Genomic DNA, 60,948 nt, shown 5'->3' with positions numbered 1-60,948 from the left:
ATGATAGATATAAGGGTTTCAATTTCTTAAGGAAGTGATTGAAAAATAACTTAGAATTTTTTTTTTCTAAAAAATAGTCCTTTCGCTAAGCGCAAGCCTCGTGCTAAGCGCATCTTTGGTCATGTGCTAGGCCGAGGGTCTATAGTGCTTAGCGCTCAACCCTTGCATCTCAGGCTGATTTGATCCGCTGAGCTGGCCAAGGCTATGCTAAGCCGATTTCAACTCGATCTGATTTCGGCTAAGTGCCACTCATGGCAGCTAAGCGCATGATCCTCTATACTCAAGATGCATCATTTTAGCTAAGCCGACCCAGAGCTGAGCTTAGCGAGAGTTGCAGGTTTTTTGATCTGCAGAACTCGCTAAGCGACCCTATTCGCGCGCTAAGCCAAGCTTTTTGTGTGTTAAAAAAAATGAAAATGCTTTTGAATTTCAAACGTTGGCTAAGCGCGCAGATTCGCAAAGCGAGCCTCTTTGAGAAACCAAACTTCTCTCTGGCTCGCTTAGTGAGGCAATCCACTAAGCGAGAGGGTCGGAAACTACTTAAGTGAGTGTAACGTCAGTTACACTCACATTTGCCCAAATTTGTTGAACCTTACCTGCATTTTGTCTCACACCCAATTCCGTGCATTCATGTTTTCTTCTGCATCTTCACACACCTTCTGCTACTAACAACAATCCAAGTAAGTTCTTCATATAAAGAAAAAGTGGACCAAAAAGTAATTGCAGGGGAAATCCGTCAACTGCACAGCATGATTCATCTAGATTTGGATTCCCTGCTTTGATCACAGCTCTCTACAAGGCTAAAGGATTCCAATCAGATTCTAGATCCCTAGAGAGCTTGAGCCCTGCCATTAACTTGGCATACATTAAGAAGAACTGTTGGAATCTAGATGATCCAATAGTGACATTTAGAGGGCCAAGGAAGGTCAGGGGTAGGAGATGTGAGGCCCCCACTACTCTAGCAGTGCCAGACACTTCAACTCCTTCTTCTTCCACAGCTCCAACACCTCCTAGTTCGACACCAGCACCTTCTCCTTTTACTCCATCTACTCAGATACCACTTCCAGCTCCTTTATCTTTTGCACCCTCAAATTTTTTGTTTACACCACAGATGCTTTATTCTATGCTCCAGAGCTTACACAGGAGGCAGACCATTATCATGCAGAGCCATCAGGGCTTGGGCCTGCCATCCATCATGAGCATGGATGAATTTGACACATAGGTGGCCTGGCCAGGAGCCCAGTCTTCTCCTTCTGGAGGGGGTAGGGTCTCTGTAGCCTAGGAGCCTGAACTAGAGGAGCCCGCAACAGCAGCAGAGGATCCAGCAGAGGGGGAGGATGAGCTCACTCCTCCTGAGCCCTATTATTTTGATACAGATGTACACATGGCTTAGGAGGAGACTTCTACAGATCAGATATCAGAGCCATCTCCTACACCTGTTCCTGAGGAGACCTTGCTATCTTCACCAGTCATGGAGCCAGAGTAGCCTATTCAGGATTCATTAGTAGCTTCAACACTGGATCTTAATGAAGATTAGCCATAGGATGAGTAGGATTTTTAAATTTTGTTCAGTTGTTTAAATTGTGTTTAGTTTAATTTCTGCAAAGCATGAACATTTTAGTTTACCGGTTATTTAGTTGCTTTTTAGTTAGCTTCATATTCCAGTTGTTTTAATTCTAGTCTTTAAACATTTCAGTACTTTGAGTTGATTGCTTGTACAAAAAGCTTGTTTGAATAGTGAACTGATTGAAAATGATATGCAATGGATTTTTTTTGTATGAAATGAGTGTTTGCGAATGATTTGAATGAGCAACTGTATGATTTGAGTGGACTAGAATGATTAGATAATTGTTTTGATCAAGCTTGCAGCCATTAGAAGAGAATGAGCATGTGATTAGAACTTTGATTGAAAATGTTAGTTAGTTTGTCATATTGATTGTGAAGGAATGTATTGACCGTATCCCGATGAGAGTGTGATCCTTAAATTTTGAGAGAAACGACTATCATTTAGTACTGATTTTTGCATGAATCTCTAAAGTATGGACTGAATGCATGAAATTGAGGATGATGAAGGCCATGTTTGATTGTGATAGCCACTTAGCAAAAATGCTAACCATGTTCTTGAATGATTTATCCCTTGCACCCAGTTTGAGCTAATTGAATTATTGATTGATTGAACCTTGAGCCTATATAGTGTTTTCTCCTGCTATCTTGTAGGAAAGCATCATCATCAGGAAGCTTGGTTCAAACCAAACTTGTCCCAAATTTGGGGGAGTAATTATCAAGGTAAATTTGTGGGAGATACTAGGTAAGAATTGAAATGGTCAAAGTAAATAGCATACACACACTACTTCCATATATATGATCGAGGTCGTACCTGAATCAAATAAACATTAAAAATGCAGTATCTAGGAAGTGATCCTAGGTCATCTCCCAACGAGCAATGGTCAACAAACGTTCATAATAGATAGTGATAAAACAGTAACGAATTGGTGGTGTGTTGTTTGTTTTTGTAATTTAAACAGCAAGCAAATTTTAATTAGAAAATAACAGAATTAAAACATGTTGTTTCCCCTTGATTCACAAGCAAGTCTCTTATCCTAGGTTACGAGGATTTATCCCTAACTAGTTCAACCACTTAATCCAACCCTAAATTAAATTACTAAGCGAAAATTAACATAAGGCTGTCATTATGTGACTAAGCAATACATACACCAATTAATCATGAATGAAACTGATCATTAAGCATGAATGTAAATTAAGCGCAGAGACAATTAATCAAGCACTAAGCATGCATGGATTAATAACAACAAATGCAGAGTAATTCGTGAAGAGGAAAAACTGATCAGTATTCAATATTAATAACAAAACCTCAAAGAGAGCTGTGCTTGATCCTCAAGAGAAAACAACGCTGGAGACTTAACCTTCCATTAATTAGCAGAAAACGAAATTGCTGAAAACGAATTTTATTTCTACGTGAACGGTGTGCATGAACAGTAATAAAAACTGGAATTGCTAAAACCCTAAAATTATTCTCCTCTTCAAAAAAATCTATTTTAAGTCCAAGCCCATAAACGAAATAAAATAAAATCTGGACAAGATAAGATAAGATTGGATGAAATAAAATGTGGACGAAATAAAATCTGGATAAGATAAGATTTGATAAAATAAAATTGTCTGCTCTCTTCAAGTCCAAGCCCAATTCCGGATTCAAGCCCAATTGCTTATAATTCTCCTAAAATTAAATTAAAAACACAAAATTAGTCAAGTAGGCCCAAATGATAAAACTGCATAATTAATTTGACAATTAAGGCTAATCAGTAATTAAAATGGTGACAAAAAAATGACACATCAAATCCCCCCACACATAGCATTTTGCACTCCTGGGTAAAATCAAAAAGCAAAGCAAGGAACAAATCCAGAGACATTAAAGAGAAACAAACAAACACAAAAACAATTACATATTTCTCAATGAATCTCAAGGAATGAAAGGAATGGGCAAGATCCAACACGTAGAGAGTTAAAGAATCAAGACAGTCATGAAAATCATCCAAGCATCTCAAACATGGCAAGATAGTCAATCAGCTCAAGAATTGAATGAAAAGTGATAAAGCCTCACAAGATATGCACTCTATCTCTCAAGTGTCTAGGCTACTATTTACTCTCAGAGCACCCATGAAAACAAACACCACATAGACTTGGCAAGACTCTAAAATTGACAACCACACCACAAACACATGCACATGAGGATCAAAAGGTCTTTTAAGGTTGTAATGGGGCCAAGGATAAGGTAGAGGAAAGTATGGGGAATAAGTGGGAAGTAAGAAAAAGTAGTAAACCCCAAAACCAAAATTAAAAATTAAGCATAAAAAGTAAACCCAAAACAAAATCAACCAAGTACTCAAACCAATCCAAGTCTTCAAACCAAGACCTCATTTATTGAACTTCATTTTTTTTTTCTGTTTTTGTTTTTTTTTGTTTTTTGTTTTTTTTTTAACGTGAACAGTAGCATTTGAAAGCATTTGAAAATAAAGCAACAATTAGGCAATATATGTATATACATCAAGCATGGCCAAAATACATCATCAAGCATGGTCAACAAAAACGTATCATCCAATGAAACATACCCCCCCACACTTATTCCCAAAACAATTCCAAAGCTCCAAAATTCCTTAAGGGTATGGTGAAATCATGGTTTTTCACTTAAGGCTTGTAATGAGCTTCAAAACAAAGAAAGGGGAAGATAGGCTCAAAGGGAATATCAAGGGAATTAATTCAAGGTAGGCTCATTTGGCTAGAGGCTTATAAGAACAAAATGCCTAAATCATGTCCCAACATGCATGTGAAGCAAGAAGTATCAACAAGAGTCAAGCCAAGGCTATTGTGCAAGCAATCAATGGGGCAAAACACACCGAATAAAATAAATGATGATAGCTCAAATTCTCACTAAATCTATCACTTCCAATTCGAACTTTCAAAACTAACTTGACATGCAGAGAAAAACAAGGATTTCAATTCACAAAATGCCAAGAAACTCCTATTTCAAAAACAATTACCCATTACCTGTACATAACCTATAATTCAAAGAGAAACATGCAATGTTGTACATAAAACATAAAACCAAAATAACAAAATTAACCTAGAAAACCTCAAAAAATTAAACTAGAAAACCCAACAAAATTAATCTATAATACCCAACAAAATCAACAAAATTAAAGAACAATCTCCCTCCCCCCCACACTTAAACAACAGATTGTCCTCAATGTAGCACAATCACAAGATCAAGAGCAATCAAAACAATCAATAAAATTGGACAAGTGCAATAAGAGTAAAGAAGGAGACAGAAAAGAAAAAAAAAACTCCCTAAGTCATGGCGGAAGAGAAGTAGGGTGAAGTAAAGAGGTCTCCTCCACCAGTACATCCCCTAAGGAGGGATTTGTGAGGAATGGTTTCAGCCGATGTCCATTTACCTTGAAGTTCTTATCTGTGGATTCACTTTTGATCTCAGCTATACCATAAGGAAAAACATTAGTCACCACAAAAGGACCAATCCACTTTGACCTCAACTTACCACTCATGAGTCCAAGCCTAGAGTTATACAATAAAACTTTCTGTCAAACCATGAAGTCCTTCTTAGCTATCAAACTATCATGGAACTTCTTGGTCTTCTCCTTGTAGAATTTGGAATTCTCATAGGCTTCTAAACGGATCTCATCTAGCTTACTTAGCTGCAACTTCCTTTCCTCTCCAGCCTGATCAATAGAGAAGTTGCTGGTCTTTATAGCCCAGTAGGCTTTGTGCTCTATCTCTACAGGAAGATGGCATGCCTTGCCAAAGACAACCCAATAAGGCGACATTCCTATGGGTGCTTTGTAGGCATTCCTATGCACCCAAAGAGCATCATCCAGCCTAGTGCTCTAATCCTTTCTGTTCGACTGCATAATCTTCTCTAAGATCGTTTTTATCTCCCTGTTTGAAATCTCAGCCTGGTCATTAGTTTGGGGGTAGTAAGGTGTGGAAATTTTGTGCACGACCCCATACTTTTTGAGCAAGGCATACATGGATATGTTACAAAAATGGGTGCCTTGATCACTAACGGTGGCTCTAGGGACTCCAAACCTGCAAAACAAATTAGATCTAACAAAATCCACAACAACCTTAGCATCGTTAACTTTGGAGGGTTTGGCTTCCACCCATTTTGAAACATAATCAATAGCAAAGAGAATATAAACAAAACCAAAAGAGACAGTGAAAGGCCCCATAAAATCTATACCCCAGATATCAAACAGTTCACAAAATAACATGGTTTGTTGAGGCATTTGTTGTCTCCATGAAAGTGAGCCGCCTACTCTCTGACAAGGCTCACAAGTGCTACAGATTCTCCATGCATCCTTGAAGATGGTGGGCCAATAGAAATCGCAGTCAAGCACCTTGCGAGATTTCCTCTTGATGTGCCATTATTTTCTCCTATTTCCTAACCCCTTTTTGCACCATTTTAATTATTGATAAGTCTTAATTGTCAAATTAATTAGGCAGTTTTATTACTTGGGCTCATTAAGCTAATTTGATGTTTTCAATCTAATTTCAGGAATTAATGAAGCATTGGGCTTAATCCAGATTTTGGCCGTGGACTTAAAGAGGGCAAATAAAGCAACGTTTACCTTAGTTAATTTTTAATTAGGAGATTGCAATTTTATTTTATGCTTTTCAGTGTTTATTTCGTTTTGGGCCAAAATAATGCAATAGAGCCCCTTGTTATTTTGTTTAGTGTGTGTTTTGTTTTAGTTTTTCTGTTCAGCGCTTCCCCTGTTTTAGTTTTTGTGTTTTGTTGTAAATAGCGCTTTACGACGGATTTAGCGACCACTTTTATTGAACTGGAAAACAGGGTAGTAATGGAAATCCCTTAGCGACGGATTTTAGAGACCACCCTTGCTGAATTAATTGGGATTTTTTGTTTTGGTAGCTATAGTTGTTATTTTTGGCTGAATTTTTTTTGTGGTCATTTCTTTTGATCCATATTTTGTGGGAAAAATATCTGGAGCCCTTAGTTTGGTTAGATTTGAAAGTTCCCAAAAAGTAGCAAATTAGATTTTTGTGAAAACTTCAAACGGTCATAACTTTTGCTCCGCTTATCAGAATCGCTATTATTATATATGTATTTGGGGTAGAAAAACATTTCCCATGCCATGGCAGCCTGCTGTAGGCCGGTTGAAGTCTCCTTCTTCCAAAAATTGCGATTCTGTCAAAAGTTTTTTATTTTCCAAGTATTATTCTCTTATTTTTCTTAACTTATCATTTTCAGCTTCTATAGTTAGACTTTGAATTTTCGTTTGAAATTTTTGGTGCTATCTTCTCATCATTTTATAAGGTTGCTCACAAAATTTCAAGTCATTTGGATATCATTTAATGGTAGCTGTAGTTCAAACCTACATTGTTACTTGCATAAGAAGGCAACTAGTTGTGCATGCTGAATGTAGTGTATGACTAGAGGTAATCCATCTGACTTACAACCCTTTGATCCTGAGATAGATAAGACATTTCATAGATTAGTTAGGCATCATTTTATACCTTTTGAGCATCCTGAGCATTCTGTTACTGGTGAGTTAGTGCATTCTGTTATTGGTAATTTTGAACATCCTGATTTTGAGCATTATAATTTTGAACATTCTGATTGTGAACATTATGAGAACATGGCACAACCTCCACACCGTGAGAGGACTCTAAGGGAAATGGCTGCACTTGATTTCACCTACGAAAGCCTGTGCATCCATTCTGTTAATGTTATGCCTTTGTCTATTTTTAATTCTCTATCTCTAGGTCCTTTGCAGTTAACTGATGTGGTAATTCATTTAGCTAATAAAAGTGTTGCCTATCCTCCTGGTTTCATAGAGGATGTCTTAGTTAGAGTTGGTGAACTGATTTTCCCTGTTGAATTTTATATTTTGAATATGGAGGAGGGATTTTCTCAAGGATCAATTCCCATCATTCTAGGAAAATCTTTTATGAAAACTGCTACAACTAAGATAGATGTATATGAAGGCACACTATCTATGGAGTTTGGTGATATAACTGTTCATTTTAATATTCTTGATGCTATGAAACACCCATCTGAAGACCTTTTTGTATTTCGTGCTGAAATAATTGACCATGTTGTTAATGAATACATGACTGGTCTTTATTCTAATCTGCATACCTGTCACTCTTCATGCATTGAGTCTGAAATTGTACTTGATCATATGTCTGAATTTGATGCTGAGAGTGAATCTGAAATTGATATTGATTACATATCTGGTGATGTTTTACCTCTTGAGATTGATTTTATAGAGTCAGATAAAACTAACCATGTTTAAGGAAGTACACATACCTCTGACTTTCTTTATGAGGTATAGGCTGAGAAACCATCTCTTTCGACCACTATCTAGTCGGCCACACCAGAATTGAAGCCTCTGCCATCAAATTTAAAATATGCTTACTTGGATGATAGCAAAAGTTTTCCAGTAATTATATCTGCCTCCCTTGCTGATGAGCAAGAGGAGAAGCTGTTATCTATTCTCAAGAAGCATAAGAAGGCTATAGGCTGGACCCTGGTGGACATTCCTGGTATTAGCCCATCCACATGTATGCATCGAATAAATTTAGAGGATGGGGCTAAACCAGTAAGACAGCCACAAAGAAGACTCAACCCGGTGATTCTTGATGTAGTGAAGAAGGAGGTAACCAAGCTTTTGCAAGCTGAAATCATTTATCCTATCTCTGACAGCCAATGGGTGAGTCCTATCCAGGTAGTCCCGAAGAAAACCGGCCTCACCGTGATAAAAAATGAAAAGGAGGAGCTGATTCCTAGTCGGGTGCAGAACAGTTGGAGAGTTTGCATCGACTATAGGAGGCTGAACCAGGTTACCAAAAAGGACCATTTTCCCCTGCCATTCATTGACCAGATGCTTGAACGCCTAGTAGGTAAATCTCACTACCGTTTCCTTGATGGTTTTTCTGGTTATATGCAAATCACTATTGCTTCGGAGGATCAGGAAAAAACCACATTCCCCTGCCCCATCAGCACTTTTGCCTATAGGAGCATGCCTTTCGGCCTATGCAATGTCCCTGGTACCTTCCAGCGGTGCATGATCAGTATTTTCAGTGATTTTTTAGAAAATTGCATAGAGGTGTTTATGGATGATTTCACTATATATGGATCCTCTTTTGATGTTTGTTTGGATACTCTGGAAAAGGTTTTGAATAGATGCATTGAAACTAACCTTGTTCTAAATTTTGAAAAATGTCATTTTATGGTTGAGCAAGGTATAGTTTTAGGCCACATTATTTCCAATAAGGGCATTGAAGTAGATCCTGCATAAATTTCTATTATTTCACAATTGCCTTACCCCTCTTGTGTGCGAGGGGTGCGATCTTTTCTTGGTCATGCAAGATTCTACAGGCGCTTTATAAGAGATTTTAGCAAAGTAGCTCTTCCACTGTCCAACTTGTTGCAAAAGGAGGTGGAGTTTGACTTTAATGATAAATGCAAAGAGACTTTTGATTGCCTCAAAAGAGCACTGACCACCACCCCCATCATCCAGGCACCCGACTGGACAACCCCTTTTGAGCTTATGTGTGATGCATCAAATTATGCGTTAGGGGCTGTCCTTGCTCATAAAATTGATAAATTGTCTAGGGTGATATATTATGCTTCTAGGACTTTAGATGCTTCCCAATCAAATTATACTACTGCTAAGAAAGAGATACTAGCCATAGTTTTTGCTCTTCAAAAATTTCGTTCTTATTTGCTTGGTACTTGCATTATTGTTTATAATGACCATGCAACTCTAAAGTACTTGTTGAAGAAGGCTGATTCTAAGCCTTGGTTGATCCGATGGATGCTCTGGCTCCAAGTGTTTGACTTGCTGATTCGTGATAGGAGCGGAGCACAAAATTTAGTTGCTGATCATTTGAGTCGGATCGAACGTGTGTCTGATGAGGATTCAGCTATTCGGGATGATTTCCCGGATGATCAGTTATATATACTATATAGTATTTCTGATTCTTTTTCTACTCCCTAGTTTGCTAACATTGTCAATTATTTAGTTGCTTCTATTTTTCCTCCATTAGCATCTAAGGCCCAAAAAGATAAAATTAAAAGTGATGCTAAGCATTTTATTTGGGATGACAATTACTTGTGGAAATTGTGCAGTGATCAGGTCATTAGACGATGCATTCCAGATCATGAGACTAACTCAGTCCTGCAGTTCTGTCATTCTTCCGCATCGGGAGGTCATCTGGGTGTTCAAAGGACAGCTCGCAAAGTGCTTGACTGTGGCTTTTATTGGCCCACAATCTTTAAAGATGCATGGAAGATTTGTAGCACTTGTGAGTAGTGTCAGAGAGCAGGAAGTGCACTTACATGACGACAACAAATGCCTCAGCAACCCATGCTATTTTGTGAGGTGTTTGATGTCTGGGGCATAGATTTCATGGGCCCTTTTCCTGTCTCTTTTGGTTATGATTACATTCTCCTTGCAGTTGATTATGTTTCAAAATGGGTGGAAGCCAAGCCCACTAGAACTAACGATGCTAAGGTTGTTGCAGATTTTGTCAGATCTAATCTATTTTGCAGGTTTGGAGTACCTAAAGCAATCGTTAGTGATCAAGGAACCCATTTTTGCAACAAATCAATGCATGCCTTGCTTAAAAAGTATGGGGTTGTACACAAAGTATCCACACCATACCACCCCCAAACCAATGGATAGGCATAAATTTTTAACAAGGAGATCAAGAGAATTTTAGAGAAGATTATGTAGCCAAGCAGGAAAGATTGGAGTACCAGGCTTGATGATGCTCTTTGGGCACATCGGGCTGCCTACAAAGCACCCATAGGAATGTCTCCTTATCAGGTTGTCTTTGGAAAGGCATGTCATCTTCCAGTGGAGATTGAGCACAAAGCATACTGGGCAGTGAAGACCTGCAACTTCTCTATGGATCAAGCTGGTGAGGAAAGAAAGTTGCAACTGAGTGAGTTAGATGAGATTCGCCTAGAAGCCTACAAGAATGCCAAGTTCTACAAAGAAAAGACCAAGAAGTTCCATGATAGCATGATAATTAAGAAGGACTTCATGGTTGGGCAAAAAATGTTATTGTATAATTCTAGGCTTGGGCTCATGAGTGGTAAGTTGAGGTCTAAGTGGATTGGTCCTTTTGTTGTTACTAATGTTTTTCCTTATGGTACAATTGAGATCAAAAGCGACTCCACAAACAAGAGCTTCAAGGTCAACGAACACCAACTTAAGCCATTCCTCACAAACCTTTCTTTAGTGGATGTAGTGATGGAAGAGACTTCCTTACTCCACCCTACTCTTCCTTCACCTCCACCATGACTTAGGGAGTTCTTCTTTTCCTATCTCCTTCTTTGCTTTTATTACACTTGTCCGATTCTATTTGATGGTTTAATTGGTTTTAATCTTTTAATTGTGCTACATTAAGGACAATGTGTTATTTAAGTATGGGGGGAGTGCTCTTTGGTTTTGTTAGTTTTGTTGGGTTTCCAGTTTTATATTTTAGGTCAATTCTGTTTGCATGTTTTTCTTTGAATTATAGGATATGTTTAAGAAATGGGTAATTGTTTTGAAAATAAAAGTCTCTTAACATTTTGTGATTTGAAATCCTTGTTTTTCCTCTACATGTCATGATAGTTTTGAAAGCTCAATTTGAAAGTGATAAGTTTACCTTTGTGAGAATTTGAGCCATCCATCATCATAATCATTTGGTGTGTTTTGCCCCATTGATTGCTTGCACAATAGCCTTGGCTTGATTCTTGTTGATGCTTCCTTATTCACATGCATATTTGGAAATGATTTAGGCAATTTTGTTCTTATAAACCTCTAGCCAAATGGACTTACCTTGAATTAATTCCTTTGATTGCCCTTTTGAGCCTTGTTTCCCTTTCCTTGTTTTGAAGCTCACTACAAGCCTTAAGTGAAAAACTATGATATCACCTTACCCTTAAGGAATTTTGGAGCTTTGGAATCGTTTTGGGAATAAGTGTGGGGGGTTTTGTTTCATTGGATAACATGTTTTGTTGGCTATGCTTCATGATGTATTTTGGGCCATACTTGATGTACATTGTATATTGGTTAAATGTTGGACATGCTGAATGAGATTCTGTTTCTCAAATGCAACAGAGCAAAAAAAAAAATTTCAGTTGAATCAATTCGAAAAAGAAAAGCAATAAAGTTGAGTGAATAAGATCTTAAATGGAAAAAGAATGATGAGACTCTTGGTTCTACTATTTGTGTTTAAATTTTATCTTTAGGTTTTCTTATATTTTCTTAATGTGCACTTATTCCCCATTGCTCCTCTATTCCTTTGGGATTAAGCTACTTATTCCATATTTTTCCCTACCTTGTCCTTGGCCTCATTACAACCTTAAAAGACCTTTCGATCCTCATGTGCTTGTGTTTATGGGTTGATTGTCAATTTTAGAATCTTGCCAAGTTTATGTGGTGTTGGTTTTCATGGGTGCTTTAATGGTAAATAGTAGCCTAGACACTTGAGAGATAGAGTGTATATCTTGTGAGGCTTTATCACTTTTCATTCTTGAGCTGATTAACTATTTTGCCATGATTGGGTTGCTTGGATGATTTTCACGAATGTCTTGACTCTTTGGATCTCTTCATGTTAGATGTTACCCATTCCTTTCATTCCTTGATGTTCATTGAGAAATATGTAAATGTTTTTGTTTGTCTTTCTTTGATATCCTTGGATTTTGTTCTTTGTTTCATTTTGCCCAGGAGTGCAAAAGGCTAAGTTTGGGGGGTTTTGATGTGCCATTATTTTCTCCTATTTCTTAGCCCCTTTTTGCACCATTTTAATTACTGATTAATCTTAATTGTCAAATTAATTAGGCAGTTTTATTACTTGGGCTCATTCGGCTAATTCGATGTTTTCAATCTAATTTCAGGAATTATTGAAGCATTGGGCTTAATCCAGATTTTGGTCGTGGACTTAAAGAGGGCAAATAAAGCAACGTTTACCTAAGTTAATTTTTAATTAGGAGATTGCAATTTTATTTTATGCTTTTCAGTGTTTATTTCGTTTTGGGCCAGAATAATGTAATAGGGCCCAGTGACTCTGAGTGACCGTTATAAATAGCAGCCTTGGGATTCGTGCAAAGGAGGCTATTCTGTTAGGCTATTATTCAGAGCATAGGGTTTAGGGTTTTACATTTTCTGAGCTTATGGTTACCGTTCACGTAATGCATTTTTCCATTCTCTGCTTCTAATTGCAATTTCGTTCTTATTTCTTCTTCTTCTTTTAGTTTCATTTACGTTTCTGCTTTAGTTTCATTCTTGTTTTTATTTCCAGTTTCATTTACGATTCTGCCTTTAGCTTCAATTGTGTTTTCTATTTTTGGTTGAAATTATGGAAGGCTAAATTTCTGGTGTTGTTTCCTTCTGAGGATGAAGCTTAACTCTCTTCGAGGTTCTGTTTATAATATGATTTCCTGGCATTTTTCCCTTCACCAATTAACCCACATGCGTTCTGTTAATCTGTGCACGCTTCATGTTCGATTAATTGCCTCTATGCTTAAATTGCGTTCATGCTTAATGAACAAGGGGTTAATTGGTGTATGTGTTGCTTAATCACATATTGACAACCCTAAATTGATTTTCGCTTAGTAAATTAAAATAGGGCTGGATTAAGTGGTTAACTATTAGGGACGAATTCTTCATAACCTAGGACAAGAGATTGGCTTCTAAATCAAAGGAAACAACACGTTTTTACTATTATTAATTTCGTATTCCAGTTCGCTTATTCTTTAATTCACACAACAAACAACCCCCCCATTGTTACTATTACTGCTAGTATATTATGAACATTTGGTTTATCATTGCTCATTGGGAAACGACCTAGGATCACTTCCTAGTTACTGCATTTTAATGTTTATTTGATTCGGGTACGGCCTCGATTACCTCTGTATGCCAAGATGGCCACCTGGTGCGGAAGAATGACAAAATTGCAGGACTGAGTCAATCTCATGGTCTGGAATGCATTTCCTAATAACCTGGTCACTGCACAACTTCCACAAATAGGGGTCATCCCAAATATAATGCTTAGCATCGCTCTTAATTTTATCATTTTGAGCTTTAGATGCTAAGGGAGGAAAAACAGAAGCAACCAAATAATTCACAATATTAGCAAACCAGGGAGTAGGGAAGGAATCGGAAATACTATACAGAATGTACAAATGGTCATCCGGAAAATCATCCCAAATGGGTGAGTCCTCAGACATGCGCTCAATCCTACTTAGATGGTCAGCCACGAGGTTCTATGCACCGCTCCAATCACGGATCTGCAAATCAAACTCTTGCAGCCAAAGCATCCACCTGATCAATCTGGGCTTTGATTCAGCCTTCTTCAACAGGTACTTCAGAGCTGCATGGTTAGTATAAAAAATAACACGAGTACCAAGTAAATATGAACGAAATTTCTCAAAAGCAAAAACTATCGCTAATAGCTCCTTCTCTGTGGTAATGTAATTTTCTTGAGCAGCATCCAAAGTTCTAGAAGCGTAGTAGATCACCCGAGACAACTTATCAATCTTTTGAGTAAGGACAACCCCCAATGCGTTATTGGATGCATCGCACATTAGATCAAATGGGGCTGTCCAATCAGGTGCCTGAATGATAAGGGTGGTAGTCACCGCACGCTTAAGGCAATCAAAAGCCTCTTTACATCTGTCATCAAAATCAAACTCCACCTCCGTTTGCAGCAGATTGGATAGTGGAAGGGCCACTTTGCTGAAATCCTTGATAAAGTGCCTATAAAACCCTGCATGACCAAGAAAAGAATGAACCTCTCGCACGCAAGAGGGGTAAGGCAATTATGAAATAATAGCTATTTTTGCAGGGTCTACCTCTATGCCCCTACTGGAAATGATATGCCCTAAAACTATACCTTGTTCTACCATGAAGTGACTATTAAGAACTCTATCCAAACTATCCAAACATGCATCAAAAGAGGATCCATAACAGTAAAATCATCCATAAACACTTCTATGCAACTCTCTAAAAAGTCACTGAAAATGCTAAGCATACATCACTGGAAGGTACCAGGGGCGTTGCATAGGCCAAAGGTCATCCTCCTATAGGCAAAAGTGCCAAAGGGACAGGTGAACATGATCTTTTCTTAATCCTCAGGAGCAATATTAATTTGTAAATAACCAGAAAAACCATCAAGAAAATAGTAATGAGACTTACATGCCAAGCGCTCAAGCATTTGATCAATGAATGGCAAGGGAAAATGATCTTTTCTGGTTACCTGGTTCAGCCTCCTATAATCAATGTAGAATCGCCAGTTGTTCTGCACTCTTGTGGGGATAAGCTCATCCCTTTCATTCTTAATTATTGTGAGGCCTGTCTTCTTAGGAACCACTTGAACTGGACTCACCCACTGGCTGTCAGAAATGGGGTAGATGATTCCAGCTTGTAAGAGCTTGGTCACCTCCTTTTTCACCACATCTAGAATGACGGGGTTGAGTCACCATTGTGGCTGCCTCACTGGCTTAGCTCTATCCTCTAAAAGTATCCTATGCATGCAGGTAGGTGGGATAATACCAGGAATGTCTGCTAAAGTCCATCCAATGGCTTTCTTGTGCTTCTTGAGAACTAGTAACAACTTCTCCTCTTGCTCAGCAGCAAGAGAGGCAGAGATGATCATTGGAAATTTTTTCTTGTCCTCCAAGTAAGCATATGTGAGGGTTTCTGGTAAGGGCTTCAACTCTGGTGTGGGTGGTGGCTGAATAGTGGGAGGAACCAGGGTAGGAGAAGAAGAAGGTTCCTCAGCCTGTACCTCATAAAGCAAGTTAGAAGTATATGTACTTCCTGCAACATGGTTAGTGCATTCTGACTCTTAAAAATCAACATCAAGAGGTACAACACCCAGAAAATCAGAACCAGACTGAAATTCAGATTATTCTCAGCATAAAAATCAGATATAGGATCAAATTCAAACTCAGATTCAGATTTAATGCATAAAGAGTGACAAGTATGTAGATCAGATAAAAATGGATGTTTCCTACCATGAAGAACAGAATCAAAATCAAACATATAATCATCAACAATTTGATCAATTATCTCAGCACGAAGAACAGAATGATCCTCAGATGGATGTTTCATGGCATCAAGAATGTTAAAATGAACAACAATATGACCAAATTCCATAGACAATGTGCCAGCTTAAACATCTATCTTGGTTCGGGCTGTTTTCATAAATGGCCTGCCTAAAATAATTGGAACTGAACCATGGGAAAATCCCTCTTCCATATTAAGAACATAAAAATCAACAGGAAAAATAAGTTCACCAACCCGAACCAGCACATCCTCTATGAAACCTGTGGGGTAAGCAACACTTCTATTTGCCAAATGAATCACCACATCTGTAGATTGCAAAGGTCCAAGAGATAAAGAATTGTAAATAGACAGAGCCATTACACTAACTGATGCTCCTAGATCTAGCATGGCATTCTCAAATTTACTGTTCCTAATAATGCAAGGTATACAGAAAGTACCTGGGTCCTTACATTTCTCAGGAATGTGAGGAACAGATTTACCTATCAATGCTGATACATTTCTACCCATGCTAATCCTTTCATTGCCTTCGAGCTTTCTTTTATGGGTGCACAACTCCTTTAGAAACTTGGCATATCTTGGAATCTGCTTAATGGCCTCTAGCAGAGGTATGTTCACCTCTACTTTCCTAAAGGTCTCCAAGATCTCCTTTTCTGCTTCTTCCATTTTTTTGTTTGGAATTGCTCTAGGTGGGAATGGAAGAGGGATAAGAGGCTACAGTAAGTCAGAATTACTAGAGGAAGGTCCACCTGCATGAAAATTTTTGTTAGGAAGCTTTCTCTTTTGTGGAACCAACTCGTCCTCTTTTTCAGGTGTTGAATGAAGCTTGACAGGTTCAGGTGCAAGTGCTGCTACTGGTGCAGGCACTTGAATTTGGTAGCGAAACCTCAAGGTGATGGCACTCTCATTTTTTGGATTTTGCACAGTTTGTGAAGGCAATTTGTCAGAATTTTGGGAATGAGCTTGGTTCAACTGAGTAGCCATCTGCCCCATCTGATTTGTCAGACTTTGAATGGAGGCTCTTGTCTCTTACTGAAATTGCATATTCTGGATGGTCATTTGCCTCACTAACTCTTCTAAGGAAGGTTGAGGAGGAGCCTCAGTTGCTTGTTGTCTTTGTTGTGACGGCTACTATTGCTGCTGCAGTATTGGAGGAGGAACATATGGCTTGCTTGGACCAGCAACATTCTGGAAAGGAGGGACAGGCTGTTGTTGTTGTGGAGGACTTGCCCATCTCAGATTTGGATGATTTCTCCAACTTGGATTGTATCTATTGCTTAAAAGATCATAATTATTCTACTGTTGTTGGTTTTGCTGCTGATGGGGTCTATTATAAATGTTTGCAGCATAAGCTTCAGGTTGCTCATTGACTCCAGATTGCTGCAAAGAAGGACAAAGATCTGTATGGTGATTTGCAGAAGAACATAGACCATAGACTCTTGCAACAGGTGCAGATTTCTGATTCATGGCAAGCTGAGTTACTAGGTTGATCAAGGCATCAAGTTTTCCCTCAAGCTTTTTATTTTCAGTAGATGAAGATGAATCTGTTGCCACCTCATGGACTCCTCTAAGGACAATAGCATCATTTCTTGCATTGAATTGTTGGGAGTTGGAAGCCATCTTCTCAATCAAATTCCTAGCCTCAGCAGGGGTCATATCACCAAGAGCTCCACCACTGGCAGCATCAATCATATTCCTCTCTATGTTGCTAAGTTCCTCATAGAAATATTGAAGAAGGAGTTGCTCAGAAATCTGGTGGTGAGGACAGCTTGCACACAATTTCTTGAATCTTTCCCAGTACTCATACAAGCTCTCTCCACTAAGTTGCCTGATGCCTGAAATGTCTTTTCTGATGGCTGTGGTCCTAGATGTAGGGAAGAATTTCTCCAAGAACACCCTCTTAAGGTCATCCCAGCTGAAAATGGACCTGGGAGCAAGGTAGTATAGCCAATCTTTTGCCACTCCCTCCAAAGAATGAGGAAAAGCCTTTAGAAAGATATGATCTTCTTGGACATCAGGGGGCATCATGGTGGAACAAACAATATGGAACTCCTTAAGATGCTTATGAGGATCTTCACCTGCAAGACCATGAAACTTGGGAAGCAAATGTATTAGTCCAGTCTTGAGAACATATGGAACACCCTCATCAGGATATTGAATGCACAAGCTTTCATAAGTGAAATCAGGTGCAGCCATCTCCCTAAGAGTCCTCTCACGAGGTGGAGGTTGAGCCATGTTCTCAGTATGAAAATTAGTAGTTGAATGCTCAAAATTAGAATATTCAGAATCACCAACAACAAAATACTCGAAATGCTCAAAATGCACAAAATGATCAGGATGCACACTATGCCTAGCTAATCTATGAAAGGTTCTATCTATTTCAAGATCAAAGGGTTGTAAATCACCTGGATTACCCCTAGTCATGCACTATATGCAGCAAATAATGTGTTTTCAAACAAGCACCAGGGGAGGGTTAAAACTACAACTATAGTCAAATGATATCCAAATGCGCTGAAATTTTGTGAGCAACACCCTAAAATCATGAAAAGATAGCACAAAAAATTTCAAACAAAAATTCAAAGTCTAACTATGAAAACTACTTAAACAAAGTTTAGAAAAATAGGACAATAATACTTGAAAAATAAAAAAAAACTTAGTAAACAACTGATTTTTCGAGTTTTTTTTCTACCCCAAATGCATATATAATAATAGTCATTCTGATACCCGGAACAAAAGTTATGGCTGTTTTAAGTTTTGCTAAAAACAAGTTCCCAAAATTTTTGTCTCTCTCAAATTCAACCACACCAAGTGCTCCTGGTATTGCTCACACAAAATATGGATCAAAAGAAACTACCACACAAAAAATCAGCCAAAAATAACAACTCTAACTATCAAAACAAAAATTGCTAATTAAATTGTAAAATCAGTCGCTAATCACTGTTCACAGTAAACACAAAATTGAATCAGTCGCTAGTCAGTCACTAATCACTGTTCACAACAAAACACAAAACTGAAACAATCGCTAAACAAGGGACGTGACTGAAATGCAAAACAGAACGCTACACAAAACAAAACAACACACACTCACAACCTAAACGACAGAGCGACACAAAAAAAAACTAAACACTATTATGAACCTTTGGCTCACTGCTCCCTGGCAACGGCGCCAAATTTGATCGAGGTCGTACCCGAATCATATAAACATTAAAAATGCAGTATCTAGGAAGTGATCCTAGGTCATCTCCCAACGAACAATAGTCAACCAACATTCATAATAGATAGTGATAAAACAGTAACGAATTGGGAGGGGGGGTTGTTTGTTTTTGAAATTTAAACAACAAGAAAATTTTAATTACAAAATAACAGAATTAAAACATGTTGTTTCCCTTTGATTCACAAGCAAGTCTCTTATCTTAGGTTACGAGGATTTATCCCTAGCTAGTTCAACCACTTAATCACACCCTAAATTAAATTACTAAGCGAAAATTAACATAAGACTGTCATTATGTGATTAAGCAACACATACACCAATTAATCATGAATGAAACTGATCATTAAGCATGACCGTAAATTAAGCGCAGATACAATTAATCAAGCACTAAGCATGCATGGATTAATAGCAACAAATACAGAGTAATTGGTGAAGAGGAAAAACTGATCAGTATTCTATAGTAATAACAAAACCTCAAAGAGAGTTGTGCTTGATCCTCAAGAGAAAACAACGCTGGAGACTTAGCCTTCCATTAATCAGTAGAAAACGAAATTGTAGAAAATGAATTTTATTCTACGTTAACAGTGTGCATGAAAAGTAATAAAAACTGGAATTGCCAAATCCCTAAAATTATTCTCCTCTTCGAAAAAACTCCTTAAACTAAAACCCTGGTGCTGTTATATAGGTCCTCAGCCCCAAAGCTTACAAATCTATTTTAAGTCCAAGCCCATAAACGAAATAAAATAAAATCTAGACAAGATAAGATAAGATTGGATGAAATAAAATCTGGACGAAATAAAATCTAGATGAAATAAAATCGGGATAAGATAAGATTTGATAAAATAAATTGTCTGCTTTCTTCAAGTCCAAGCCCAATTGCTTATAATTCTCCTGAAATTAAATTAAAATCACAAAATTAGTCAAGTAGGCCCAAATGTTAAAACTGCATAATTAATTTGACAATTAAGGCTAATTAGTAATTAAAATGGTGACAAAAAGGGTTAAGAATTAAGAGAAAATAATGACACATCAATATACACATATTGTTTCTATATATATGTTCAACAAAAAAAACTGTAAATATGGATCAATCTAATAAGTGTGTATGCTGTAATTCCATGAATAAAAGCTAAGTGCCTATATAAATGGCAAGTATGGGGTGGGAATGAATGAAAAAGTGAAGGTTTATCTAAGGATGAATGCTCTCCCAGAACCTAAGCTTTTGAATCCTAGAAAAGCCATGAATTGTTGGCAGCCTAACCTCATTACAAGCCTAGAAAGTGCTTCGGATTCATTTTGCGTGTTCATTGTTGTATGATATGAGATCAAAGGCAAAGGTTGGGACTTGTGTTAGTTGTTTATGATGGAATGAGCCTAAACACTTGAGCTTGAGTAAAACAATGACTGTGAGGTTTTGGTTGATGATCCTTCCTTGATTTCTGTTATTCTTACCAGCTTATTTCAGTTGTGACTCTAATACGTGTGTTCGTATCTTTGAAAAGCTGCATATTTGTGAAAAGCTATTGGGTGAAACATTCCATGAATTTCTCTATGAAGAAAACACCATTTTTGAGTGAGCACTGTAGTTTGTCACTTGAGGACAAGTAAATTATTCTTTCTTTGCTTGAGGACAAGCAAAAGTGTAAATATGGGGGAGTTTGTTAGTCGTCTTATACAATTAGCTTTTGTATAGAAAACACTTTCCAAAACTTGTATAGTTCCCCAATTTATGGTTATTTTCATAGAAGTTTGTAAATAAATCTTGTTTTATGGTTAAAGCTATCTCTAGAAAATGTCCATTGGATTTTATGATGAAATATGTACAATTTCAGGTGAAAAAGAGGCTAAGTCATGAAGTGCTAAAAGTGACAGTTGAGCTTAGCTCATCAGTGGGCTAACCACGCATCCACCGCTAAGCGCGGCTTCAGCGCGCTTAGCGCAATAGAAGAATCTGGCAAAGCATCAAAGAGGTGTGAAAGATAAGGTAAAAACTAATTGGTAAAAGGCAAGCTATCTAGGCGGTTTGACAATGGAGGGTAAAGCAAATAAGCTATGAAAGTAAGAAAGAAATTAAAGTGCAAGAAATGTAAACTAGGCGGATCCTTAGAGTGTTTGGATGACCTCATTTAAGGTTCCCAACAAAATACTCACTATCCTAAGGGAAAATTGCCTAAAATTATTACACACAAATGGAAGTAGGGTGACCTCGCAGAGGCTCCCAACTTACTTCCAATGAAAGACCTTTTTGTTACAAAATTTGAAAGCAAAGCAAATTGCCAATTACAAAATTACAAAGAAAAAAGTCCTCAATTGTGATGGCTACTCTCTCCTTAGTCTTTCACTCAATTTGGAGTGCTTCTTAGTCCAATAGCTCTTAAGGTGGTTGGCCCCTTGCTTCTTGACTCAAATTCTTCAAGATACGGCACCAATCCTCCTTTCCAATTCCCTATATGGCAACTCACAAGCAAGGAAACAAAGAGACAAGCAATAACCAAAGACCAAAAAAATAAATGAAATGAAAGCTAAACCAATAGAGTTTTAACAAGACAAATTTCCAAGGATTATTCAACAATTAAAGCAATGAAAAGCACAAAAGAGCAAGCCAGGACTCAAAGAGAAACCTAGAATGGCTCTAGAGTAGAGTAGAAAAACTAAAAAAAAAGACTCAAGAAACCTCTAGTTTTGGAACTTGTTTTCAAAATAATTTTCAATTGAAATTTCAGAACTAGGATTGGTATAAAATAGGCACCAGTTATAGAACAAATTTTGAGCCAAAACAACAAGCACACTTCCCTTTCACTTTTTGTTTTCCTGGACACTGATTTTTCTGCCAACTTGTGTGATTTTTCGTATTTTTTCCTTTAACCCAAATCACTTGGTTCTTTTTTTTCAATTTTGTTCCAGATGTCTAGAAAATTCATTAAAAATTTCTGCACAAAAAACGTAGTGACCAATTCCCAGAAATTTATACAAATTCGTATGTTCAAGCTGCCAGCACCAGCGATTTCAACCTAGAAATCAAGAGTAGTGTTTATGTTGCTTAAGGCTTGGATAGTTACAATTTGTGTTTGCTTATGCTCAATTATCTTGAATAACACAATTCAAGAGAGCTTAAGACTTATTTGATTCACAAATCCAGCCACAACTCAGCACCACAACTCAGCTTCATCATAGGCATCATATAGGAAACTTAGAAAACAAACAAAAAAAAGAGTTCAACAACAAGACAACTTCTAGGAATTGATTTAGAACATGTTATGAACTAAATAACATGCATGGATTAGACTCAAAATTCAAAATATAGGCTAAGAATGACAAGAATACATGAACAAATGTATCTAGAATTCAATCAACAAAATAAAAATTCAACATAAACTTAGAACATAATGTGACAATTACTATGACTAAACATGACTCTAAGACAACATGGATTAAGTGATTTACACTTAGATTTTTGTGTTTTTTTTTTCTAATCAATATTTTGGAAGAAAATTTAGATCTAAGGTTCAGCACAAGAATATTATGAATGAAAAATGATAGAACCTAAAATCAACACAAAAACATGATTCCAGAGTAGATCTACAAAATTTGAACCATAGAAATGCAAGAACAAGTGTAGATCTAAGATTTAATCGGTTTTTTTTTAATCTACTCTAAACAGCACCAAACCACAAGACAATGGAGGATATACATGGAGAATAAGATGAAGAACAAGGAATTAAAGAGAATTCACCGAACAAAAACATAGAGGAAGCAAAAGAACATCACCTAGATGAAGATGCTCTTGATACCATATGATGTAAGCTCCATTTGAGCTTGTAGGCCTAGTATCTTCTTCATCAATGGATTCCTTTGCTTCTTGGAAGATGAATGGCAGCAGAATGGATAAGGAAGAGAGAGAGGAGACGCCACTTCAAGGAGAAGATGAGTCTAGAAGAAGCTCACCACCATAGGAGGTGTCATACCCTAATTTCGTCCGGGGATTATTACTTGATGACATGCAATAAATGAAGTCCCGAGATGTCTCAGAAATCCAAGAGGAAGCAGGCTTGCGTGATCCGTGAAATTCTGTAATGTGGCGGAAGTCAGAAAGAGGTGTTTTTGCGCAATCCGTAAGTTTCCGTAACTTCTTCGAAAGCTAAAAAAGAGTAAACACATAATCCGTAAGGATTCGTAACCTTGCGGAAGAAAAATAAGTATCATTACGAAATTCGTAAAGTTTCCTAACATTACGGAAAAGGAATCACCAAAAAAATAGAAGGGGGTGTATTTAGTAAAAATGAGGGTGCAAATAGCAATCAGGCCCACTTGGGCCCTCCAGAAGATTCCTCCAGAAGGCTGTTGCTTCTGGAGGAAGCAACCTTGCTCGCCTGGGCGAGCTGGGCGGCAAGCTTCTCCCCTATTTTGCTATAAATAGGGGAAGAAGTGAAGAAGAAAAGGGTTCAGCCCCTTAGGCACTTCTCCCTCTTTCGAATTAGCTGAGGAAAATTAGTTCCGTGAAGAAAATCCAAGCTGAGGCGCTTCCGTAACGTTTCCGTAACGTTTCCGTGAGTAATTACGCGAAGATTCTCGACCGTTCTTCAAGATTCATCGTTCGTTCTTCATTTTCTTCAGTCTTCAACGGGTAAGTACCTCAAACCAAGCTTTTCAATTCATTATATGTACCCATGGTGGAACACATTTTGTTTCATGTATTTTTATTCTCGTTTTCATTTACTTTTTATACCCGCTTTTGACGTGCTTATGCCATTTATTTAAGTCATTTCTCGCTTAATCTAAAAATAAAATAAATTTCCACCGATCGTTTGAATTGTATCATTCGTTAATTTTGGTTAAAATGAATTCCGACCGTTCGGTCGTGCCGTAACCATGTTGGAAATAAAAAAAAGAGGTAAAATAATAATATAATAATAAAAAATACCTTTTAGTAAAATAAAAGCGGAAAATCAATCGGACGTTTTCTCTTTGGGATTTCTCATTCTTAATTGAATTGACTAATAACTAAAGTGAAACTTAGGCTAAAATCAACTCGCCTAGTCAAGCTCGTCCATCAAAAATAGGTTTTTTTGAAAGTTTATCATTTCAGTTTCTTACTAAGTAAAAAAAGATCATTTTTAAGGTCCAACGCCTTAAAATGATCACCCTTCAAGTAAAAAAGAACCACTTGATTCACGCATAAGGAAGAACTACGTAGGTCTGATTTCCTCTCCAAAGGAGGGTACGTAGGAGCAAAAGCCTCGCTTTTGTCGACCTCAAAAAATAAAAAGAAATAAAAGTTAAGATAACACAATTCCACAATTCTAAAAATAAGGCTGTTGTCTTTCGAGACAAACGTAAGAGGTGCTAATACCTTCCTCAAGCGTAAATACAACTCCCTAACTTAGTGGAGGATTTTGCACAAGTGTATGCCGAAAAAGAAGCAAGAGGGAGGGTGATTGATGCGCTGCATCAAGAAGCGACTATGTGGATGGATAGATTCGCCTTGACCTTCAATGGGAGTCAAGACCTCCCGCGTCTATTAGGCAAAGCAAAGGCCATGGCCGAAGTGTGTACTGCCCCCGAGGAGATTCATGGGCTAACCAATTACTGTCAACACATGATAGATTTGATGGCCCATATAATTAGGAATCGTTAGGTTCTTTTGTAACACCTTTGTATAATCTTGGCTAGATGAAAGTTTTGTTCTTTTTCTAAAATGAGAAGTTCTGGACTCATTACGTTATCTAAAAAATCTTGGGGTGGATCTAAGTGCTCTGATCATCCATTTGCATACTCATGTTTTGGTGGCATACGCACCGTTGTTTATTTCTTTAGGGATTTCATCATAACTAAGAAAACACCAAGGCACCCCTATAACACTCGATCCAGAAAAATGGATAATGAAGAGGGCCAGTAGGAACAGATGAAGGCCGATCTATCGGCCTTAAAAGATCAAATGGCTTCCATCTCGGAGGTCATGTTAAAACTTCAGAAAACCATAGAGGATAAAGCCACCGCAACCGCCTCCAGTACAGTTAGGGAAGCGGAGCCGGTGCTGCAGCCTGCCTTGAATCCGGGCCTAGACAGAAACACGGCCGTGTTCGGTCGAAGGTATAGTCCGCAAGCTTATCCTTATGGCCTGCCCCCGGACTTCACCCCCCGTGCCACCCCGGAAGATTTAAGCCAAGCCCCTACTTTTGAAGGGCAACTCCCACCTTATGAAGACTATCCTGGACAAGACGATGGGGAAGGAGATACCCATCCCCGCATGAACTACCCCAGCCGAACATAGTCCACCATATCCCGGCCTCACCCACACCCGTAAAAGAATCTGTTCCCTTCGCGGAAGATAAGGGAAAGATTGAGGCGCTTGAAGAGAGGTTAAGAGCAGTCAAGGGCCTTGGTAATTACCCATTCTCAGATTTAGCGGATTTATGTCTCGTGCCCAACATCGTCATCCCTCCCAAGTTCAAAGTACCAGACTTTGATAAGTACAAAGGTACGACATGTCCGAAGGGGCATCTCCGGATGTATTGCCGGAAGATGGGGGCGTATTCTGCAGACGAAAAGTTGTTGGTCCATTTCTTTCAAGACAGCTTGGCCGGGGCAGCTGTAGCATGGTATACCAATCTGGAAGCTTCCCAGATCCGATCATGGAAGGACTTGGCAACTGCCTTCATTAGGCAGTACCAGTAAAATACGGACATGGCTCCCGATCGGAACCAGCTCCAGGGTATGACTAAACGAGAGCATGAGTCCATTAAGGAATACGCCCAGAGATGGAGAGATCTCGCTGCCCAAGTCGTACCGCCCATGACGGAAAGGGAGATGATCACAATTATGGTAGATACGTTACCCACATTCTACTATGAAAAACTGATAGGCTACATGCCAGCTAACTTTGCGGATCTCGTCTTCGCCGGAGAAAGGATTGAATCCGGGCTACGAAAAGGCAAGTTTGAATATGCCGCCAATATGGACCCCAACAACAACAGAAGAGCCCCAGCAGTGGGCGCGAGGAAAAAGGAAGGAGACGCCCACGCGGTCACCATCGCCCCAACATGGATGAAAGCACCCCAAAATATCCAAAGCTCGTACCAGCCCAATCCCCCAAATTTTTTAATCCGAGCCGGGAATTCCCTCCCGACTCAAGTAAAAGGACCACCCGCAGCAGAAAGAGCGCCGGCCCAACGCACAGCTCCAGCCGCACCCCGGCCAATTAATAATACAGCCCCGGGCGCGACCTATAAATATGACAACTTCCCTCCTATTCCCATGGCATATTCCGAGTTATGGCCTTCATTATTGGAGAATCACTTGGTGGTGGCCATACCCGGGAAGGTTCTCCAGCCACCCTACCCCAAGTGGTATGATCCGGGTGCCAAGTGTGTGTACCATAGTGGAGTTCCCGGACACAATATTGACTCCTGCATCCTGTTCAAGTATAAAGTGAAGCATCTGATTAGTGCCGGCTGGCTAGAATTTCAGGAAGAAGGCCCAAATGTTAAAACCAACCCGCTAGCTAGTCATGGAGGTGCTAGCGTGAACGCTGTCGAAGAGGACGGGCCATCACGGACAAAGAGGTTAGGAGACGTGGCTACTTCTAGACGCTTCATCTATCAATCACTGCAAGTGGCGTGCATGGTCTCCCGAGGTGGAGATGAAAGGGATGAATGTTTGTTTCACCTCAGGGAGTCGCATGACATGGAAACCTGTCCCGTGGTGGAAGATTTGCTTCAGCGGCTCATGGATTGCGGGCAGCTTGAAGTGTTCATAGGAGGGAAGGAAGAACCACAAATTTGCATGCAGTCGGAAGAGAAGAAGGTTCCTCTAACCCCCAAGGCCCTAGAGATATGTTTTACTAGGAAAGGGACCGGCTCCACACCCATATACCCGCGGGCGGCGCCCAAGCCAACGCCATTTGCATATCAAAGTGATAAGGCCGTTCCGTGGAAGTATACCCCTCCCGCGTCCAGCGAAAGAATTGCAACCGAAGTTGACTCCCTATCAGCTAAGGTAACCAACATCACCGGTGTCAGTGGCGTAACCCGCAGTGGTCGGGTGTTCGCTTCCCCTCACCCGGCGGAATTGCCCTCTAAAGGGAAGGCGCCCATGGTCCAAGAGCCCACAGATATAGCCACCCCCTCGAAAGAAGTAGATCCTCCCATGGCAAGAGGAGTCGAAAAGAAAGAGGGACTTCAAGGAAAAACCGTGACTTTGGAAGAGGCCCATGAGTTCCTCCGCCTCATCCAACAAAGCGAGTTTAAGGTAGTTGAGCAACTGAATAAAACTCCAGCAAGGATCTCTTTGCTTGAACTACTCATAAACTCCGAGCCTCATCGTGCGCTGCTGATAAAGGTCCTTAACGATGCGCATGTAGCACATGATATCTCAGTGGAGGGTTTCAAAGGCATCGTTAGTCATATAACTACCAACAACTACATCGTGTTTACGGAAGAAGAGATTCCCGTTGAGGGGAAAGGACACAACAAGGCTCTACATGTGTCGGTGAGATGTATGGACCACGTTGTCGCAAAGGTACTTATCGACAACGGATCGAGTTTAAATGTAATGTCGAAGACCACTTTGGAAAAGCTTCCTTTTAGTGCGTCACGTTTAAAACCGAGCTCGATGGTGGTGCGAGCCTTTGATGGTACTCGGCGGGAAGTAATGGGGGAAATCGACATTCCCATTCAGATAGGCCCCCACACTTGCAATGTGGTGTTTCAAGTAATGGATATAAATCCTGCCTATAGCTGCCTCTTGGGAAGACCGTGGATTCATGCCCTGGGAGTGGTCCCTTCAACGCTTCACCAGAAATTGAAGTTCGCAGTGGGTGGACTTTTAGTGATAGTGTCGGGTGAAGAGGATATGTTAGTGAGCTGCCCCTCCTCTGCACCGTATGTAGAAGCGGCGGAAGAATCATTGGAAACGGCTTTCCAATCCTTTGAAGTGGTGAGCTGCGCCTCTGTGGAACCAAGTTCGTCGCTACCCTCTCTCTCCAAAGCGGCCATAATGGTGGCACGCGTTATGCTCAGGAACGGATTTGAGCCCGGAATGGGTTTAGGCAAGGACTGCCTCGGGAATGCCGACGTGGTCGATATCAAGGGAAATCCATACAAGTATGGATTAGGGTATGAACCCGGGATGCTGGGGAGGAAGAACGTGCCGTCAAGATTTCGGGTGGATAGGGCATGGCCTGGCCGTATTAGCCAGTGTTTCACCAGCGCTAGAATGGCGTCCGAGGAGGAGGTGGCTGCAATAGAAGAGTAGTTCCCTCAAGACCCACCAAGTTTTGTGCAACCATGCCACCCCGATTCCCAAGTGGGGAACTGGCGCGTGATAAGCCAGTCAGAAATCTATGCCACTGATTCAATGTAATTAGAGCCTATAGATTTCCTTTCTCTTTTGTTTTGTGAAACCTACCTTATTAAATAAACAAAGAGATCTTGTTTCATCTGTTCTTGCAGTTCGACCTTTTCTCATATCATTTTGCATGTTTTTGTTTCTTTTGTCTTGTTTGGTATAGATATGAGGGTCGATTCTTTGAGGATCCTAACAACGAGGGTTTGACAATCGATTTCGATCGAGATATAAGCCAAACGATAAACGAGGAAGAAGAAGAGGACGTCCTTTCACCAGAGTTAGAGAGGTTGGTCACTCAGGAAGAACGTGAAATGAAGCCTCACCAAGAAGAAACCGAATTGGTAAACTTGGGGACCACGGAGGAAAAGAAAGAAGTAAAGGTAGGAACAGGTATGACCGCGCCCATCCGCCAAGGCTTGATAACCCTTCTTGAAGAGTATCAAGATGTCTTTGCATGGTCGTATCAAGACATGCCCGGTCTGGATTCCGACATTGTGTAGCATAAGTTGCCTTTGAATCCTGGGTCTTCTCCGGTTAAGCAAAAGTTACGAAGAATGAGACTCGAGATGTCCTTAAAAATTAAAGAAGTAAGGAAGCAGTTTGATGCAGGTTTCTTAGCTGTGGCACGGTACCCGGAGTGGGTAGCCAATATTGTCCCAGTCCCGAAAAAGGACGGCAAGGTTCGAATGTGTGTAGACTACCGAGACTTGAACCAGGCTAGTCCAAAAGACAATTTTCCTCTGCCACACATTGACATATTGGTAGATAATACAGCCAAATTCGCCCTTTTCTCATTTATGGATGGTTTCTCGGGGTATAATCAAATAAAGATGGAACCCGAAGATGTAGAAAAGACCACTTTCGTCACCCTATGGGGGACATTCTGCTATAAAGTGATGGCCTTCGGGTTGAAAAACACTGGGGCAACCTATCAACGTGCCATGGTGGCATTGTTCCATGACATGATGCATAAGGAAATAGAGGTCTACGTAGATGACATGATTGCCAAGTCTCGGACTGAGGACGAACACCTTGTCAATCTGCGTAAGCTATTTGGAAGGTTGCGGAAATACCAATTAAAACTGAACCCAACCAAGTGCACCTTTGGGGTGAAGTCGGGGAAGCTGCTAGGATTTATCGTAAGTCAGAAAGGGATAGAGATAGATCCCGAGAAAGTGAAGGCTATCCTTGATATGCCGGAACCACGCACGGAGAAGCAGGTTCGGGGATTTTTGGGCAGGTTGAATTATATCGCGAGATTTATCTCGCAACTCACCCCTACCTGTGAACCCATTTTTAAGCTATTACGTAAGAACCAGGCGGTCTTGTGGAATAATGACTGCCAAGAGGCCTTCGAGAAAATCAAGCAGAGTCTCACAAATCCCCCGGTACTCATGCCACATGTAATGGGAAGACCCCTTTTCCTGTACATGACCGTGTTGGATGAATCTATGGGGTGCGTATTGGGTCAGCATGATGATTCTGGAAAAAAGGAGCAAGCCATCTACTATCTAAGCAAGAAGTTTACCGCATGTGAGATGAATTACTCAATGTTGGAAAGGACGTGTTGTGCTCTGGTATGGGCATCACATAGGCTTAGGCAGTACATGCTCAGCCATACCACGTGGCAGGTACTATTATCTGAATTCGATATCGTTTACGTCACCCAAAAGACGGTAAAGGGAAGTGCCTTAGCGGATTATTTGGCCCAGCAACCCCTCCAGGATTATCGGCCGATGCACCCCGAGTTCCCAGATGAAGATATCATGGCCCTATTTGAAGAGAAGCGGGCGCATGAGGACCTAGACAAATGGATTGTTTGCTTCGATGGGGCATCAAATGCTTTGGGCCACGGAGTAGGGGCAGTCCTTGTATCCCCGGGTGATCAGTGTATTCCTTTCACGGCTAGGCTAGGTTTTGATTGTACCAACAATATGGCCGATTACGAAGCATGCGCCCTCGGGGTTCAGGCGGCCATTCATTTTGATGTAAAACTACTCAAGGTGTATGGAGACTCAGCTTTGGTGATACGCCAGTTAAAAGGAGAATGGGAAACTAGGGATTCGAAGTTGATACCCTATCAAACTCATATCTTGAGGTTAGCCAAGTACTTTGACGACATTTCCTTCCACCACATACCTCGGGAAGAGAATCAGATGGCTGATGCGCTAGCCACCCTGGCATCCATGTTTCAACTTGCCCCACACGGGGATCTGCCGTACATCGAATTCAAATCTCAAGGCAGGCCGACATATTGTTATGCAATAGAGGAAGAGCGGGATGGGAAACCGTGGTATTTCGACATCAAGCAGTATGTCGAGAACAAGGAATACCCACCAGGGATTTCTGACAATGACAAAAGGACGTTGAGGAGATTGGCTACTGGTTTCTTTGTAAGTGGTACCATCCTGTACAAACGAAACCACGACATGACCCTCCTACGATGCGTAGATGCCAAGGAGGCGAACTTCAAGATTGAGGAGATCCACGAGGGTTCCTTTGGGACACATGCCCCTACTGGCCAATGGGCATGCTATGGCCAGAAAAATCCTCAGGGCCGGCTATTATTGGCTCACCATGGAAAGCGATTGCTGCGCTCATGTCAGGAAATGTCATAAATGTCAGGCATACGCGGACAACGTCAATGTTCCGCCACATCCTCTGAATGTTATGTCCGCCCCTTGGCATTTTTCTATGTGGGGAATAGATGTCATTGGGGCCATAGAACCCAAAGCGTCGAATGGTCACCGCTTCATTCTTGTGGCGATAGATTACTTCACCAAATGGGTCGAAGCAGCTTCTTATAGTAACGTCACAAGGAATGTGGTAGTTAGATTCATAAAGAAGGAGTTGATTTGTCGATACGGACTCCCCAGGAAGATCATTACTGACAATGGCACCAATCTGAACAATAAGATGATGCAGGAGATGTGCGAAGACTTCAAGATCCAGCATCATAACTCTACCCCTTATCGGCCAAAGATGAATGGGGCTGTAGAGGCTGCGAATAAGAATATCAAGAAGATTGTTCAAAAGATGACGGTGTCATACAAGGATTGGCATGAGATGTTGCCTTTCGCCCTACACGGATACAGAACCTCGGTACGAACTTCTACTGGGGCAACACCGTATTCTTTGGTTTATGGGATGGAGGTAGTACTCCCAATTGAGGTAGAAGTTCCTTCTCAGAGGATAATCGCGGAGTCGGGCCTAGAAGAGTCAGAATGGGCTCAAGCGCACTACGACCAACTTAACCTTATTGAAGGTAAGCGTTTGGCCGCCATGAGCCATGGGCGTTTGTATCAACGAAGGATAAAGAACGCATTCGACAAGAAGGTACGCCTGCGCAAGTTCAACGAGGGAGACCTCGTGCTGAAGAAGATGTCCCACGCTATTAAAGATAATCGAGGCAAGTGGGCCCCGAATTATGAAGGACCTTTCGTTGTGAAAAGAGATTTTTCTGGGGGTGCTCTGATACTCACCCACATGGATGGCGAGGAATTGCCTTCGCCCATGAACTCCGATGTAGTTAAACGATATTACGCTTAAAGTCTGGGGCAATCGAGAGGACCGTCGCACGTTTTTATTTCTGAGTTTTTCTCGTTCCTTTTGGTTTCCTCTAGGGATTCCCATTCACTGTATTTGTCTCGTTTCTTTGAAAAGAAAAGATGGGCGGGGTTTTAGTCCCCCCTTTGGTGTTTCAAACTTTGTGTTTTAGATTTTTTATAAGCATGAGCCCTCTTCGCTCGGTGTATGGGGGTGCCCCAAATGCTTATTTAAAATTAAATCTAACCAGCCTTCACTAAAATAAAATCATCGCATTAGAAACATTCATACATGCACATGCACATGCATATCTTGTGATAGCAAGGAGCAGAATCGTCTCAGGCCACGGTCAGGAGTCAAGACAAGTCAATGGCAGAAATCAACCAAGGTAAGACGATGACCGCTCACGATTGGTCGCATATCATTTTGGCTCTTACTCGCACGTACATAGGGACGGATGCAAGTAGGGCTAGGGTCACGACCGACTGATCGTTGCCCCTTCCCGGCGCTAAACAAGCAGAGAACGTCGCTGCAAAGCAGCCCAGTATCCTTTGTGGTTGCAGTTTCTTTTACTATTGTTTGTTTTAAAATAAGTAATCGACGCCTAATTCTAACTTAAGTAAGTTCAAGTTAGGCGAGACGCTAACCCATGAAAAAGGAGGGGACATGGTTAATGTTCCCCTAAAAAAAAAAAAAAGTGGCAGGTTAGCTCGCCTGGGCGAGCTGAGCTCGCCTGGGTGAGCAACCCCTGCACTCAAAATATAAAAAACGAAGGAGGGGAACGTTTTTTGTATCCAAAAACTTCCCCCCCCCCCCTTCATTCAAAAAAGAAAGAACACGAAGGGTTGCGGTTTCTGGCTCCCCTAAGCCTTTTGATCGCGTTTTGCTTTCATTTTTGATATTTCAATTCACTCCAACAAGTAAGTGTTCCATCCTTGATGTTTTTGCTTTCCATTGATGTGCTTTCTTCATCTTTTGGTGCCTTAAATTGTGAGAACATGCTTATATTTGTGAGGCAGTTTTGGTTTGCTTTGGTGCTTGTTTTCTTGAATTGAGGATTTGGATGAAAAGGCCTTAGGCCTAGGTTGTATTATGAAGCAATGGGGCATGCCACATTGTCCCCATCCTCTTGCAATTTATGTTCAAACATGCGCTCACCAAGTGCTCGGTGAAATGCCCCAATGATGAATGAATATGATTTTGCAAAATTGGGATGGTGGGGCTGTTTTCTATATGTAGAGACAGCATAGGAAAGTCAAAATAGATGCCCAAATGCAATCCCAAACTTAGGAGCCTAAACTTGTAGCTTCCATGCAAGGAAACATGTTTATAGCTAGGAATCCAAAATTTGGTTTTAGGATTAGAAAAGCATGAAAATAGGGACTTGTTTGTAAGAATTTGGGCTGCCCCACGATTGGCACTTTGCACCTAAGTAACATGGGTGTCGCAACCTACCCTTCGGCGGGAGGGCGACGCGTGACTCACGGGATGCGTGTTCCACGAAAGGAATATGCGCGGAGTCGCCACCAACGTTTATTTGAGGAAAACGTCGGAAAAACCGGAAAAGACGCGATCTACGAACTTTTAAGTGAAAGGTTCAGGAGTTGTATTTACGCACGGGGAAGGTGTTAGCATCCCACACGTCCGTCACAAGGGACGGCAGCCTTTAATCGAATGTGCAAACATGACTTTGATTTTTACGTTCCCTTTACGTTCTTATATCTTTTATGCCCTTTTTATATTTTTCTCTTTTTGTGGTCGACAAGGGTGTTTTCCCTTTGCTCCTACGTATTCCTCAATTTGTGATGAGGAAATCAGACCTACGTAGTTCTTTCTTATCAAGTGATTCTTTTTTACTTAAGAGGTGATCATTTTTAAGGCGTTGGACCTTGAAAATGATCCATTTTACTTAGTAAGAAATTGAAATGACAAACTTCAAAAACCTATTTTTATGGACGAGCTTGACTAGGCGAGTTGATTTTAGCCTTAGTTTCACTTTAGTTATTAGTCGATTCGGTTAAGAATGAGAAATCCCAAAGAGAAAACGTCCGATTGATTTTCCGCTTTATTTTACTAAAAAGATGTTTTTTGATTATTATATTATTATTTAACCTCTTTTTGATTTCCAACGTGGTTACAACACGACCAAACGGTCGGAATTCATTTTAACCGAAGTTAACGGATAATACAATTCAAACGATCGGTGGAAATTTATTTTATTTTTAGGTTTAAGCGAGAAATGACTTAAATAAAATGGCTTAAGCACGTCAAACGGGGGTATAAAAAGTAAATAAAATGAGAATAAAAATACACGAAACACAATGTGGACCACCATGGGTACATAGAATGAATCGAAAAGCTTGGTTCGAGGTACTTACCCGTTGAAGATCGAAGAAAGATGAAGAACGAATGAAGAACGTCGAAGAACGGTCGAAACCTTCGCAAAATTCCTTACGGAAACATTTCGGAAGCGCCTCGGCTTAGATTTTCTTCACGGAAACAATTTTTCCAAGCAAATTCGAAAGAGAGAGAAGTGCCTAAGGTGTTGAACCCTTTTCCACTTCACTTCTCCCCCTATTTATAGAAAATTGGGGGAGAAGCTTGCCACCCAGCTTGCCCAGGCGAGCAGGGTTGCTTCCTCCAGAGGCAACAGCCTTCTGGAGGGGCCAAGTTGGCCTGGTTGCTATTTGCACCCCCATTTTTACTAAGTACACCCCCTGCCTTTTTTGGTGATTCTTTTTCGTAAAGTTACGGAAACTTACGAATTTCGCAACGATACTTGTTTTCTTTCCGTAATGTTACGGAACCTTGCGGATTACATAATCATCCCCTTTTTGACTTACGGAATGTTACGGAACCTCACTAATTGTGCAACGATGCTTTCATTTGATTTCCGGTGTGTCACGGAACCTTACGGATTGTGCATCAATATTTTCTTTTGTTTTCCGGCATGTCCCGGAATTTCACAAATTGCCTAATGATGGGTGCCAAGCACCTCACAAGGACCAAACAAAAGTTGCATGTCATCAAGCAAAGGTCCCCGGACGAAATTAGGGTATGACAATGGGAGATGTTTTTCAAGGGTGTGTAGATATATGTGTAAATATATGTGGCATAAAAATGTGTTGCAAAGTGTGTGAATATATGGCATAAAAATACCTTGCAAAGTGAATGAATAGTAAATAATGCATTTCAAAATATGTATATTTGTGGATAAGTAGCATAAGGAGTCTTTCAAAAAATGTACCCGTGCCAAAGATGGCACGAGAATGCTTCCCAAATGAATATATGATGTGGAATTGCCCCTCCAGTGTAGATGAATGGCATGAAAGTTCCTTTTCAAATGCAAGTGTGTGCGTGACGTGAGATCGACTCTCCAATGTGCATATATGAATAAATAAATAGGAATGGAACAACAAAAATTTGTATGTTAATAAAATACTTCAAATGTGTGTGGGTAGTTTATGGTAGAAAAATAGTTAGGATATGAACATATGTAATTTTGACACAATACCTTGAGCATGCATGTAAGTATTCTTTTCAAAAAATGTATATGTATGGTAACTAGAATGTTTTGAATATCCTTGTATGTTGATATAAATAATAGGATATTTTCTACACGTACATGTGTGCATAAATGGAGGACATGAGTCCGTTCTCCATCGGAAGGATTAGCACGACCTTTTTGCGTTAAGATAAGCATTATCTTGTAGAACTAACTTCTGAATGTTTGTTCTCGCAGGAAATGGCCCCGAGCAAATTTGCCTCAAAGAGATCTAGGAAGGATAAGGCGGCTGAAGGAACTAGTTCCGCTCCTGAGTATGACAGTCACCGCTTTAGGAGCACTGTACACCAGCAGCGCTTCGAGGCCATCAAGGGATGGTCATTTCTCCGGGAGCGACGCGTCCAGCTCAGGGACGACGAGTATACTGATTTCCAGGAGGAGATAGGTCACCGACGGTGGGCATCACTGGTTACCCCCATGGCCAAGTTCGATCCAAAAATAGTCCTCGAATTTTATACCAATGCTTGGCCAACAGAGGAGGGCGTGCGTGATATGAGGTCCTGGGTGAGGGGTCAGTGGATCCCGTTCGATGCAGATGCTATCGGCCAGCTCTTGGGATATCCTTTAATGTTGGAAGAGGGCCAGGAGTGCGAGTATGGCCAGAGGAGGAACCGGTCCGATGGGTTCGATGAGGAGGCCATCGCCCAGTTGCTGTGTATACCGGGGCAAGATTTTCCCCGGACTGCTGCCGCGAGACGTGTGCGGATCATGCGCACCAACATGACCACCCTGACTCAGATATGGATGACTTTGCTGCTCAGCAACATCCTGCCCACCGATCATAATTCCGACCTCCCCCTGCCGAAGTGTCAGCTGGTGTACGCCATCCTGACGCGGATGAGCATCCATGTGGCTCAGTTAATCGCTGATGCCATCTATATTTTTGCAGGTATGGCGCCTAACAGGCACCCTCTGGACCCAGATAAGTCCAACAGGGCCCAGGGATTTCCCGCCTTGATCACGGGACTCTGCCAGTCGTTTGGCGTCCCCGTCACACCCAGCAAGGTGATTCGGCCACCCATCACCCGAGCTTTTATTGAGAAGTACTGCACGCAGAGACAGGTCCAGGGTGATGCACCATAGGCCGCGGACGTGCCGCCACCTCATCAGGCTGGCCCAGCCGGATTGTTTGATATAGAGCAGTATTTGCGGCATTTGGTTCGCCAGCAGGCGGCCAACCACCAGGCACATGTACAGACTCATGATTGTCTTTATCAGATGAGTCTCAGCCTGCAGAGCTAGGGCTTTACTTCTTTTCCATGCCCTACTCCGGACCAGTTCAGGGCAGAGGTCGCATGGCCTGGAGATTGGCCTGAGGCCCAGGCAGGAGAGGCACCAACAGGGGCACCAGCAGAGGCTCCCGACGAGGCAGATGAGGCCCACGAGGACGAAGAGATGACCGATTTACTTGATTTCTTAGGAGGGAGCGGGGCCACATGATTGGGAGATCTCTTGATCCATATTTCTTTTTGTTTCCATTTGTTTTTCTGTTATATATCATCTTACTTTGTGTTTGACTAAGGGACTGACGTTTGTTTCATGTTTTGACTTTTGTTTTGTACATACATATCACTTGAGTTGTTACGTCGATACTTGTTTCGTTGTTGTCAATAGTGTTTGTTGAAATTCCGGAACCGTGTAGAGTTTTTCATTTAGGAACGTCGTCCTCAAAAAGATAAAATAAAATGAACCAAAAATCCTAAAAAAGAAAAAAAGCGCTGTGAATAAAAGTCATGTTCATAAAGAAAAGAAAAAGGTTTTTATTTATACATGCATGTAAAAGAAAAATGTGTATAGAAGGATTCTTGTGTGTAAATGATGCGTGGAAAGGAATTCTGATGTGTGAGCAACGAGTGTACATGAAGAAATCTTTGTGTGAACCATAAGTGTGTTGGGAAAAATGAAAAAATCTTTGAGAGTAAATAAGGTTTGTATATAGACCGTGTGACGTAAAGAGAAGAGTTCTAATGCGTGTACAAAAAAGGTTTGTCATAGATGTACAAAGGAAGGTTTTCCTCATAGAGGACCACAGGTGTATAGTTTTAGTGAATGTATGTAAAAATAAAACAAAAAAGTAAAGAGAAAGAAAGACCGCGAAGGTCGACATGTTATAGTTAAGAAGTATAAATCATTCGTAAAGAGCAAACGCATCTTCTGGAAACAAGGGACTGATGCTAAGAGTTTATTTTCCGGAATGAACCGAGATAAGGGTGGATGAATGCATTGAACTGATGAAAGAACATAATTTGGAAACGTTGGGTTTGTCTGTGTAAATTCCCAACCGGTAGTGTCACGATGCCATAAAAGGGATGCTTGAGTGCCCACCTGGCTGTAGCCATGACTAATTTTGCACGTTATTTTCAAATCATCATTGTCACGCGTGCCTTATGGAATAATGCGGAAGTTCGGGCCACGAGCGACCCCTTGACACCCAAATTTGTCTCGCCCCAGATATCAAGATTGGGGTTCCCACGATAAAAGACCCCATTGAAACACAACCTTGGACTTTTTGAACCTTGGCCTATCAAAAGAATCCTCCTCTTTTCCCCTGAAGCAAAGGACAGTGAAATCTCCTCAAGGGAGAGCGAATGGGATGTTAAAACCCGATTTCCCAAAGAAAGGGATGGGGAAGGAAAATTGAAGGAAGAAATAGAAAGAAAGAAAAAGAGAAAAATAAAAATAGAGAAAGGAACAAAAGAAAGGAAAGAAGGATTCTCGATCAAAGATCGAAAGGAAGTGAAAAGGGAAAAGAAGCAATTCTCGATTAATGAAAGAAAGAGGATAGAAAGTCTCCAAAGCCAGATTTCCACTCAGAATCATTATTGACTGGCAATATCCCACCCCACATGAACAAAGAGGAAAAGACCAAAACACCCAGCTTCCTCTCCAAAAACGCTGACCTCGAGAAAATCCTATTGGTTTGTGATCGTATGTTTGATCTATGATTCAATAGGAAGTCGCGTGCAAAATAGAGTCATGGTGCAGTTATTGGTTTGGGAATAGGATAAGACACTTGCCTTGTGAGTTTTATACACCATGAGTGATTTATTTTCAGCTTAGCCCCATGCTTCCCCTGCTTGTTCATTTGAAGGCTAGAAGTTGACGTCCTACCCTTCATTCTCGGTTACAAGAAAGATTACCCTTGGCACAAGTATATTGTTTCTCCAAGATGTGGTGCTCTCGCGAATGATTTATTTTTCTTTGCAAAAAGCATGTTATCCTTTTAGGTGGAAAAACCCGGTGGACCGTTCGGTCCCGCCAACATACTGTTCCGCAGCCACGTGAATGAATTGCGTTGTCATTCATGTGTCCTCCATTTTCGAGTTTGGAGCTGTGTTCCATGATTGCCTAAGAGAGGACCCTCAAGGAAATCCTCCATTCACATCCTTTTCCGGAGCCACATGAATGTTATTGCTTAGGGCTGTTCATGTGTCCTCCACTTTTCGAGTTTGGAGCTATGTTCCATGATTGCCTAAGAGAGGACCCTCAAGGCAATCCTCCATTCTCATCCTTTTCCAGAGCCACATGAATGAATTGCGTTGTCATTCATGTGTCCTCCATTTTCGAGTTTGGAGCTGTGTTCCATGATTGCCTAAGAGAGGACCCTCAAGGCAATCCTCCATTCTCATCCTTTTCCGGAGCCACATGAATGAATTGCATTGTCATTCATGTGTCCTCCATTTTCGAGTTTGGGGCTGTGTTCCATGATTGCCTAAGAGAGGACCCTCAAGGCAATCCTCCATTCTCATCCTTTTCCGGAGCCACCTGAATGAATTGCGTTGTCATTCATGTGTCCTCCATTTTCGAGTTTGGGGCTGTGTTCCATGATTGCCTAAGAGAGGACCCTCAAGGCAATCCTCCATTCTCATCCTTTTCCGGAGCCACATGAATGTTCTTGCTTAGGGCTGTTCATGTGTCCTCCACTTTCGAGTTTGGAGCTGAGTTTCATGATTGCCTAAGTGCGGACCCTCAAGGCAATCCTCCATACTCCACCTTTGTTCGGAGCACCATGAATGTCATTGCCTAGCGCTGTTCATGTGTCTCCATTGTCAAGTGCGAAGCTTCTGGTGACTGGGAAGCACGTTGTTCTGTTGTTTTCGAGATCGGTTCCTTCGCCAAGTATGTGTATATGTGTATATGTGTATTATGTTCGTTGGTCATTGTTATTATTTGTATTTTGTTTTGTGCAGAAGAAAAAAGAAGGAGCGTAGACGAGAGTCGTCATCACAGAAAGGGCAGGACGGACGAAATCAGTGTCCTATCTTTGCTTTCCTCTTATCTCCGATGAGAGGTAAGTAAAGAGGGGCAACTGTCATACCCTAATTTCGTCCGGGGATTATTACTTGATGACATGCAATAAATGAAGTCCCGAGATGTCTCAGAAATCCAAAAGGAAGCAGGCTTGTGTGATCCGTGAAATTCCGTAATGTGGCAGAAGTCAGAAAGAGGTGTTTTTGCGCAATTCGTAAGTTTCCGTAACTTCTTCGAAAGCTAAAAAAGAGTAAACACATAATCCATAAGGATTCATAACCTTGCGGAAGAAAAATAAGTGTCGTTACGAAATTCGTAAAGTTTCATAACATTACGGAAAAGGAATCACCAAACAAATAGAAGGGGGTGTATTTAGTAAAAATGGGGGTGCAAATAGCAACGAGGCCCACTTGGGCCCTCCAGAAGATTCCTCCAGAAGGTTGTTGCTTCTGGAGGAAGCAACCTTGCTCGCCTGGGCGAGCTGGGCGGCAAGCTTCTCCCCTATTTTGCTATAAATAGGGGAAGAAGTGAAGAAGAAAAGGGTTCAGCCCCTTAGGCACTTCTCTCTCTTTCGAATTAGCTGAGGAAAATTAGTTCCGTGAAGAAAATCCAAGCCGAGGCACTTCCGTAACGTTTCTGTGAGTAATTACGCGAAGATTCTCGACCGTTCTTCAAGATTCATCGTTCGTTCTTCGTTTTCTTCAGTCTTCAACGAGTAAGTACCTCAAACCAAGCTTTTCAATTCATTATATGTACCCGTGGTGGTCCACATTTTGTTTCATGTATTTTTATTCTCGTTTTCATTTACTTTTTATACCCCCTTTTGACGTGCTTAAGCCATTTATTTAAGTCATTTCTCGCTTAATCTAAAAATAAAATAAATTTCCACCGATCGTTTGAATTGTATCATTCGTTAATTTTGGTTAAAATGAATTCCGACCGTTCGGTCGTGCTGTAACCATGTTGGAAATAAAAAAAGAGGTAAAATAATAATATAATAATAAAAAATACCTTTTAGTAAAATAAAAGCGGAAAATCAATCGGACGTTTTCTCTTTGGGATTTCTCATTCTTAATTGAATTGACTAATAACTAAAGTGAAACTAAGGCTAAAATCAACTCGCCTAGTCAAGCTCGTCCATCAAAAATAGGTTTTTTTGAAAGTATATCATTTCAGTTTCTTACTAAGTAAAAAAGGATAATTTTTAAGGTCCAACGCCTTAAAATGATCACCCTTCAAGTAAAACAGAACCACTTGATTCACGCATAAGGAAGAACTACGTAGGTCTGATTTCCTCTCTAAAGGAGGGTACGTAGGAGCAAAAGCCTCGCTTTTGTCGACCTCAAAAAATAAAAAGAAATAAAAGTTAAGATAACACAATTCCACAATTCTAAAAATAAGGCTGTTGTCTTTCGAGACAAACGGAAGAGGTGCTAATACCTTCCTCAAGCGTAAATACAACTCCCGAACTTAGAACTTTCATTTTGACCAGTTTCCTTTGGTTTTTCCGACGTTTTCCACAAATAAACGTTGGTGGCGACTCCGCGCATCTTTCCTCCTTTGGAAAGCGCACCTGTGAGCCTCGCCCTCGTTCGCCCGCGAAGGGCACATTGCGACAGGAGGCCATGGATAAGAGCTTGGAGGAAGAAGAAGATGAATGAAGGGAGAGGAAGAGAAGAGCACGAAATTGTGTGCTCTAAAAGAGTCCTGAAATCTGAAGTTTAATATTCAAATGATCAAAGTTCCAAAAAAATGCACACACATGACCTCTATTTATATCCTAAGTGTCACACAAAATTGGAGGGAAATTTGAATTTCAATTCAAATTTCACTTGAATTTGAAATGGAATTTGTGGAGCCAAAATTTCACTAATTATGATTAGTGAATTTTAGTTATGGTTCACACAAAATTAGGGAATTTCAATTATGATTAGTGACTTTTAGTTATGGTTCTACCAATTCAATTAAAAAAATCATATATTTCTAGGGTACCCAACCTACATTATGGAGCCCTAAATACAAGGACCAAAATTAATGAAACCTTAATCTAATATGTACAAAGATAAGTGGGCTCATACTTAGCCCATGGGCCCGAAATCTACCCTAAGGCTCATGAGAACCCTAGGGCCTTCTCTTGCATCTTTGGCCTAATCTTCTTGGAGTCTTCTATCCAATACCCTTGGGGGCAAGGATTGCATCACACTGCTTGTATTTCTTCAATCCTTCATCGTTCTCTTCTCTTTGTTGTAAAGGAAGCTTCCCAGTTATGGAAGGCTAAATCCTCTTTTGTTTCTTCCTTGTAGGTACTTGATGTAAATACATGTATATCTATTTAATGATATTTTGTGTGTTCACTGTGCTATCAGAACTTCATTCTAGCATATCTTTGCCTTGATCATGTAGATGCATGTGTTGTTAGGATTATTCAAAAGTGGAAACTGGTCTGATTCTTAGAACTTGATAGGACAGGGCTAGTTTATCATATTATCACAAGGGATCGGGGTACGGTAACCTAGTTGTTTGTATGTTTGTCTTAATGCGGTTCTGGTTGAGTTTAGTCCAATAAGAGGAATCCGAGGACGATGCTTGATAAGGATTAGGCTAGACTATCATGAGGAATCAGAGTTTAGCATTTTAGGAGACATCATAGAACACATGAGCATTGTTAAGTAGAGAATATCCTTTTAACATCAGGAACCTAATAGGAAGACCAACATGTTGTCTACTTGTCTTTACACATCATTACTCACGTTATTTTCCTTTGAATAGTTAGTTTACATACCTGTTCATAGTCAACACATATCTTTTCATACCAGACACCTATTCACTAAAGTAGCTTTACCAAGTAACACAAGTTCCCCGAGAGTTTGATACTCGGTTCTTACCGTTTTATACTACTTGTGCAATTCGATGCACTTGCCGCGAGTGAATAAGTTTTTGGCACCGTTGCCGAGGAACTTCTTTCTATTTGGAGAGATAGTTTAGTCCTAGGTGTCTATTCTTTGTTCTTTGATAAACTGTGAATATTTACTTTTGATTCATATTTGTTTTCCTCTTGAACTGGATAACCGTTGTTGCTGTTAGTGTTTTATATGCATAGATCTCCCACAGGCAATTCAGTTCCTCTGGACTTGGAGATTGAAGCTACGTTGAGAAGGAACAGAGCCGAGAGAAGAAGAAAATTACTGCAAGACAAGACAGTAGCGGTTATTCTTGAGGAAGAAACTCACTTTTCTGATTGTTCATCATCTGATTCACCATTATCAAGAAAATCTGCGACTTATTTACCAGAAGCCGTTTCCATGGCTGATGAGCACCAGCAAAGGGTTACCCTTGAGGATTATTCAAGCAGTTTAGTGCTGCAATTCTTTACCAACATTGCACGTCCTGAAGTGCAAGCTCACAACATAAACTACCCTCATTCTTTGATTCATTTAATACAGGGGAACTTATTCCAAGGATTACCAAATGAGGACCCCTATGCACATTTGGTAACATTCATTGAAATTTGTAACACTATAAAGATTGTAGGTGTGTGAGATGAAGCCATTAGACTCCATCTATTTTCATTTTCCTTGGCAGGAGAAGCCAAAAGGTGGCTCCACTCATTTAAGGGTAACAGTCTGAAAACCTGGGAAGAAGTTGTTGAAAAGTTTCTGAAGAAATATTTCCCACAGTCAAAGACTACGGAAGGGAAAGCTGGAATCTCTTCATTTCATCAGTTCCCTGACGAGTCCTTAAGTGAAGCGTTGGAGAGGTTTAGAGGTTTATTGAGAAAGATTCCCACCCATGGGTTCTCTGAGCCAATTCAATTGAATATGTTTATAAATGGGCTGAGACCACAAACCAAACAATTGTTAGATGCTTCAGTAGGGGGAAAAATAAAATTGAAGACCCCTGAAGAGGCAACTGAGCCAATTGAGAATATGTCAGCCAGCGATCATGCCATTCTGCGCGACAGAGTTCATCAACCCACAAAGAAAAGCTTGTTAGAACTATCATCACATGACACTTTATTGGCACAGAATAAGTTTCTTTCTAAGCAACTTGAGATTTTAACAGAAACATTCAGTAAGTTGCCAACTAAGCTGTCTATTGGTCAACCTACACATTCTTTTGTTTTGCAGGTTACAGGTTGTACCATCTGTGGTGAGGCTCATGAAATAGTCCAATGTATTCCCATTGAAGAAAACACTCAAGAAGTTCACTATATGGAAAATCAACAGAGACAAGGATATACTCAAGGAGGATTCTTAGGCTTCCAGCAGGGTCCTTATAACCAACAAGGACAGTGGAGGTCACACCCTGGCAATCAATTCAACAAAGACCAGGGTGGACCTTCAAGCAGGCCAATCCAACAAGGGCCTAACATCTTTCAGAGGACTACTAAGTTGGAGGAGACTTTGACTCAGTTTATGCAGGTAACAATGTCAAATCATAAAAGCATTGAGTCAGCATTGAAAAACCATGAGGTCCAGGTGGGACAACTGGCCAAGCAGATAACTGACAAGTCATCCAACAGTTTGTGGCGAATACAGAAAAGAATCCCAAGGAGGAATGCAAAGTTGTGATAACAAGGAGTAAGAGGTTTGTGGAGGCTGAGGATGAGGATAGTGTCGTGTCCAAGAAGAAAGCTGTTGAAAAGAAAGGTACTGATGATAAGAAAGATGATGTGAGAAGTGAAAGCAATCAGGAAAAGGAGAAAAAAATAATGGTAAAGAAAAAGAATTTAACGACCAAGAAAAAGAAAAAGAAGTAGAAAATGAAAAAATTGGAAAAGATGAAAAAAATAAGAATGAAGAGAGGAGTAGATGTGAACAAGCTAGAGAGAAAAAGAGAGAAAAAGTTGTGAACGAAGGTGTGGAAGTAGCATATCCTGTGGTACCTTCCAAGAAGGAGAAGGACCGTCATTTGGCGTGATTTTTAGATATTTTCAGGAAACTGGAAATAACCATGCCCTTCGGAGATGCTTTACAGCAGATGCCACTCTACTCCAAGTTTTTGAAGGATATGTTGACAAGGAAGCATAAGTATATTCACCAGGAAAACATTGCCGTGGAAGGAAATTGTAGTGCTGTGATTCAAAAGATCCTTCCACCCAAACATAAAGACCTTGGGAGTGTAACCATTCCTTGTTCAATTGGAGAAGTCATTGTGGGAAAGGATCTTATTGATCTAGGAGCCAATATTAACTTAATGCCACTCTCCATGTGCAGAAGGTTAGGAGAGTTGGAGATCATGCCCACTGAGATGACTTTACAACTTGTTGACCGCTCCATTACCAGACCATATGAAGTAATTGAGGATGTGCTGGTCAGAGTGAAACATTTTATCTTCCCGGTAGACTTTGTGGTAATGGATATCTATGAAGATACTGACATTCCTGTAATATTGGGAAGGCCATTCAAGTTAACTACAAGCTGCATAGTTGATATAGGGAGAAAAAAGCTGGAAATGGGCTTTGAAGATCAGAAAATTGATTTTGATTTATTTGTCGAAGACAAGCCTGCTCCAGAACAAAATGTTTGCTTACAGGTAATGGAAGTGGGTAAGGAGGTTTTGGAGGTAAGAACCAACATTTGATCACCCATTGAGGTAAAAGCGTCAAGCTAATAACATTAAAGAAGCACTTCCTAGGAGGCAACCCAATTTTTAAATTTATGTTATCTTTGTTTTTCATGCATTGTATCATGTGGATCTTGCTCATAATCATTACATTGGGGTATATCAACTTATTTTTGAATGATAGATGTAAGGGTTTCAATTTCATGAGGATGTGATTGAAAAATAACTTAGAAATTTTTTTCTGAAAAATAGTCCTTTCACTAAGCGCAAGCCTCGCACTAAATGCATCTTTGGTCATGCGCTAAGTCAAGGGTCTATAGTGCTTAGCGCTCAACCCTTGCATCTTAGGCTGATTTGATATGCTAAGAGTGCCAAGGCTAAGCTAAGCCGACTTCAACTCGATCTCATTTCGGCTAAGCGCCACTCATGGCAGCTAAGCTCAATTCTTTGCGGCCTAAACTAGGTTTGATCGAGCAAAGCGCTACTCATGGCAGCTAAGCGTATGCTCCTCTGTACTCAAGATACATCATTTTAGCTAAGTTGGCCCAGAGCCCGGCTTAGCGAGAGTGGCAGGTTTTCTGATCTGCAGAACTCGCTAAGTAGCCCTACTCGCGCGCTAAGCCAAGCTTTGTGTGTTAAAAAAATGATTTTTAATTTCAAACATTGGCTAAGCGCGCAGATCCGCTAAGAGAGCCTCTTTGAGAAACCAAATGTCTCTTGGGCTCGCTTAGCGAGGCAATCCGCTAAGCGAGAGGGTAAGAAATTGCTTAAGTGAGTGTAACATCAGTTATACTCACATTTGCCCAAATTTGCTGAACCTTACCTGCATTTTCTCTCACAGCCAATTTCGTGCATTCGTGTTTTCTACTGCATTTTCATGCATCTTCTGCTACTAACAGCAATCCAAGTAAGTTCCTCATTCCTTTTATTTCTCTTTTACTTTGTTAAACCTTAGGTTAGAAAACATTAGAATTAGCTTTTGATTTTTAAGGTTTTAATGTTTTTTAGAAGTAGCTAAAGATTAGGACTTTATATATGTTCGTACTGCATAGATTATTTGGGATGGTTTGCATGTTTGATATGACTTTTAGAGGCTTGAAAAATGGAAGAAAATGTACTATGTTTTCTGTATTTTTTCTGGAAAACACGATGAACTCACTAAGTGAGCATGCTACACTAAGCGAGATCATAAAAAATTCATTGATTATATTCGTTTCCAGATGACCTCGCTAAGCGTAGCTACCATGCTAAGCGAGTTCATCTGTTGAGGATGAACACTCATCCTCTTACTGAAATACATGTGGCTGAGTGAGGCTGAATCGCTAAGCCCAGGTGACTTAGAATTTTTTTTTTTGTTGAAAGTCACGTGCTAAGCCAAGCTTTCCTGAGCTAAGCGCATTTCATTGCGGCAATCGCTGGGCTAAGCGAGCATCGCTCGCTAAGCTCCCATACTTAGTGTATTTTTTGAACAGTATGGTGCCGCTTAGCGCAACCTCTCAGGAGCTTAGCACAAATCCTTGCGGCAGTCGTTAGGCTTAGCGGGCAGTTGCCAGCTAAGCTGATTATGCAGAAGCTGAATTTCTGCAACTTCCGCTAAGCGGCCCCATATGCTGCTAAGCGGTAGTGTGTTTTTTGTGAAGGAGAGCTAATAGGACCATGTCTCGCTAAGTCGCTAATCCCTTTTTCAGTTTTTAAATTTGAATGACTTGTGTCCTGATTAACTGTTTGGTCCCTTTATTTGCAGATGGCTTTTAGGAAACACAAGAGTATCGGTTCAAGACCCATAGCATAATACGATACAAGGAGATTTCACTTCTTAGATGCTTGGAACCGGTACACAGATAATGTCCTAGGGAGAAACATCATACCTGAGAGGAAGGTGGAGCTCTACCACACTGAGTTGGATGATTTTAAGACTGAGTTGGAGAGGCATAATTTCCATAAACGCTTCACCAATTTGGTCGATGGGAGCACAAACTTGGCTTTGGTGAAAGAGTTCTATGCAAACCTATACAACTCTGAGGGCCCTTCACCAAAGCAAGCCAGAGTCAGAGGCCATCTAGTGAAGATTGATGCTGACAGCCTCAACACATTTTTAGAGACACCTGTGGTGTTGGCAGAGGGTGAGACTTTGCCCACATACTCCAGATACTATAGGCTGCCCATAGAGTACAGAGAGATTGAAGCCGCCTTATGCATACCAGGCCGAGGGTTCATCTTGAACGCTGAGGGCTATCCTGGGAGGATTCTCCGGAAAGATTTGACTACTTTAGCCCAGGTGTGGAATGCTCTCTCATACTCCAACCTGGCCCCCACATCACATACCTCAGATCTGACAGTGGACAGAGCTAGGTTGTTCTTTGGTCTAGTCTCATGGACATGAACGTAGGAGCTCTTATTTCTGGCTAGATAACTTGTATTTCCCAGTTAACACTTCTAGACTTGGGTTTCATGCTCTAATCATCGCCCTATGTAGAGCCAGAGGGGTTGTCTCTGACAGCCTAACTTTTCAGCGCTTGAGCCCGGTCATTAACTTGGCCTACATCAGGAAGAACTGTTGGAATCCTAACAATCTAACAATTTCTATACGAGGGGCTAGAAGGGCGAGGGCGAGGCCAGCTGAGCTTCCTTCCACATCTGCAGCTCCTACTGCAGCATCCACTTCAGTAGCTCCTTCTGTTCCAACTCAGACGGATTCTCAGGGCTTTGAAGCCATTCTTCAGAGCATTCATCATGGATAGATCATTTTATTGCAGAGTTTACAGGTTGTGGCACCTCCAGGATCCATTCCTTCAGTTGATCAGTTTCGGGAGATGGTAGCCTGGCCTGGGAATCAGCCTTCTCTTCACAGGGAAAATGAAGGTCCCATAGCCCAAGTACCACCGCATATGGAGGATGAGTCATCTGAGGCCACCATTCCAGAGCCATTTATTGTATGGGAGGAGGCAGGTGAGACATAGGGGAGACAGGTAGCTGTTGCCACTCCTGAGAGATCTCTTGAGGCCACTTCAGAGCCTCCTACACCAGTGGCAGACCTACCCTCAGGAAGATGTTCAGTACATCATCTGACAAATGAGGAAGATGTTCAGACACAGAATACTCAGGACCAATCACAGGAATTCTAAATTCGTGATGATGTTTTTGCTTTTTGGGTTATTATCATTATGATTATAGTTTCAGTATAGTGTTTTTAGTGATTTTGGTTAATGTTTATATGCATTGCTGTTTTTTGTTTATGGTTAGTTGGTATGCTTATTTTGAAGCATATAGAACAGTTTGACTTGACTTGGATGATTATGCAGTGAAACTCTTTTTATGAAAATTGGTGTATGAATTGATTATGGTTTGAATGCATGATTATGATGAAGTTTGTGTTATTTTCATAAGTTTGAGCAAGTATGTATGTTAGACAAAGAAAGAACAATAACGTGAACTTGCAATTAGAAATGTTAGTTAGTAGACAAATTGATTGAGAAAGAAAAGCTTGAACCATAATCGGTGAGAGTCTGAACATAAACTGTGAGTGAACGACTAGCTTTGAGTAATGGTCTTTGCATCAATCTCTGAAATTTAGAATGAAATGTATGAATAAGGACATGATGATGGCCATGATAGTGTATATACAAGCCAATTGACCAAAAAGCTTACCTTGAATGATAATTGTATCCTTTGCACCCTTTGTGAGCTAAATGATTTTGTCAAAATTGAACCCTAAACTTAAATGATTATCTCTAGTACCTTGTTTAGATTCTAAGAGAGCATATGATTCAAGGAAAATTTACCCCAAATTTAGGGGAGTGGAGTTGATTGGGTTGTAAAGTAAAAAGGCAAAGCATCAGCACACATAACAAATAAGTTATGTTAAAAAAAAAGAAAAAAGAAAATGTGTGTTGTTGTAATAAGGTCAAAAGCAAATTAAAGTGAAAGGCTAGTGAGTAAGCTAATTGCATTGAGAAAAAAAACATTTGGATAAATCTAGGATTTATTCTCTCCTAAAATCTAAGCCTTTGAATCCTAGAAAACCAATGATTTTTTGTAGCCAAGCCTCACTACAAGCCTGTGAAAGTCCTTTTGATTCTATTAATGCATTTCTAACTTGGGGACATGAGATGAAGTTCAAAGATCGAACCTTTTGCTAGCTGTTATTAATGAATAGCTTAAACACCTGTGCTTGAGTGAAACAGAAACCGTGAGACAGTGGTATAAGCTGCTTTCCTTGATATTTGTCTTATGCCTAACTTCATCTAATTGTACAGGTTACATTTTATTCTTGTCTTTGAATAACTGCATACTTTATGAAAGACAAGTGATGAGGGCACTTTGCTTCATTCTCTTATCATGCAATCAATAACTTTTGTTGCATACACCTTTGTACATAGTCATTGCAGGTTATTGTCACTTGGGGACCAGTGAGTTGTTCTTTATTTTGCTTGACGACAAGCAAAACTATAAATTTGGGGGACTTGTTAGTCGATAAATACGAAAAACTTTTGTGTATAAAACTTGCATAAATTGTAACAAACTCCTCCAATTTATGGTTATTTTGTAGTGTTTTAATTACTTTTTGTTAAAGATAGGTGACGCAACATGCCCTTTTGCGGGCGAGCGAGGCGAGGCTCACGGGTGCGCTTTCCAAAGGAGGAAAATGCATGGAGTCGCCACCAACGTTTATTTGTGGAAAATGTCGGAAAAACTGAAGGAAACCAGTCAAAACGAAAATTCTAAGTTCGGGAGTTGTATTTACGTTTGAGGAAGGTATTAGCACCTCTCACGTTTGTCTCAAAGGACAACAACGTATTTTTTAGAATTGTGAAATTGTGTTATCTTACCTTTTGTTTCTTTTTTATTTTTGAGGTCGACAAAATCAGGGCTTTCGCTCCTACGTACCCTCCATCGAAGAGGAAATCAGACCTACGTAGTTCTTTCGTAAGAGTGAATCAAGCAATTCTTTTTACTTGAAAGGTGATCATTTTAAGGCGTTGGACCTTAAAAATGATCCATTTACTTGGTAAGGAAAACTGAGATAATAAACTTTCAAATCCCTTTTTAGTGACTTTTTTGTGGACGAGCTTGACTAGGCGGGTTGATTTTAGCCTTAGTTTCACTTTAGTTATTAGTCAATTCAATTAAGAATGAGAAATCCCTAAGAGAAAACGTCCGATTGATTTTTTTCGCTTCATTTTACTAAAAGGTATTTTTGATTATTATATTATTATTTTACCTCTTTTTTGATTTCCAACGTGGTTACGGCACGACCGAACGGTCGAAATTCATTTTAACAGAAATTAATGGGTATTACAAATCAAATGATCGGTGGAAATTTATTTTATTTTTTGATTAGGCGAGAAATGACTTAAATAAATGACTGAAGCACGTCAAAAGGGGGTACGAAAAGTAAATGAAAACGAGAATAAAAGTACATGAAACAAATGGGGACCACCACGGGTACATAGAATGAATTGAAAAGCTCGGTTTGGGGTACTTACCAGTTGAAGACCGAAGAAAACGAAGAACGAACGATGAATGTCAAAGAACGGTTGAAAATCTTCGCGTAATTACCCACAGAAATGTTACAGAAGTGCCTCGGCTTGGATTTTCTTCACGGAAACAATTTTCCTCAGCAATTTTAAGAGAATACGAAGTGCCAAGAAGGCTGAACCCCTTCCTTCTGCATTCCTCCCCCTATTTATAGCAAAATAGGGGAGGAGCTTGCCACCCAGCTCGCCCAGGCGAGCCAGGTTGCTTCCTCCAGAAGCAACCGCCTTCTGGAGGAAGAAACTGGAAGGCCCAAGAGGGCCTGATTGCTATTTACACCCCCTTTTTTACTAAATGCACCCCCATTTTCTTTTTTTTTTGTGATTCTTTTTCTGTAACGTTACGAAACTTTACGACTTTCGTAACGATACTTATTTTCTTCTGTAAGGCTACGGAACCTTATGAATCATATATTTACTCTTTTTTAGCTTTCGAAGAAGTTACAGAAACTCACGGATTGCGTAACAATACTTCCTTTTGGTTTCCGCCACATTACGGAATTTCACGGATCGCGTAACCATGCTTTCTTTTGATTTCCGGTGCGTCTCGGGACTTCACATATTGTGCAACAAAGGGTGCTAAGTACTTCGAAGCGGTCAATCAAAGGTTGCATGCCATCAAGCAATAGTCCCTGGACAAAATTAGGGTATGACAATAGGTAATAAATACTTAGTAGTTCCATTTTGTGTGTTTAGTAATCATTTTCTCTCAATATCAGGTTAATTAGGTAAGTTGTGAAGTGCTGATTTTCATCCTCTCGCTAAGCCAATCTGCTGGCTTAGCGAGCCAACCGCTGAGCGCAACACTCCTCAGTTGAGTGCGGAGAAGAATATGGAAGAAGGATGAGTTGTGCATGTTCGCTGAGCGAAGGGTCATCCTGCTAAGCGCACTGCTTCAGTCCATCCGTTGAGCAAAAAAAGCATGCGCTAAGCCGAAATTCACTAATACGCACTAAGTGGTTAAGAGTTGCGCTAAGCGTGCAAGCACAAACAAAGCCACCTATTTAATTCTGAATCAAATTTTGGAAGGGATTTTGGCCATTTTCTTGAGGAACTTCTGCATGTGAGTGATTCTAGAGAGGGAAGGGTCTGAATCCAAAGAGTTGAGAGATTTTACTGTGCGAAGACCTACAGAGACCGAAGCTTGAAGAGGAAGTCGTCCTGAGAGCTTGAGATGAGTTTATGAGTGATTGTGAGGTTCTAGAGGTGGAGGAGACATCCCCACTGCTTGTATTTCTTCAATCCTTCATCGTTCTCTTGTCTTTGTTGTAAAGGAAGCTTCCCAGTTATGGAAGGCTAAATCCTCTGTTGTTTCTTCCGTGTAGGTACTTGATGTAAATACATGTATATCTATTTAATGATGTTTTGTGTGTTCACTGTGCTATCAGAACTTCATTTTAGCATGTCTTTGCCTTGATCACGTAGATGCATGTGTTGTTAGGATCATTCAATAGTGGAAACCGGTCTGATTCTTAGAACTTGATAGGACAGGGCTAGTTTATCATATTATCACCAGGGATCAGGGTACGGTGACATAGTTGTTTGTATGTTTGTCTTAATGCGGTTCTAGTTGAGTTTAGTCCAACAAGAGGAATCCGAGGATGATGCTTGATCAGGATTAGGCTAGACTATCATGAGGAATCAGAGTTTAGTATTTCAGGAGACATCATAGAACACATGAGCATTTTTAAGTAGAGAATATCCTTTTAACATCAGGCACCTAATAGGAAGACCAACGTGTTGTCTACTTGTCTTTACACATAATTACTCACGTGATTTTCCTTTGAATAGTTAGTTTACATACCTGTTGATAGTCAACACATCTCTTTTCAAACCAGACACCTATTCACTGAAGTAGCTTTACCAAGTAACACAAGTAACCCAAGTAAAACAAGATCAATCTAGCCTACAGCTGTTTGTTGGGGCGTCCATGGATCCACTCAGTGGGAGTCGTCCCCTCCACATTCCACCAAAAGCTGAAGTTTGTAGTGGAAGGACATTTGGTCATAGTATCAGGTGAGGAAGATTTTCTGGTAAGTTGTTCTTCCTCTATGCCGTATGTGGAAGTTGCAGAGGAGTCATTGGAAATGGCTTTCCAATCCTTTGAGGTGGTAAGCATCGCTTCCGTAGATTACCTCCCAAGGCAACCCTGCCTGTCTGGCGCGGTAATGATGGTGGCCCGGGTGATGTTGGGGCACGGCTACGAGCCCGAAATGGGTTTGGGCCAGGACAACGGCGGCAGGGCCGGCCTAGTAAGTGTCAGAGGAAATCATGGGAAATTTGGGTTAGGCTATAAACCTACGCAGGCTGACGTAAGGAAAAACATCTCGGAAAGGAGGAACAAAGGCCAAGGCCCGCGGTCAGGATAACAAGCCAAAGAGGTTCCACCGTGCCACATCAGTAGAAGCTTCGTGAGTGTGGGTTTAAGACGTGAAGGACAAGTCACCGCGATATGCGATGAGGACTCCCTGAGGAGGTCGAATTTGGTACAGCCATGCCCTCCCGTCTTCCAACTAGGGAATTGGCGGGTAGCGGAATGCCTAGAGGTTTACACGACAAGCATAATGTAACCTTTTTAGCTTTAAACTCTACGGTTGGGCCTAGACTTTAGGGTTTCCTTTTGTTAAAGCATTATATCTTTTGTTCTTGAAAGTTATAATATAAAGATCTTTCTTCATCTGTTCTTGCGCCTCCACCCATTCTCATTCATTTGCATGTTTATTTCCTTGTTACACTTAATAGAAAGTACTAATACCGGGGACCTGACCGTCATTTAAGAGAAAGAAGCGAGTCAGACGGAGGATGAAGAAGACGAAGATGTAGGACTTCCCCCAGAGCTAGAGAGGATAATTGCTCAGGAGGATCGAGAGATGAGGCCGCATCAAGAAGATTCAAAGCTCATAGACTTAGGTGTCGACAGTGAATAGAAGGAAGTAAAAGTAGGCACAGGTATGACCCCCCCCCCATCCGTGAGGAATTACTGGCCCTATTGAGGGAATACCAAGACGTCTTTGCCTGGTCGTACCAAGACATGCCTGGTTTAAGCCACGACATTGTGCAGAACAGGTTACCTTTGAACTCCGGTCATTCTCCGGTGAAACAAAAGCTAAGGAGAATGAAACCCAAAATGTCACTGAAGATAAAGGAGGAGGTGAAAAACCAGTTCGACGCTGGTTTCTTGGCGGTAGCTCGATACCCTGTAATGTGCCATCATTTTCTTCTATTTCTTAAACCCTTTTTGCACCATTTTAATTATTGGTTAGTCTTAATTGTCAAATTAATTTGGCAGTTTTATTATTTGGGCTTATTCAGCTAATTTGATGTTTTTAATCTAATTTCAGGAATTAATGAAACATTGGGCTTAATCCGGATTTTGGTTGTGGACTTGAAGAGGGCAAATAAAGCAGCGCTTACTTTAGTTAATTTCTAATTAGGAGATTGCAATTTTATTTTATGTGGTTCAGTGTTTATTTCGTTTTGGGCCAAAATAATGTAATAGGGCCCAGTTACTTTGAGTGTCTCTTTTTAAATAGTAGCCTTGGGATTCGTGCAAAGCTATTCTATTAGGCTATTCAGTATTCAAAGCATTGTTTAGGGTTTAACGTTTTTCTGTTCTAAAGCTATTGTTCACGTAATGCAATTTTCCATTTTCTGCTTCTAATTACAATTTCGTTCTTGTTTCTTCTTCTGCTTTCATTTACCTTTCTGTTTCATTTACGTTTCTGCTTTTAGTTTCATTTACGTTTTCTGTTTGAATCTATGGAAGGCTAAATATTTTGGTGTTGTTTCCTTTTGAGGAGAAAACTCAACTCCCTTCGAGGTTTTGTTTATAATGTGGCTTACTGGCAGTTTTCCCTTCACCAGTTAACCCACATTCGTTAATATTAATCTGTGCACGCTTCGTGTTCGATTAATTGCCTCTGAGCCTAACTTGCGTTCATGCTTAATGGACGAAGGGTTAACTGGTGTATGTGTTGCCTAATCACGTATTGACAACCCTAAGTTGATTTTCGCTTAGTAAATTGAAATAGGGTTGGATTAAGTGGTTAACTGTTAGGGACGAATTCTCCATAACCCAGGACAAGAGAATGGCTTCTGAATCAAAGGAAATAGCCCGTTTTTAATATTATTAGTTTCGTATTCCAGTTTACTTGTTCTTTTCTTTAAATCACAAAACAAACAACCCCCCTCCCTCAATCGTAACTGTTACTGCAAGTATATTATGAACATTTGGTTTATCATTGCTCGTTGGGAAATGACCTAGGATCACTTCCTAGTCCCTGCATTTTCATGTTTATTTGATTCGGGTATGGCTTCGATCAAATTTGGTGCCGTTGCCGGGGAGCAGTGTCCAAAGGTTCATAATAGCTAGTGTCGTGTTAGTGTTTAATTATTTCGTGTTTTATGTTTAATTGTTAATGTTGTGTTAGTATGTGTGTTAGTGTTGTTTAGTGTCCTGGTATTTTGTTTAGTGTGTGTTCTGTTTTAGTTTTTCTGTTAAGCACTTCCCCTGTTTCAGTTTTAGGTGTTTTGCAATGAATAGTGTTTTGTGACGAACTTAGCGACCACTTTTGCTTGTGGCAAAACAGAGTAGTAGTAGAAATCATGTAGCGACGGATTTTAGCAACCACCCATGTTGAATTATTTGGGATTTTTTGTTTTAGTAGCTAGAGTTGTTATCTTTGGCTGAATTTTTTTGTGGTAACTTCTTTTAATCTATATTTTGTGGGAAAATAGCTAGAGCCTTTAGTTTGGTCAGATTTGAAAGTTCCAAAAAAGTAGCAAATTTTGTTTTTGTCAAAACTTCAAATGGCCATAACTTTTGCTCTGGTTATCAGAATCGCAAATATTATATATGTATTTGGGGTAGAAAAAATTTTCCTATGCCATGGCAGCCTGCCATAGGTCGGTTGAGGTCTCCATCGTCCACAAAAAGTGATTCTGTCAAAAGTTTTTTATTTTTCAAGTTTTATTCACTTATTTTTCTCGACCTACAAGTTTTAGCTTCCATAGTTAGACTTTGAATTTTTGTTTGAAATTTTATGTGCTATCTTCTCATCATTTTGTAAGGTTGCTCACAAAATTTCAAGTCATTTGGATATCATTTGAGGGTAGTTGTAGTTCAAACCTACACCTTTATTTACATGACAAGGCAACTAGTTGTGCATGCTGAATGTAGTGTATGACTAGAGGCAATCCATCTGGCTTACAACCCTTTGATCCTAAGATAGATAGGACATTTCATAGATTAGTTAGGCATCATTTTGTACCTTTTGATCATCCTAAGCATTCCATTACTGGTGAGTCTGTGCATTCTGTTATTGGTGATTTTGAACATCCTGATTTTGAGCATTATAATTTTGAGCATTCTGATTTTGAACATTCTGAGAACATGGCACAACCTCCACCCCGTGAGAGGACTCTGAGGGAAATGGCTACACCTGATTTCACCTACGAAAGCTTATGCATCCAATACACTGATGAGGATGTCCCATATGTTCTTAAAACTGGACTGATCCATTTGCTTCCAAAGTTTCATGGCCTTGCAGGTGAAGACCCGCACAAAAATCTGAAAGAATTTCATATTGTCTGCTCCACCATGAAACCCCTAGATGTCCAAGAGAATCATATATTTCTGAAGGCTTTTCCTCATTCTTTAGAGGGAGTGGCAAAGGACTGGCTGTATTACCTTGCTCCAAGGTCCATCACGAGCTGGGATGACCTTAAGAGTGTATTCTTAGAAAAAAAATTTCCTGCTTCCAGGACCACGGCCATCAGGAAGGATATCTTAGGTATTAGACAACTCAGTGGAGAGAGTCTATATGAATACTGGGAGAGATTTAAAAAACTATGTGCCAGTTGCCCTCACCATCATATTTCGGAGCAGCTTCTTGTCCAATATTTTTATGAAGGACTCAGTAATATGGAGAGAAGTACGATAGATGCTACCAGTGGTGGATCCCTTGGAGACATGACTCTTGCTGAAGCCAGAAATTTAATTGAGAAGATGGCTTCCAACTCCCAGCAGTTTAGCACCAGAAATGATGCTATAGTCATTAGAGGAGTGCATGAGGTAGCTACAAACTCAACTGCATCATCTAAAACTAAGAAGCTTGAAGGCAAACTAGATGCATTGGTTAACTTGGTAACCGAGCTGGCCTTGAATCAGAAATTTGTACCTGTCACAAGAGTCTGTGGTTTATGCTCCTCTGCTGACCACCATATAGACCTTTGCCCTACCATGCAGCAACCTGGAACAATTGAGCAGCCTGAAGCTTATGCTGCAAACATTTACAATAGACCTCCTCAACCTCAGCAGCAAAATCAACCACAACAGAACAATTATGACCTCTCCAACAACAGATACAATCCTGGATGGAGGAATCACCCTAATCTCAGATGGTCTAGCCCTCAACAACAACAACAGCAACCTGCTCCTTCCTTCCAAAATGCTGCTGGCCCAAGCAGACCATACATTCCTCCACCAATCCAACAACAGCAACAGCCCAGAAACAACAAACAGTTGAGGCTCCTCCGCAACCTTCCCTTGAAGAACTTGTGCGACAAATGACTATGCAAAACATGCAGTTTAAACAAGAGACTAGAGCCTCCATTCAGAGCTTAACTAATCAGATGGGACAATTGGCTACACAATTAAATCAACAACAGTCCCAGAATTCTGACAAGCTGCCCTCTCAATTTGTCCAAAATCCCAAAAATGTCAGTGACATTTCATTGAGGTCAGGAAAGCAGTGTCAGGGACCTCAACCCGTAGCACCTTTCTCATCTGCAAATGAACCTGCCCAACTTCACTCTACTCCAGAAAAAGGTGATGTCAAAAATTTACCTAACAATTTCTGTGTAGGTGAATCTTCCACTGGTAATTTTGATTTGCAGAAGCAGCACATCCCTCTTCCATTCCCTCCAAAAGAAGTTCCCAACAAAGAAATGGAAGAGGCAGAGAAAGAGATCTTGGAAACATTTAGAAAAGTAAAGGTAAACATACCTCTGCTGGATGAAATAAAGAAAATTCCAAGATATGCTAAATTCTTGAAGGAGTTGTGCACTAATAAGCGGAAGCTTAAAGGAAGTGAACGAATTAGCATGGGCAGAAATGTCTCCGCATTGATTGGTAAATCTGTCCCCCAAATTCCTGAAAAATGTAAAGATCCAAGTACATTTAACATACCATGTATTATAGGGAATAGTAAGTTTGACAATGCCATGCTAGATTTAGGAGCTTCTGTTAGTGTTATGCCTCTGTCTATTTTTAATTCTCTAACTCTAGGTCCCCTGCATTCAACTGATGTGGTAATTCATTTAGCTAATAGAAGTGTTGCCTATCCTGTTGGTTTCATTGAAGATGTCTTAGTTAGAGTTGGTGAACTGATTTTCCCTGTTGATTTTTATATTTTGAATATGGAGGATGGATTTTCTCAAGGATCAGTTCCCATCACTCTAGGCATACCCTTTATGAAAATTGCTAGAACTAAGATAGATGTATATGCAGGCACACTATCCATGGAGTTTGGTGATATAACTGTTCATTTTAATATTCTGGATGCTATGAAACACCCATCTGAAGATCTTTCTATATTTCGTGCTGAAATAATTGACCATGTAGTTGATGAATACATGACTGATCTTTATTCTAATCTGCATGCCTCTCACTCTTCATGCATTGAGTCTGAAATTTTACTTGATCATATGTCTGAATTTGATGCTGAGAGTGAATCTGAAATTGATATTGATTGCATGTCTGGTGTGATTGCATGTCTGGTGGAGATGGTGTTTTACCTCTCGAGATTGATTTTATAGAGTCAGATAGGACTAACCATGTTTCAGGAAGTACACATACCTCTAACTTTCTTTATGAGGTACAGGATGAGAAACCATCTCCTTCTACCACTATCCAGCCAGCCACACCAGAATTGAAGCCTCTGCCATCAAATTTAAATTATGCTTACTTGGATGATAGCAAAAGTTTTCCAGTAATTATATCTGTCTCCCTTGCTAATGAGCAAGAGGAGAAGTTGTTGTCTGTTCTCAAGAAGCATAAGAAGGCTATAGGCTGGACCTTGGCGGACATTCCTGGTATTAGCCCATCCACATGTATGCATCGAATAAATTTAGAGGATGGAGCTAAACCAGTAAGACAACCACAGAGAAGACTCAACCCGGTGATTCTTGATGTAGTGAAGAAGGAGATAACCAAGCTTTTGCAAGCTAGAATCATCTATCCTATCTCTGACAGCCAATGGGTGAGTCCCGTCCAGGTAGTCCCGAAGAAAACCGGCCTCACAGTGATAAAAAATGAGAAGGAGGAACTGATTCCTACTCGGGTGCAGAATAGTTGGAGAGTCTGCATCGACTATAGGAGGCTGAACCAGGTTACCAAAAAGGACCATTTTCCCCTGCCATTCATTGACCAGATGCTTGAACGCCTGGCAGGTAATTCTCACTACTGTTTCCTTGATGGTTTTTCTGGTTATATGAAAATTACTATTGCTTCTGAGGATCAGGAAAAGACCATATTCACCTGCCTCTTCGGCACTTTTGCCTATAGGAGGATGCCTTTCGGCCTGTGCAATGCCCCTGGTACCTTCCAGTGGTGCATGATTAGTATTTTCAGTGATTTCTTAGAAAATTGCATAGAGGTGTTTATGGATGATTTCACTGTATATGGATCCTCTTTTGATGGTTGTTTGGATAGTATGGAAAAAGTTTTGAATAGATGCATCGAAACTAATCTTGTTCTAAATTTTGAAAAATGTCATTTTATGGTTGAACAATGTATAGTTTTAGGCCACATTATTTCCAATAATGGTATTGAAGTAGATCCTGCAAAAATTTCTGTTACTTCACAATTGCCTTACCCCTCTTGTGTACGAGAGGTGCAATCTTTTCTTGGTCATGCAGGATTCTACAGACGCTTTATAAGAGATTTTAGCAAAGTAGCCCTTCCACTATCCAACTTGTTGCAAAAGGAGGTGGAGTTTGACTTTAATGACAAATGCAAAGAGGCTTTTGATTGCCTCAAAAGAGCGCTGACTACCACCCCCATCATCCAGGCACTCGACTGGACAGCCCCTTTTGAGCTTATGTGTGATGCATCAAATTATGCATTGGGGGTTGTCCTTGCTCAGAAAATTGATAAATTGCCCAGGGTGATGTATTATGCTTCTAGGTCTTTAGATGCTGCCCAAGCGAATTATACTACTATTGAGAAAGAACTTCTAGCCATAGTTTTTGCTCTTGAAAAATTTCGATCTTATTTGCTTGGTACCCGCATTATTGTTTATACTGACCATGCAGCTCTAAAGTACTTGCTGAAGAAGGCTGATTCTAAGCCTAGGTTGATCTGATGGATGCTCTGGCTCCAAGAGTTTGACTTGGAGATCCGTGATAAGAGCGGAGCACAAAATTTTGTTGCTGATCATTTGAGTCGGATCGAACGTATATCTGATGCGGATTCACCCATTCGGGATGATTTCCCGGATGATCATTTGTATATATTGTATAGTATTACTGACTCTCTTTCTACTCCCTGGTTTTCTAACATTGTCAATTATTTAGTTGCTTCTGTTTTTCCTCCATTAGCATCTAAGGCCCAAAAAGATAAAATTAAATGTGATGCTAAGCATTTTATTTGGGATGACCCCTACTTGTGAAAATTGTGCAGTGATCAAGTCATTAGACGATGCATTCCTGATCATGAGACTGACTCAGTCCTGCAGTTCTGTCATTCTTCCGCACCGGGAGGTCATCTAGGTGCTCAAAGGACAGCTCAAAAAGTGCTTGATTGTGGCTTTTATTGGCCCACCATCTTTAAAGATGCGTGGAAGATCTGCAGCACTTGTGAGCAGTGTCAGAGAGTAGGAAATACACTTACAAATGCCCATCCTGTCCTCTGTAAATTTTCATCGCAATCATTTAAAGAACTCGAGATTGATGATTCGTTGTCCCGATCCTCGCTTTGTGCCTTAAAAGATGTGTATTCTTTTAATGATCCGAGCATTTTTGCTGGATCCATGGGGATGCCCCAAGCGCTTAATTAAAACTGAACCCGATGGGCTTTTGCTAAAGAATTATTGCGTTTGAAACTGCTCATGGATACACATGCACATGCATTTTTATCTTGTGAAACGAAAGACAGGGATAGGATCGTTTCAAGCGATGGTCAATACGGCGCCAAATCCAAGACAGGGATGAACCGAGGTAAGTGGTAGCGTAGCCATGTTTCACTGCATAATGCCATTTCCCACTTAACCAATGCTCAGGGATGGGTACGAGTAGGCACTAGGCCTGTGA

The 60,948-nt window shown here is 40.4% G+C and overlaps 1 non-coding gene across 1 annotated transcript; it reads left to right on the top strand.

Annotated features, from left to right (window-relative positions):
* Positions 1-17,370: 17,370 nt before the first annotated feature.
* LOC114410965 lies at positions 17,371-17,477 on the top strand. Its single transcript, XR_003666355.1, has one exon. It is a non-coding gene; the product is annotated as a small nucleolar RNA R71 (small nucleolar RNA).
* The last annotated feature ends 43,471 nt before the right edge of the window (positions 17,478-60,948 follow it).

This window comes from Glycine soja, chromosome 4 (assembly GCF_004193775.1).
Source record: "Glycine soja cultivar W05 chromosome 4, ASM419377v2, whole genome shotgun sequence".
Classification (NCBI taxonomy): Eukaryota; Viridiplantae; Streptophyta; class Magnoliopsida; order Fabales; family Fabaceae; genus Glycine; species Glycine soja.
This window is presented reverse-complemented; position numbering and strand designations above follow the sequence as displayed.